Genomic DNA, 71,483 nt, shown 5'->3' with positions numbered 1-71,483 from the left:
GCCCAAACCAGAGACCAGTACGACCCTAACGAGGTGTGTCGCCTCCTGCTGGTGTAACCAGTGATGCTGCAGCCATGCTGACCATACGAGAGCACAATCGCGTTTTACCGCCATCAGCTCTGAGAGTCGACAGTGAAATCAGACGACTTCCTGCACGTTTGGGTGAAACTTCAACTTGCATCTTTTAGCTACAGGGATTTTACTTTTCAATCCAATCAGAGAGTTATTGAACACATCCTGTTACCATGGTGCCATAGTTGTTCTCTGGGCTGGTTTCCATGGTGATTAGTGTTGTGCCATCCTCTCTCTGATCCCCTCTCCGCCTCATCCTCCCAAAACCTCCTTCCTCCTCCTCCTCCTACACACACACACACACACACACACACACACACACACACACACACACACACACACACACACACACACACACACTGAAATGTTATTTTCATTATGCCATGATGTCCCCTGTAATGACCCCGTAGTTATGGTTCAGGTCTTCAGAGGACTGATGTTCTTTTATGAGCTCGTCTGTTGATCAGGTCGATCACACTGTGAGGGTCTTACACACGGAGCAGCTATGAAGCAACTTTGTTTTCTATTGTTTTCTATTGTTCTGACAGTCTGCTCCCAGCTCCTCTCATGAATAACTCAATAAATACATTTAACACTGTTATGATGGAAAGTTTGTGCAGGTGAAGGACTCGTGACTGTTACAGCACAGTCTCTGCACAGCGTGAATAACTTTGATCCCACTGGACGGTGTAAATGGAAACACCGGCCTCACCGGCGCTGACGGCGGATTATCTGCGCTGCAGCTCCGCGGTTCATTGATTAAAACTCGTCCGTCAGGGTGACGCTGTCAGAGCTCACAGCTGTTACAGCTCCCTCACCGAGTATCGATCACAGGTCACTGATCACAGTATCGATTATGTATTGACGCGTTCAGACTTCCCTCTCTCTCTGAGCTGATTTTACCTGGGATCAATCAGACCGATTGGATCTGGGTGGATGACGTGTGGTGTCTCGTGCAGTCCGACTCACCTGTGCGCGTAGACAGTGACGGCCTCAGGCGAGCTCGCGGCTCTCTGGAGCTTCAGCAGCTGATCAACTTGTTTGTTGGAGGCGAGCTGACTTCAGGAGAGGCCCCGCCCATTCTGTTAACCACGCCCCTCCCCCGCCTCTTCATTAAAAACAAACTTGCCAGCATAAAACAGCCATGAAACAACATTAACACGTGCACAGCTCCCGTTGTGATCTCTCACAGGTCTGACACTGTGCTTCTTCTCCTCTCATTCTCCCCCCTCCCTCTCCTGTTGCTACTTGTGTGTGTGTGTGTGTATGTATGTGTGTCAGGGGTGATTTGATTCATCCCCCTGTGTCAGAGATTTATTTGGGACAGATACTGAGGGGACTCTGCGCTCACTGCCCTCTGCTGGTGACACCGCTGCACTGCACTCAGTCTCCACCTGCTGTGTTTGTGCCTCCCACAAACAGACGGTGTCACTGGGAGTCAGGAAGCAGCCTGAGTGCTGCTGATTAAACAGGAGGAAGAATCTGCAGCTGTTTGACTCTGAGACCAGAAGCTCTGAACTTCCCGTCTCTGGTTGATCACAGCGAGCTCACACTGATTTATTTCTTTCTTTCTTTCTTTCTTTCTTTCTTTCTTTCTTTCTTTCTTTCTTTCTTTCTTTCTTTCTTTCTTTCTTTCTTTCTTTCTTTCTTTCTTTCTTTCTTTCTTTCTTTCTTTCTTTCTTTCTTTCTTTCTTTCTTTCTTTCTTTCTTTCTTTCTTTCTTTCTTTCTTTCTTTCTTTCTTTCTTTCTTTCTTTCTTTCTTTCTTTCTTTCTTTCTTTCTTTCTTTCTTGAGAAAGCCGGGGTGGGCTACAGCCGGGGTGGCTGTAGCTGAGGTGGCAGAGCAGGTCAGCCACTAATCCAAAGGTCGGTGGTTCAATCCCAGGCTGCCTCCTGGCTGCATACCAAATATCCTTGGGCAAGATACTAACCCCATGTTTGCCTACTGGTGGTGGTCAGAGGGCTACAATGTAGCTGCCATCACCAATGAATGTGTGGATGTAGTGTAAAGTGCTTTGGGGTCCTTAAGGACTAGCAAAGCGCTATACAAATGCAGGCCATTTATTTCTTTCTTTCTTTCTTTCTTTCTATTTACATGTTGTCACAAATAGATCTTTCACATCATCAAATAAAATACAACATGTGTTTTTTAAGTAATAATTTCACTGAATGACTCCAGTGTGAACTCATGTTTTGAAAGCTGAGCTCAGTTTTCACGTCCACACTCAGACGTGACTCCTGCAGCGAGGCTGGGTCCATCCTCAGCTCGGTTTTTATTAAATAAAACCTTAACTCATTAATTACATTTTACTTTTCATTCTTTATTTGCTTGAGAGAAAGTCAGCTTTAATGTCAACACGTGAACAGTGATATCCTCACTTTCCACACGCAGCAGCTGATGAGAAGCTGACAGCATGAACGTGATAGCGCTCATGCCGTCCTGCTCAGCATGGAAACACAGCCACAGTCCTCTCAGCTGTGATTTTTAAATCACACAAAGATGACCTCACACTAACAATCCCAGTTTGTTCTTGGGAGGAAGATGGCTTTGTGGTCAGGAAGGGCGCACGGTGTAAAAGCTGCCAAATCAAACCCGTGGAGTGACCTGCTGATATCAGGGAGCAGCTGACTGAAGCCTTTAAAGCCACAGAAACGTCAGGAAATGCAGCTCCAAGTCCCAGCTTTGACAAACAGCACAGTGATGTGGACCAGCAGGAACCAGAACCAGATTAAAACCAGTTTGTACGAGTTCCAGATGTGATCACACCTGTTAATAACACAGAAGCGTTGGAGGCGGGGCCTGAATCAACGTCTGCGTCATCATTTATGAACATTTAAACCGCTCATTCGACTTCCTGCACCTGTCTCTTATTTTTTTCCTTTAACAGCAACACTCCTTTTTTTTCCAGCGTATATCTCTTCATTCATGTTCACGTACTTAAAGCATCTGATCCTGGTGTCCATCATCCATCTGCCCCTCAGAGTTTTATCTGAATTCTGCCTGTTTCAGACCAGATACCATCTTTGTTTGTTCGACTTTAACAGTCATGTAGATCAGGAGCGGAGTCTTTCTCTGTTTCTGATCTGAGCGTGTGCAGGATCACAACATTTATTTATTTCCACCTTCCAGCAGGAAGGAAAACGCCTCCATCCGTACGGTGTGCCTGTTCGGCTGCATCATGGCAGCAGACGTGATGACGACCTGCTGAAGTTTAAACTGAGCAGGATGGAGAAGAACGGTGATTTAAATAACTTGAAGGATTCTTTCAGAAACTGCTGACCTGCTGGGATTTTCCCACCTACTGGTTATAAGCCTATTCTGCCCTGTGAGAGGCAGGCTGAACCTGGACAGGTCGCCAGTTTGTCGCAGGGCTGATCATGACTTCTCTGTACTACAGCGGCCTCCATAGTCACCAGATTTCAATCAGCAGAGCCCCTCTGGGATGTGTTGGATACAGCCGACATGTGTGCAGCAACTGTGACGGCATCATGACTAAAGTGTTTGCAGGAACTTCTTAAATTGATGCCATGAACATGAGGAGAGAAGGTCAAACTGGGAGCTGGCAAATTGTACCTAATAAAGTGGCCATTGAGTGTCTAATAATTCGATTACAGCGTGTCACCAACAGGTGGCGCTTTCTTCACTAAACTTCGACTTGTACAGCGTGTTGACAGCATTTCATGCAGAAATATTTTCTTCTGTATTGAATGTTGTTGAAAATGTAAAATAAATGGATAAACATTTTAATAATGGATTGAATTTAGACGCCGCTTTTCGAGACCCTCAAAGCGCTTTACAACACCACGATTCATTCACACCCTGGTGGAGGCAGCTGCAGTTGTAGCCACAGCTGCCCTGGGGCAGACTGACAGAGGCGAGGCGCGCCATCGGCGGTAGGTGAAGAGTCTTGCCCAAGGACACAACGACGAGACTGTCCAAACCGGGGCTCGAACCGGCAACCTTCCGATCACGAGACGAGCTGCCAACTCTTGAGCCACGATCGTTTTGACCTGTAGGTCACCAAAACTTTCCCAGCAACCAATAATTAGAATCTAGTTCAATAAAGAAGTTCATTAATAATAATGTTCCCCATGTTGCGGCTATCCCTCCACGTCCATCACCTTCTGGGCTCTATTGAAGCTGCTGTCTCTCTTCCCCTCTGTTCCTCCCACTCCTGAACAACATTTGTGGGAGTGCATGTGCGGCTCCTGCAGCCACTGCTCCATGCTGTGTGCGAGTCACCATTTAGGGCGACCTTAATTCATGGAGCTTTACACACGGATGTTTGGTTGATGAGGTTTTTGGGAGAAAAACAGTGGAAAACCAGAGAGCTGTTGGTCTGCTGTGACATTCTGTGTGGGCGGTACCTGCTCCCCTTTACTGTGCTGCCTTTTATGTTGATGTACATTACTCATTTCCTGCTAAAGGGTTCGGTCTCATTGTAGCAAATTACATTAAAAGGTATATCGAGTCTTATAGTTGTACATAGTCCTTCTTCACAGAGAGCCTCCTGAGCGTGCTCACTGGATCCCAGACCGGTAAAGTAGAGAAGGAGGAAACTTGGCTGACTCCATCTTCGTATTCTAACAGAGGATAAACTTCCCCGGTTAGCCGGTCAGATCCAAAGTAACGGATTGACGGGTTTAACCTGATCGCTGGGTGTATGTAAACCCATAAATGCGATGCAGCAGCAGCTCGTCAGTAATAGGTGGGGATTCGCAGCATTTCCTGCATATAAATGTGCAGCCTGAAGGAAAGGAGCACAGTTTTGATGCAAAGCAACTTTCCAGGTTAGTAGCATTGATCGAACACAAGTCATTGCACGCACAATGTGTGCAGAGAGCCAATGAGAACACAGAACTGAGACCATGGGATACATCGTAAGCAATGATAAAGCTTCTATGATTTATAATATATATATATTTATGTTTTATTTATATGAAAACACATTTATATACGTACACATATTGATATTTGTCTGTGACAAATGAACACAGCTCAGGAGCCCCTGTGTTTGAAACCGAAGCTCTGATGTGTCTGTAGTAGACACCATGTTGGAGCGTGAGGCTGTTCACACGTGCGAACCGCAGCAACAGTCATCGTGATCACAACTTTACATCTGTGTGAAGGCTGCAGGCAGCTGTGGTGCTGAGCCTGCTGCTTCTGTCCTGTTTCGGCTGTGTGCAGGCAGGAGGAGGACCCAAACGCAAAACTCACGACAACAAAATTAAACTTAAAAAGCTACTTTATTGCAGAATGGCATGGAAACAAAACTGAACTGGGACATGGATAAACTGACACACAGGGAAACACAGCCATGAGGGCGACTACAACACTGACACAGAGAAACACAGGGCTTAAATACACAGAGGGATAACGAGGGAATGAGACACAGAAGGAGAGCACAGCTGGGAGTCATCAGGCTGGACGAGACAAGGGAAGCAAAACTAGAAACACTCACATGAGACGTGGACCTTCAAAGTAAAACAGGAAACACACTGACTGAACTCAAGACATGCAAACTTAACAGCAACTGAGACAGAACATAGGGACAGAAACATGGTACAGAAAGGTCACAGTAGACACAACGTGGACATAACAACGCCACAGGGACAGAGTAAAACAAAACACAGAACCTCTTAGAAAATAAAACAGGAAACATAATGAAACGCAGACATGACTACATGAACTTGACAACATAACAGACATGAAACACATGAAGGGCAAAGGAGGCTTAACAGGGGTTGGAAGACATGAGGGGAATCTAACAACAAAGACCTAGAAAACCTAATGAGCTTAATCATATAAACATCCAAATAAACTAAACTCAAAACACAGTCAGAAGAGCCGGATGGAGACCGAGACCTTAAAAATGAGTTTTTACTAAGAAGAAAATCCAGCAGCGTGAAAGATGCAGGTCTGACCTCACCTGGAGTACCAACACACACACACGCACACACGCACACACACACACACGCACACACACACACACACGCACACACGCACACACACGCACACGCACACACGCATACACACGCACGCGCGCACACACATGCACGCATGCACACACACACATACACGCACACACACGCACACACACACGCACACACACACACACACACGCACACACACGCACACACACACACGCGTGCACACACACATGCATGCACACACATACGCACGAAAACACATGCGCACACATGCACGCGCACGAACACACGCATACACACGCGCGTGCACACACGCACGCACGCACGCACACGCGCGCACACACACTTTCTCTGACTGACTTATTTCCTGTTTGTTTTCACAGAGGCAACAAAAAGCAACCACAGAAAACTCAGAGGTGCTGTGTGAGTTTGTGGTAAATACACACACGTATCTACACTCCACTTGGTTTTAAAATCTCTTTTTGACGCAAAATCACTCACTGAAAACTGTCTCTGCAACATTTCATCCTCCCTGCTGAAGGGAAACAAACTGGACCTCTGATTGATGCACGTTGCTCCTCAGGGTTTTAAACGTGCTACATTACCTGTCGTCAGTCAGCTGGTTAACTCGAGCTGAACAGAACTGATTTGATCTGAGATTTGAATGTTCTGGTTTCATAGCTGTCCCTCCTGTCACTATCAGCCACTGCAGCGCTGCACTGCATGCTGGGAGTTTGTGGAATTCATCGATCACTGAAAATCTCTGACACGAGGGCCTTTAAATGCTTCAAACCTGGAACGAATCCAATCACTCCTCACACACACACACACACACACACACACACACACACACACACACACACACAGTGGCCACACTTCCACTTTGACCTACTTCCTGTTTGTTTTCAGCACAGACTCAGACGTGCCACAGACATACAAACATCTTTATATACAACTAAGACAAAAGACACAGCGCACACAGCTGTGTGCAAACAGAGGGTTTAATATGCACAGTGCTGCTGTGTGAACACAAAGTGAATGAAGAAGAAGCAGCTCAGGTTTACTGGAGGGAGGATTCAGTGCACACGTGACCTTATAAACTTTAAATGTTTTCTAAAAGCAAATCAAAATGAAATAAAATGTCGCAAAATCGATCAATGTAGAGCAGTGAGACAAACCACGGAGGCCCCAGAAAAGTGCAATCAAACGATGAGTTTATTAACACACAGGAGAAAACATCAGCATCTGTCCTCTGACCGAAATACATGTTGTGGACACTTATAAAGCAGTGGGGTACACGCCCCCCATGGCGTCAATTACAGATTAAAATAGGGTCCAGACATTAGTCACAGTTAATCGTACATCTTGTACATCTTTAATAGCTATAAGCAGACATAGAACTTCTCTTTTCTGTAACATCTTCCATACAAGGTAATAAGCTTCGAGCCCTCAGGGTCTCTGGGGCTAATTATTGACTCTGGTCATCTGTTGCCAAGTAGAGTAAAATATAGTGAGTTAAGGCCTCAGGCCTGACACATTCCTAGATTATATGTGTTATATGTATTGTAAGCATGCATTGCAGTTATCCTTCTATGTTGCAGTTTCCCTCAGCATGGATCACCTGGACAGTCACACCAGTGAAGCTTAAGACCCTTAATGAACCGAACATCAACTCGAAATAAGCACAAATATGCAATGTGTATGAAATACTTCTGACCGTACCTGTAATAAAAGTTAACATAATGGATCCTCAAATGGACATCTTCAACAAACAACTTTAATGCGAAATCAATACTGTGAGAAATATTATTAAATGAAATAATGCTGTAAATAATGTTATTAATGCAGTTATAATGATGCAGATTATATGGCAGCAATAAAATAATTTCTATATCTCCACAAAAACTATAAACTAGAAAACCTGCAGGTATTATATTATAAAAGCAATAAGGACATAATCTCCTTTCATTTATCCTTCAAAATAAAACGTTCAATTCAAACATCCTCTTGGTTCTTTTAAAAGTTTGAATCAGTCTTTCAGACACTGATCGCTGGCACCACGTCGAGTGTTTGAGAAACAAAGAGCAAATCTGAGTGTGTCATAAAAGGCTGAATGTTTCTTCACAGCTCAGCTTGTTGCTGCTGCTCAGCTGCCTCCTCGCTGCTCTCGCTTTCCTTGTTCATTTGTCCGGTGTCGGGCCGTTTCCTTCTGGACAGCGTCCTCTGCCTCACTTGGGCCCGAAAAGCCTTAGAAAGGAAAAAGTAGACAAGCGGATCCAGACAGATGTTGAGAACTGACACTGTTGTCGTCACGTGTAGCATCTGCTTCACAGAGCAGTTCCACTGAAAAAGATAGAGGAGCCGAACCAGGTGATACGGGACGAAGCAAACACAGAAGATGCTGACCAGCACTAAAATGTTCCTGCGGGACTTCACTAACTTCCTGGAGCCCGAGGAGGCCAGCTGCTGCTGCTGTGCCAGCAGCACCCTGCGGGAGATGCTGTGGTAGAAGAAGAGCAGGGATACGAGGACCAACACAAAGATGATGATTCCCCCGGCGTGGACTATTTTATCCGGCAGGCTGACCTGGAAATCGCAGTGGGTGGAGGTAGAGGTCAGATTCTGGGCGATGATAAAGAGGATGATGTAAACGATCGCGGGGATCAGGAGGAATACCCAGGTGACCCCGGAGATGATGTGGGCGGCTCGTACCGTCTGCAGGACGTGAGTTCCTGAAGGATGAACAATTTTCAGATACCTGAAGAAATGCAATAAAGAATTTCAATAAGGTCACAGCGATGTGGTTGTAAGATGCAGAAGACGTGCGTTGGTGTTTACGGCCATTAATCTGGCGACAGAACCGCCGAGACCGACAAAGGTTCACTACCTGTTGGCGGCGATGTACCCCATGAAGAGGATGCTGGCGTACATATTGAGGAAGAGTGCAGAAGCCCCGATGCTGCAGTAGAGCACATGGATGGTGACGGACGCGCTGGCGTAGTTGGTGATGCGGATGGGTAGGCTGAGACAGAGCAGGAAGTCAGCGGCCGTCAGGTTCTTCAGGTAGACCGTCAGGCTGCTGGATACCCGATGATGAGCTCGGCAGAAGTAAAACTTCATGGTGAAGCTGTTGAGAAGTAAACCCGCCTGAGGAGGAGAGAGACCAGGCTCAGGACGAGGGTTTGGTACCCTTACGCCATTCATCCACAGAAAAATGAAGCTCTGACTGAGTTTGATCTGCTGGTCAACGTGCCATCTCTGACTAGGCCGGAGGACATGAAGCCCACTCGTGTGGGCTCCGCCCCCCTCTGCTTGGCTCTGATGGGATCTTAAATGACCAAATTAGCATCTTGCTTATTAAATAAGAAATAAATGAAGTGGCTGAGACTACAAAATCACCATGAAAGATAAAGTGAACAGCATGTTACGGTAACATGGACACATCGTGAGCCGTGATGCTCCAATCACACAAAGACCATCAACGACAAACAGCTGAGGATGCTAAGCAGCGCTTTATTGGCTCAAACCGGCTGCATTGTTACCTAATGGAAAACAGCCAACATACACACACGCACATATATTGTGAAGGGCGGAGCCAAACATAAAAAGGACATGGATACGTCCCCTGAGCGTTCACCTTACCCTCCTATATCTGGCCTTTCTCCACCTCATCCCCTGACGACAGTAAGGCTACGTCCACACGTACACGGGTATTTTTGAAAACGGAGATTTTCCGTTTCCGTTTTAAAAAATAATCCCGTCCACACGTAAAGGCAGAAATGAAGGAAAGCGCTGCTAGGAACATGCCAAAGCAGCAGGTGGCGCTATATTCCTAACCGTGCAGAAATGTTGGCCAATCAGAAGCCTAGAAGCCTCGGTGGGAAAAAGTAAACAAAGCTGGGGCATAGAAGCAGCACCGAGTCGTATGTGTGGAGGGACAGTAACTGTGTATATGTAAGCATTTAAACACTGCAGAGAGAACAATTAACAGTAACAGTGTTGTAGAAATTCATTTCACCGAAACAATAACGTGGCGCACAGTGTGACGTCAAAAAAGGCGCACACCTTTGACGCTGCGATTTCTGCGTTTTCTCGTCCACACGTAAATGCAAAAGTTTTAGAAAATCTCCATTTTCAGCGACCAAAAACGCCGTTCACATGTGGACGAAAGGCGCAAACGCATAGAAAAATCTGCGTTTTCAAAAATACCCGGGTACGTGTGGACGTAGCCTAAGTCTGATTCCCCTTCCACAGTTTGGAGTAAAATCCTTTTTCAAGATGGCGCCGGTGTGTGTGGCTTGCTGTCTGTCACTGCCAGTGTTATGTTTGTTTGTTTTGATTTTATTGACTATTGTAATAAATGCCAACTCTCTCTTGGTGTATGATCGCCTAACCCTACTGGATCTCCGACCTTCTGCCAGAGGCTGGGCAAAGTGGAACCAAGCTGGACATAAAACTTTGCCCCCGCTGATATCGGAGATCCCGGCTCACCTGTGCCGTGTTCCAGATCCACCGCTCCGGCATAAGTGCCGTCGCCGGGGTCTGCTAGTGGGTGTGTGTTGTTAGCGGCAGCTTCCATGCTGCTCATGTTCTTTTCCCTCAAAAGAAACCTTACTGTTGTGACAAGCTGGCGCCGGCGATACCAATCTCCACGCATGCATGCACGGTACAGCCGTGGAGACCTGGCTTACAAGGTGTAATGTTGCTGACAGCGAATAAAGGTCTGTTATTGGATTTAACCGACTGGCTTCGGGTTATTCGGCTAACCCCCACACCACACGCTCGCTGGACCTCTAGCCGCTCCTTCCTCGCCAGACTGCTGTTACAAGCTGAAAGCTTCTTTAAGGTTTTCTCTTAAGCCTTGATCCAGAAAACAAGGAGCGGAGCCAAACTTCTGTTTGTCTCTGTGATCGTTGGAACCTGTCTGTGCCTGGCTGGGATATTTTATCTTGTTTTTGTTTTAATTTGATGTTTTATGTGTTTTATTTATTTATTTTTGCTGTTTTCTGTTGTTTTAACGTATTTTCTGTACAGCACTTTGTTCCTGTGCCGGGTGTTTTAAAGTGCTTTATAAATAAAATTGGATTATGCCTCATCCTGAAGGTTTTAATACTAAGGCCGCTGTCCACTACAAAGAACCCTGATCAAAAGTTCTGCGAGTGATACAATTACTGTGCACCTCTGAAACCTCAAGCTTTCTGTCCCAAACCCCCAAAACACAGTTGCTGGCATTAAGCAAACCAGTTTCTTGCACTGAGAAAAATCTAAATCTTTAAATTGACTTAAGAAGATCTGCAGGTAAAAACAAACATGTCTTGATGCATGTTCAGTCATCCAGGTGAGTAAATCCCAAAAAGTTGATTCTGCTCATGTGGACGTAGCGTTTTCATTTTCAGGTGGAGAAACGTTTCGTCATCATCAGGTGACGTCTTCAGTCTCAGCTGACTGCAGGTTTCAACCTTATAAACAGGACATTTGCATAATGACTGAAACCAGCCCACTGAAAGTGGTAAACCAGGATTGACAGGATTTATACATCAGGGAAACCAAACAACTGGCAAAGCAGACGGACCAACACAGAAGAGCCACCTCGTCAGGACTCTGCAGTCATGCACACCTACAGGCCAGTGGACTCTCTTTCAATGATGAGGATGTAACATCCTGGACAGGGAGGAACGCTGGTTTGAGGGCGGAGTCAAGGAGGACATTTATATGAAAAGGGAAAGACCATCTCTGAATGGAGGAGGGGCCTAAGGGCATTTAGTGTCTGTGCATGTTCCTGTTCGACGTTGCGTCATCCCTCATACTCGCCTGTGTGTTCAGTCAACACTGGATTTTAAAAGACCAGGATCTGATTTCATTTCCCTTTCTATCTGTGCATTCACGCTATTGCAGTTATTGTTGGTTGTAACACAGATGTGTCTGCACTGTGCCCGCCCATGCTCGCTGCTCGCCGCTCCTCAAGTCTTTTATGCTACACTTGGATCTAAGACTAAGGACTGTGACACCTTTTTGCTGAAACTTGAAGAAATTTCTAAAATGTAAATGACCTTCATTAGTTGTTGAGAGCAACACGCTGACCTGAGTCACTGAAACTCACCAGAAACACCAAACTGAGGATGGGTATGGAGAAGAGATGGGACACGGTGGTGACTGGATTACAGCTTCCTGTCTCGTTGGAAAATGAAGAGCTGCTGTTGAATGAGGTCACTCCACTCATCTTTCTCTGGGTTTGGACAGAGATCATCCACATTAATATTCTTTATTATAATCATATAATAATTAAAAAACATTTTGACAAAGAGGAGAGTGATCACTATTAATATTAGCTGCATGTTTAAAGGAGCTGCTGACTTTAAAGTATCGTATTGAAGAAAACGACGTTAAAACCTTGATCGTCAGCTCAGCGCGCTGACCCAGCTGAACATTCAAATATGGAAAAGCATGTTTTTCTGCAACAAACACACACAGAGCACACTCACCCTCAACTCTCCTCGGTGTCTAACGTGCACCACACTACTTCCTCTCTGCTCTTACACAGAAAGAAGAACTGCTGATAACCACGGATGTGGTTGGCGTGACGATAAAGAGTTATTAGTCAGATAAACCACAACACACTCAGAGGACGCTTTAGGCCACGAGCCGAACACGATAAACATTTACTGAACCGACCAAAACATAACTATAAATCGAAGCAGTCGGGAGTACGAGTCTGAAGGATTTCAAACGCCGTCGTTTTTGTCTGGACTCACGGTCGTCATGCAGCTCGTGGCTCCTCTGCCACGGCTGTGGTGACGTCAGATTCCTCTTCAACCCTCGAGTTTATGATCTGCATTCAAGTTTTTGAACTTGTCCTGATGTTTTGTGTCGTAGTGCCGTCTTAGATTATATTCCTAAATTAGCTCCATGTGTAAGACACACAGGTTTCAGTCAGCATGTAATAAAACCTCCCGCTGGGTCTGAAAGGCTCTGCTTTCAGAATCAACTTGTCTCGTGGCCATCGCTAACGGCTCGTTCTGACTTGAAATTAAGGTTGAACACATGACGCGTCACTAATCTGACGTCATCGACGTGGAAATGATGACGGGTGGCCTGTCGCTTGGTAAGGCAGTTAAGGATCTCAGGGGTCAGTTATAACACTGCGCGGGCCTCGAGTTTGACACCTACCTAACAATCTTCTACATTTTCTGCACCACTAATTGAATGCATGTAAACTGAGCTCATTCATGGGATCTTGCCCGACGCATGCTGGAGGAGGACCCAGGGATGACCTGCTCTGCAGTCACCCCGATGCGCACTTCTTTTCTTTCCGCTCTTTCATGTGTTGTTAATTCTGCCAGTTAAAGTAACTAGTCTGATCCAATAAGACCTCAGCTGCTCAGCTGAAACATTCAATGTTTTATTACTTATTTGGCAGCTGCTGCTGAGCTGATGTGGCACTTATGGACACAAACGTCACACACAGAGTTCATTAAACACAGACAGAAGCTCGAAACGAGAGACGGCGACTAAACAAGGTTTTAGTTCTATTAGTTTGAGACACATCACTTTCAATTGTCTAAAGGTAACTCTGAGAAAACCCTGATGAGGACGCATCACAGCGCTGGAGGTACGGTGGGTCCTCCTGGATTCTGCACACCTGGAAGTAACAAACTCACCTGCTGGCTGAAGCCTTTCAGTCTCATCAAGTTTATTGTAAATAAACTTTCTGAACTTTTTCTCCAAGTCTTCATATTAAACTTCATCTGTACCCAATGCAGTGTTGGGAAGGTTACTTTTAAAATGTATTCCATTACAGATTACAGATTACATGCCCCAAAATGTATTCTGTAACGTATTCCGTTATGTTACTCAATGAGAGTAACGTATTCTGAATACTTTGGATTACTTAATATATTATCATGCTGTTTACAACTACATGAATGTACTATTGCTGTGATTTATTACTGTTACTGAAGGTCCGCGGCTCCGAACCGTAGTAAAGGGACCTCTGGCTAATACGGTGGGTTCATGTCGGCTCGTAGCTGAAAACTAGCTTTACTTTGTTGTCTGGGTCAACTTTGCTAGCAGAGACAGAGAGAGGCGTTGAAAGGCTGCTCCAACAGAACTTATTGTTTCAGAGGAAAACACGAACACGGTGTACAGTCGAGTCTTAACAGCTTACTTACAACTGGGCTCGTCAGGCTCTCTTCTTGGCTGCAGTGGTTATTATTATATTTACATGCTTCCAGCTCCCGTTTCTGCTCGATGACAGCTCGTACTTTTCCTTTTTCTCCCTCCCTCGCTCACAGACACATAACGTGTATGGCAGTCCATTCTCCCTGCAGCACGGACTACACTGTCCATGATGCTACATTCTTTAGAGCTATACCTGTAGCATTCTGCCTGTTAGCTTAGCACAACAACAACAAAAAGGCCTCTCTCACCCAGGAAACACGCAGAGAGAGAGAGCGGCACCCTGTAACCATGGCAACCGTAACATAGCTGTCAAACAAAACCCAAACAGTCCTGACCCGCCACAATATGAAACAGGGAAGTACCGCCGTGTAATCCATTTATTTCAACAAAGTAACTGTATTCTAAATACCACCTTTTTAAACGGTAACTGTAACAGAATACAGTTACTCATATTTTGTATTTTAAATACGTAATGGTGGTACATGTATTCCGTTACTCCCCAACACTGACCCAATGTTATGACAGGAAGTGAGGACACACAGCAATGACTAAACGCTTATTAGTTTCTCTGATTTTTAAAAACAGCTGCACTGTTTTTGTTACTGTGGTTATTTTTGTATTAAGAGAAACAAAAAAAGTGTCAAAACCTTTTATGAACAAACAATAATAATATGAAGACACCTTGAATGAAAAAGAGGAAGCCGTGCTCTCTTTGAAGCTGTTTTTCTGCCCACAGCTTTAATCAGATTTCTTCTTCTTTTTTATTGCTCGCTGTTCTCATGTGTAAACACTGTAAGAGGAACTAAAGGAGATGAGCTGATGTGCCACATCTAAGGGTGTGACTCCATTTACAGATGTGCATATGTAACTGGATTTACTGATGTCATGGTTTTTGTGGCTACAGGGTCTATGTTAAGGCTTTGATATTGTTTTAACCAAATCCAAAGTTGTGTTTTCATTTGTGACTGTCTTTGTCACATTATGATGTATTAAGATAAAGATCTGAATACAAATCTTAGTTTTTAACCTTTTATATGGTGTCCAAATGTTGCAACATGTAGAGTAAAAGTCGGACACACACGCAGGTTATGTGTGACAGAGACAGGAAGGCTGATCGACGTCAGTTCAATCACACTATGTCCTCTCTGATCTAAGTGGGGACAGGATTCATCGTCACATTTATTTCTACTTGGAGAAATTTAAGAGGCTTATCCCTCAAAACTTTAAATACAAAAAAGTTGCAAAAAATAGTTTACAACAACAGGAAATTTATTTTGAGTGTCTTCATAGTTTTATTTTTGAGATACACCAATTTTTATACACTGCAGGAAAAACGAAAAACAATCCTATGATGCAAATTTGCAAAAAAGCAGCATCAGCATCAAAATAAACTATTTCCAGCAGTGCAATATGAGTCCTAAGCATCCCAGAAACCACACAGAAAGTCATAAAGTCAAAGATAACTTATAAAAACACCAGTACAGGCTTTTAAGGCCCACTAGGGGGCACAATTCGCCGAGACACAGTGATGTTTCTCTCATGATAGGCTGTGTGGCAGGCAGGCAGGAAAAAGGACTCAAAATGCAAGACTCTCAAAGACGGGACTGGAACTCAAAACTCAGCTTTAATGCTGGAAAAATCTCCTTATAAATCACTCTCACAAAAACAAAGCTCAGAACAGAGGAACTGAAACACTGGAACACAACAAACACACAGTATGTAGAAAGTAGGAAACATTAACGACACGACGAAGGGCAAAGGCAAACACAGGGCTTAAATCAGGGTTGGGCAACTCCACGCCCCGAGGGCCGGTGTCCTGCAGGTTTTAGATCTGTGGGTCAACACACCTGAATCACATGATTAGTTTGTTACCAGGCCTCTGGAGAACTTCAGGACATGTTGAGGAGGTAATTTAGCCATTTAAATCAGCTGTGATGGTTCAAGGATACATCTAAAACCTGCAGGACACCGGCCCTCAGGGCCTGGAGTTGCCCACCCCTGGCTTAAATACACAGAGACCTAATCAGCGAATGGGAAACAGGAGGGAGGCACAGCTGGGAGAAATTAGGGCTAACGAGACAGGAAGTAAAACTGAAAACAGTGACATAGGACCGAGACTATCAAAATAAAACAGGAAACAAATCACAAAGATGCAAACTTGACACTGAGAGACAGATTGAAAGAATATAACACATGGAAGACAGCGACTTAACCCTCCTGATTTCCACACAGCTGTGGTCCTCAGGGGTCAAAGATGTGCCCATCTGGTTTGATTGATACTTAATATTCAATTCAATTCAATCTTTATTGGCAGACTTCATGTCCATAAGAACAAGACAGAAACACAACCCCCACCCCCCCAACACAAGGTATAGACCATTAAATATATATAAGTATATAAATAAGTATATAAAGCATTTGTAAAAATATAAAACCATAATATACATAAAACACAATTACTTAAAATAAATCAATAAATACACAAACACTTTAACCAGTGCTTTCTCAGACTGGATGAGTAACGGGAACCACTCACTGTCGGATCTGTAAGTGCTAAAATTATACTGTTACTCGAACCATCCAGTCGTTCTCTAAAATTGAACATTAACTTTCTTAAAAGTGCTTTAAAAGTCCAAACACCCACAGCTACAAACATCTGGCTGGCACTACCACTTCTAGGTATCCTGCAAAGGATTCTCATCGCATCATTATATGCAACATGCAGCTTCAGCATGCTGCATTGTTTGTAGGATGACCACAAGGGGGCAGTATATAGCAGTGTGCAATACGCTTTAAACAAAGCCACTTTAACTGGAAGTGAACAAAAGCTGAATTTGCGTGCAATCGTATTTGCCTGCACATAGAGCTTGCATCGTTGTCTGTACATACTTAATATGAAGGGGATTCCCCCCCACTTTTAATTAAAACTTAATTCGAACATTTTGGCACTATTTCTTTATTCCATTTCAAATGTAAGTCTGATGAAACCTCATTTAAATGTAATGTTTCTTTGTTTTTGGGTAAAAAATAAATGAAATGATCAGTTATTGTGATTATCGTTTCACAACCATAGTCGGCTGCTTCAACAGATGATCACAGACGGCTTTATGTCAAAGTTAATTTAGGAAGCTGTTTTTAAGCAGTCAGACTGGAATGATTCAGTAGTTTTCTTACCTAAATTAAAATACTTGAATCATAAATATATCAATACATCTCTCAGGATTTTCTGAGCTTCATGCCCAATAAATTCAATTTGATTGAATTTCAGATGCTTTTACTGGATCCACTCTTCCAGTTAAAATCGAGAGGTGACGGGGTTTTCTCCAACGCCGCTCTGAGACCAGTCTTCCCTCTTTTAAAAATTCTTCCTCTTTGGAAATCTGAAGATCAACTGTCGTGTTCAAATTTTTACAGGAAAAAAGTACAGGAAAAATATCTGTTTAAAAAGATTAAATCATGTTCATATTATCCTACTACTTCAGGACATTTTGTTCGGACTCCCTTTGACCAGAGATTTTACCATTATAACCATTATAAAGTGTGATATCTGCGCTACTTGTATTTAAGGGTCTGTTTGTCTCTGTGCATAAAAAAAACAAAACACCCAGCACGCCCCTGCGGGCGGTTTATCCTTCAAACTCAGGTCCTCTACCAGAGGCCTGGGAGCTTGAGGGTCCTTCGCAGTATCTTAGCTGTTCCCAGGACTGCGCTCTTCTGGACAGAGATTTCCGATGTTAGTCCCGGGATCTGCTGGAGCCACTCGCCTAGCTTGGGAGTCACCGCACCTAGTGCTCCGATTACCACAGGGACCACCGTTACCTTCACTACCACCACTATGTCCGGTTGGTTAGCCACCACCATCTTGTCCGTCTATATCTGGAAGTCCCACAGGATCTTAGCTCGGTCATTCTCCATCACCCTTGGGGGCATTTCCCATTTTGACCTCGGGACTTCCAGGTTATACTCAGCACAGATGTTCCTGTACACTATGCCGGCCACTTGGTTATGGCGTTCCATGTATGCCTTGCCTGCTAGCATCTTGCACCCTGCTGTTATGTGCTGGATTGTCTCTGGGGCATCTTTACACAGCCTGCACCTGGGGTCTTGCCTGGTGTGATAGACCCCAGCCTCTATGGATCTTGTACTCAGAGCTTGTTCTTGTGCTGCCATGATTAGTGCCTCTGTGCTGTCTTTCAGTCCAGCTTTGTCCAGCCACTGGTAGGATTTCTGGATATCAGCCACCTCCTCTATCTGCCGGTGGTACATACCGTGCAGGGGTCTGTCCTTCCATGATGGTTCCTCGTCTCCCTCCTCATTCTTGGGTTTCTGCTGCCTGAGGTATTCACTGAGCACACTGTCAGTTGGGGCCGTCTTCGTGATGTATTCTTGGATGTTCGTTGTCTCATCCTGGACTGTGGTCCAGGATGAGACAACAGTCTGAGTGGTGTCCAAAAAAACCCATTGACATGTGAGGAAGAGCTTTTTGTGCAGTTAATATAATGATAGGCAGCAGCTGTAACTCAGGCTGTGATGTTTTTACGTACAGCAGAAACGATGAGAGGAAGCTGCCGGCATGAATCTGATAAGACCTGCTCGGTCCATCCTGTTTGTCATGGAAACACAACCACACATCTCTCACCTCTAACGCGCAGCTGATTTATATCAGATCAAAGTTTGCCGCTGCATTTTCCAGAAATGCAAACATCAAGAAGTCCCAACTTCAACTTTAATGGAGAAAAACTTTTTATAAAGTGAAGAATAAAGCCTCGACCGTCTGAACCTGCAGGACGCAGGTTATACCTCACTGACAGACGCCCACATCTGCTGCACATCTGGTAATGACATGTAGCAAAGACCATGAAGCTGAGCACCAGGGTGCTGTGTGATAAACATGCATGAAAGTCTGTGTCCAAAGCCCCCACGGAGAGCCGGTCAGCACGTCCCAGCCCCACAGACATAGTAAGGGCACCCAGAGAAGGGCCCGGCACACCGCAGAAGCCAAGGGACAACGAACCAACCCAAATCCCAAGCAGGGCACCGGCCAACACAACCCAGATGCCACGGGTGACCCCAAAGGTGCAAGATAACCAGCCTCAACGAGTCTCTCACTCCCAGACCCCCACCAATCCCGAAAGCAAGAGGCAACCACCCCAAGCACTGTCTGAGAAACTAACACAAATTAACAAGATGACTGTGAAGCTTCTCTGGAGTGGATGTCCCAGCAAATTTACCCCAGGATCAGGTGACCAGTGCTCAGAGATGCTGCAAAAAAAACCCAAGGGCACCATCAAAATCTCTGCAGGCTTCAGTGTCCACAAAACAGGCTGGATGAATATGGAATAAAACCGCCGTTGACAGTTTCTCTGGGTGTCTGTGGCACTTCAACAGAGCTGGATTGTCTCTCAGGCTAATGCTAACAGATGATGAGTCCCTCAGATGTTTGTGTTTGACACCGAGAAGCAGAAATAACCGAGCGTACAGATAGAAATATCGTTTTTAAACTGAAAGATGGTTCTCTGTGGAACCAAAACTGCCAAATAGAGATAGACGCTGCTGACCGTCCGACTGTGAACAAAGCAAAACACAAAGCCTGGTCAGGGTCTTCACCTGATCTCAGCCAACTCTGTACTCAAGCCTCCCCTCACAGCAGTTACACATACATCTCATTAGTCATATGACAGTTAATGCACTCACATGTAAGTGTGTGTGTGTGACATTTCCTGCTACACCATATATGGCGCAAACTTTCAACCAACCAGGTGTAAAAACAAACGTTTTCGTGCTAAATCTAAAAACCAAAAGCTTGCAGTGGAAAATGACTAAAAGCTGAAAACAAATCTGCTCATCTCGGCCTCCCTGCACAATGACAACCATATTAATCCACAATTCTCTAACACAGAGAGAGGAGTGAAGCCCCCCCTCTTCCTGTTGCAGATATACGGCGAGCACGGCACATGTGACGATCAGATCAGAGACACGTTGGCCTGGACATGGATCACCTGCTGCTGCTGCTGCTGTGGAGCTCAGGTAGGACTCGGCTTTAACTCACGAGTTGCAGTAAATATTTAGATTTACTGATTAAAGCTTCGTCTTTAACGCTTTGAGAAAAATGTGAATGCAGATGTTAACGTCCAGGTTTAGAGGCAGCTGTTATCCTGAGCTATTCTGGACAACCCGCATAAAGAAGATGCACAGTGCTGCGTGGGTTCCCTTCCTCCCACAGTCCACAGACATGCAGTTAGTTAAGTTAATGGGTGATTGCCCATCGGTGTGAATGTGCAAACAGTTGTGTGTCTCTTTGTGTTAGCCCTGCGCCAGGCTGGTGTCCAGGATGTACCCCGCCTCTTGCCCTATGGTAGCTGGGATAGGCTCCACCCCCGCATTGACCCTGAACTGGAAAAATGACAGAGTATGGATGGATGGAAGATGTTCAGTTAAATCTGTTAAAAGATGGGCTGTGAGCGTAAATGAAAATCACATCGAAGGAAAGAAAAAGAGAAAACGCTCAAGTTTTAAACCGTCAACACATCATCAACTTTTAATTCTTCAAGCTCGAAACCACAAAGTAGTTTGAAATCCTGCACACACTCTGACAGGATACTCCCACTCAAATAAAAGTGTGTTTACGACACTGAACTCAAGGCCTTCCAACCTACGTGCTGCCTCACTATTCAACAAAAACACGAAAACACAAATGCTAAGACGAACGGAGCACGAGGACACAGAAAAGATTCAAGTTTATTTACACGGCTCCAAATCACAACAAAAGTTGCCTCAAGGCTCTTCATAGATACAGAGAAAAGCCCAACAATCATATGACCCCCTATGAGCAGCACTTTGGCAACAGTGGGAAGGAAAACTCCCTTTAACAGGAAGAAACCTCCAGCAGAACCAGGCTCAGGGAGGGGCGGGCCATCTGCTGTGATTGGTTGGGGTGAGAGAAGGAAGACAGGATAAAGACATGCTGTGGAAGAGAGACAGAGGTTAATAACAGATATGATTCAATGCAGAGAGGTCTGTTAATACATAGTGAGTGAGAAAGGTGACTGGAAAGGAAAAACTCAATGCATCATGGGAATCCCCCGGCAGCCTACGTCTATTGCAGCATCACTAAGGGAGGATTCAGGGTCACCTGGTCCAGCCCTAACTATATGCTTTAGCAAAAAGGAAAGTTTGAAGCCTAATCTTAAAGTAGAGATAGTGTCTGTCTCCTGAATCCAAACTGGAAGCTGGTTCCACAGAAGAGGGGCCTGAAAACTGAAGGCTCTCCCTCCCATTCTACTTTTAAATACTCTAGGAACAACAAGTAGGCCTGCAGAGTGAGAGCGAAGTGCTCTGATAGGGTGATATGGTACTACAAGGTCATTAAGATAAGATGGGGCCTGATTATTTAAGACCTTGTATGTGAGGAGCACCAAACTAAATGTAAGAAAAAACTCGAGGTGTGAGAACGTCTCATACGTCAGGACACTTCCTTTCTGTGCTGTGGGCGTGTTTACCTCGTGTGGTTAGCTTGTGCATCACTGCCAAAGATGTGTTTCTGTGAGTGAGGATGTGCCGGAGGTTTCAGAGCCGCAGACTGTGTCTAAATCATGCTCTCGAGTCCTTTTTGTCTAATGGTTAAAATTTTATTTGTGAAGAAGTTTCCACATTTTTCTTATATAGTTCATAGACATGGGTGGCTGGAATGTATAACAAGTATAATAAAAACATAACTTTAAAGGCAAACATCTGTAAATGGCGCATCATTTGTTAGACCCTCCCTCTCCCCCATAGAAGCTGGATCCAGCCTTGCAGTTTCACTTTCCCTGGCAGCTACTCGGTGCTTGCTCGGATGTTTAGGGTCGCTGTAGAAAGAAGTTTTCTTCCCACACAGTGAACAGCGGACGCTGATGTTTGTGTCACTCTTACAGGGTCACACTCAAAGTAATGTGATTACTTCCACGCTTTAAACGCTGCACAGTCGTACTCTCTCCATCGCTCCATATTATCCATTGTTGATCGCGGTTTAGTAACGCAGCGTGCTTATGCGAAAGTAACAGTAATCTAATTACTTGTTTGCAATAGTAATCCCTTACATTGCTCGTTACTTCAAAAAAGTAATCAGATTACAGTAACGTGTTACTTTTATCAATGGCTCTTCTCTGTTTTTCTCCTCAGGAATCAGTGAGAGAAATCAGAGCTCAGCAGGTAAACACAGTCAAAGAGAAATAAATAATCACAAAAGTCGAATCAGCGTTTGACCTTTGACCTTTTTCTCTACTGATGCTTCCTGTTCAGAGCCTGATGAAGTCAGGTTGGTGGGAAAAGCCAGTCACTGTGGAGGTACACTGGAGATGAAGCATGTGAGAGAATGGAGACCAGTAGACTTCTATAACTGGACCCTGAAGAAAGCAGCTGTGGTCTGTGAACATCTGGACTGTGGCTCTGCTGTTTCTGTACAAGAGAGGAAGTCCCCACGGAGGCTCGTATGGTCGATCAGACCTGACTGTTTTCAGTCCGGGTCTAAGTTGGGGGATTGTTTACGACCGTTACCCTCTACCAGCATCCTCAATCTCACCTGTTTAGGTAAGCAGACCAGCAGGACTTCAGGAGTCCTCTGGACCAATCACCAACCAGCATGTCGGTGCTCCCTCTTGATGGGTTTCTGAGCTGCTGGTTTCCAGTTTTTACTGTTTGACTTGTTCTTGTTTAAATTTTGTTCCACCACACGTATCTCAGTTTCATGCAGTTCAAATCTTGTGAAACAATGACAGGATGTGCAACATTGACACCACTTTTCTTAATAAACTTCATGTTTTTCTGGTCGCAGACCTTTCAAAACCATGGACTGTAGAAAACATGGACGATGCGACAGCTCCCCAAAAATGAAGCCAAAACGTCTCTATCGCCCCCTTGTGTCTGGCTGCAGTATAGGTCATAAACCCCGCCTCCTCCATGTTAGCGGATGGGACTGGGGTCAGACTAAAATAAATTTTTCCAAAGATTCTTTCTTTTGTTTTCAATAGTTCTCATCACGCTGATTGATGTCCAAGGGGTCTCCTTTCCCATAAGTTTGATTCTAATTCCTACCGCGCGGTGATGTTAAATTGGGGTGAAACGTCATCATAAGAGCTTTGACTGGCAGCTGCAGTCACGGAGAAACTTGCGTATCTCTGTTCGCGAATAGCAGATAGAGCGTAGGCTCTGAGAGGACGCCCAGCGTTTACGCTACGAAAACACGACCGAGTTGTTTTAACCTGACAGCCTGAGGTGTTTCTTCAGTAAACTGGACTACCCGACAGAAGGACCCGAGGCCCCGCTGCACTTTTTCGGTAAGTTAAGAGTAGCAGGTGTGTAGCATCGCTAACTAGCTAGCAACAAGCCTTCAACACAGTGCGTATGCTAGCGGCTAATCTAACTAACGAATAACAACAGAGTGATTTTAGAACTATAAGATGATGAGCTGTGTGTCTTTTTATAACAGTGACATGGTTGTATTTACCTTAATTAAACGAGTCGTCAGTTGCGGTAAACCAGCAAAAAACTCGAGCAGCCGGGCTACGTAAAAAGTGTAGGGGGGCGTGTTTGCGGTCACGTCCAGCGGGTTGTGTGGGCGGGAGCGTTACACAGTCGCTCCACCTCAAGTCACTACTGCGCAGACTCTGGCTCCAAATTTGCAAGATGGCAGCCCTCCACAAGCGGGTATTTTGGCTTCATTTTGCACAATGGTAGGAGGCGGGGTCGCGTCGTCCATGTTTTCTACAGTCAATGTTCAAAACACAGAAAATACCCAATTAAAAACACAAAACCCGTTCATTCACACATCAGGCCGACTCGCCACATGTAACGCAAAGTTATTTAAGGGCTAGTTTTACTGCAGTGGGTGAATTTAAAGTTCTATGGAGCCCAGATGGTGTGAATGATGAGAGCAGACACAGCAAAGTTTTGTTAAAGAAAACCAAAAATATATTGAATAAATGGGGGAAAGGGGTTGTTCCCTCTCTCTCTCTGTCTGCTCTTCACTAAGTAAAAGGCTAAAAAGAATTTTTGTCCATGCAAGATCACTGTAGGAGTTTATTAAACCTAAATTAAACTTCTTCGTAGCTCCATGTTTATGCCATCAGCCTCAACCTGTAACATGCAGACTGCCACAATCCTGTTTCTGCATAGAAACCTGTTTATCATGAGCTCAAGAGGAGAAAGAGCTGTGCAGTGTGTGAGAGGAGGCCAGACAAACATGGTCACCCCGGGTACTTCTTTAAAAGTTCAGCCCTGATCCTTTTGACAGTTTTGGAACGTTTTCTAATCAAAGTTTTATTCAAAAATCTGCGTACAAAATCTAAACGTGATGCTGACGTGAGCCCAGTGTGCGCTTTTATAACACTCTGTTGTTAATGATGAACTCATGTTGGAGTTGTGAGTCTGAATGAGTGAATAGTTGTTTGCTGCCATCTTTGTCTTGTGTGTCTGCCGTCTCTGATCTCTGCAGACTCTGTCCGGCTGCTGAATGGTTCCAGTCTGTGTTCAGGTGGACTGCAGGTGAAGTCTAACCAGAGATGGTCCTCAGTGTGTGAAGCTGACTTTGACCTGCAGGATGCAGAGGTGGTCTGCAGGGAGCTTGGCTGTGGGCCTCCTTCGCTCCTCCAGGGGGCGCTCTATGGAGAAGCGGAGGCTCCAGTGTGGAGCAGAGAGTTCCAGTGTGGAGGCCACGAGTCTGCTCTCCTGGACTGTAGAAGCTCAGGCTCAGCTAGAAGCAGCTGCTCACCTGGCAAAGCTGCTGGACTCACCTGCTCAGGTAGAAGAGGAGCTGCAGCTTTGGTTCAAACTCACTTTGTTCTCTCACTGATGACTCTCTGCTTTCTGTCAGAGCCTGTCAGGTTGGTGGGAGGAGCCAGTCGCTGTGCAGGTACACTGGAGGTGAAACACCTGGGAGAATGGAGACCAGTGGATGACAATGGTTGGACCATGAAACCAGCAGCTGTCGTCTGTGAACATCTGAACTGTGGCTCTGCTGTTTCTGTAGGACTGATATTTAAGTCATATGGATCTGTTTGGAGGATCAACCCTGACTGTGTTCAGTCTGGATCTCCTCTGAGGGAGTGTGCAATATCCTGGTCCTCTTCCTCTATCCTTGATCTCACCTGCTCAGGTAAGGCCATCACTTTCATAAATGTCATTTTTAATTAGAAGGTAGATATGCAGCCATGTCAGGTGATATAGACTAATGAAAATAGGTGGTACCATTGCTGTGTCCGAAGGATACCCCTCGGTTTATCGAATTGCATAAGCGGGGTCTCTCACAGCGCGCCATCGCAGCTGAGGGGGGACGCAGTAAGAAGGTCATTTGGAATTCCTTAAATGATCCTGAAGGTTATGGAACAAAAAAGTCAAGTGGAAAACCCCAAACATGTCACCAGCACTGAGCCGGAGGATCCAGCCTGCTGTCCGTAAAGACACCGGACGATTCTCAACACAAATCAATGCCGTTACTGGAGCCGACTGCAGCCAGCAACCATCAGACGACATCTGAGACTGAAGGGCCTTAAAAAACACAAACACGCCTTCAAAGGCCTCGTCTCCTTGGACACCACAGAAATGACCGTTTGGACACTAAAAGGTGGACGAAAGTTTTATTCTCTAATGAGAGCAAATGTAACCTTGATGGTCCTGATGGTTTCCAGAGTTACTGGCATGATGAGCAGATCCCACCTGAGGTGTTTTCTACGCCCACAGTGTGTGTGTGTGTGTGTGTGTGTGTGGGGGGGGGGGGGGGCACCATCATGGTCGGGGGGGCTTTTTCCTTCAGTGGAACAACAGAGCTGCAGGAGCTGCAGGGGCATCAAACGCCGCTGGCCATGTGGCTATGCAGAGAGCATTCCCTCATGACTGAGGGCTCACGTCTGCAGAGATGGGCAGTAACGCGTTGCAAGTAATGCGTTACTGTAATCCAATTACTTTTTTCAAGTAATGAGTAAAGTAAGGAATTACTATTGCAAAAAAGGTAATTAGATTACTGTTACTTTCCTGTAAGCACGCTGCGTTACTGCGTTACTAAACCATGATTTTTTTGCGAGAATGTCTCATGACAGTGACGTAAGCGAGTGCGACGTTCGTGACAACAGCTGTGTGCAGATCAACAATGGATCATATATCGAGTGCAGAGAGAGTATGAGCGTGCAGCGTTTAAAGCGTGGAAGTACTGACCTTACTTTGAGTTTGATTCCATAAAAAGTGACAAAAACATTAGTGTCCGTTGTGCGTGGGAAGAAAACTTCTTTTTACAGCGAAAAAACCCTAAACTTCCAAACAAGCACCGAGTAGCTACGACGTAATGGGAAACTCACAGAGAAACTCGCGGATTCTTCCACTGACCGCTGCACACCTGCACCAGGGTAACCCTCCGCCTACTGCACTCCTGCTTTACAGGTGAAAATAGAGCAACAGGACCGCTAGTCTTTGACTTTATTATTTTCTGCTGTGTTTTACTTGCATTTATTGAAAGACTGAGTGTAAACACACAAAATATTTTATTTTATGTGCTGGAATGTGCAGAAAATAGGTTTAAATATTAAACTAATTTCTTCCAGTCAGAGAATGTTGCAGATAATTAAATTTTTGCTTGATGCATAAGTTAAAAGATTAAAACTAATAAAACAAGTTTTAAAAAGAGACTTTTCCATTTGATTACATTTTGTATGATGATTATGTAGAAAAAGTAGAATTGGGCTGAAAGATCTATCACTTTATCACCTATTCAGTTGTAAATCGTGTTGTTAAAAAGTAACTAATTACTTAGAAAATAAGTAATCAGTAAAGTAACAGGATTACATTTTGGGGGAAGTAATCAGTAATTATTTACTGATTACTTTTTTCAAGTAATGTGACCAACACTGCTGGTCTGTGTGATACGCCCGGGTTTATCACCAGGACAATGCTGCAGGACTTCTTCCAGGAGACTAACATCACACTTTTGGACCGTCCTCGTGTTCCCCTGATACAAATCCCAATGATTTTTTTGCCATTTTCCAAGTGGTTTTAAACGGGACTGTACATTCACACACCACAAACTGGTGCAACGTGGAGGTGCAGTGGCACATCGTCACCTCACAGCAAGGTTTTTTTCTGTACCTCCTGATCTGCTGTTGGTTGTGATATCCATAAACCATGCGGTACTCGGTGAGCTCACAGCACGCGGGTACGGACCCCATTCTTCCAGTAACTGAATTATTAGCCAAGAAATGCAGATCTAATTAAGACAGAATGGATATTATTGTAGTTTTTGTTGTTAATCTAATTCATTGTTATCTTCCTGTTCCAAAGTCTTGATGCTCAGTCATCCAGCTAAGTAATCCCAAAAGGTTGAACATCCAGATGAACAGAATCGACCTTTTGGGTACCAAAACAAAACCACAAAGAACAAAAACACTTTGCTCTTACTCTGAGTTATTACAATCTGCAGATGTGCAGATTATCTAGTTGACAGTCTAAGAAACATGAACATCTGTGATCTCTGATCTCTGCAGACTCTGTCAGGCTGCTGAATGGTTCCAGTCTGTGTTCAGGCAGACTGCAGGTGAAGTCTAACCAGAGATGGTCCTCAGTGTGTGAAGATGACTTTGACCTGCAGGATGCAGAGGTGGTCTGCAGGGAGCTTGGCTGTGGGCCTCCTTCGGTCCTCCAGGGGGCGCTCTATGGAGAAGCGGAGGCTCCAGTGTGGAGCAGAGAGTTCCAGTGTGGAGGCCACGAGTCTGCTCTCCTGGACTGTAGAAGCTCAGGCTCAGCTAGAAGCAGCTGCTCACCTGGCAAAGCTGCTGGACTCACCTGCTCAGGTAGAAGAGGAGCTGCAGCTTTGGTTCAACTCACTTTGTTCTCTCACTGATGACTCTGCTTTCTGTCAGAGCCTGTCAGGTTGGTGGGAGGAGCCAGTCGCTGTGCAGGTACACTGGAGGTGAAACACCTGGGAGAATGGAGACCAGTGATTGGCTCTGACGGGGCTCGGAAGGCAGCAGGTGTCGTCTGTGAACATCTGGACTGTGGCTCTGCTGTTTCTATTGGACCAAAAAAGTCGTCATACAGATTTGTGTGACGATCAAACCTGATTGTTTCAAGCTGAGATCTTCCGTAAGGGGAATGTGTAGAACCATCTTACTCTTCCTCTGTGCTCAGTGTCACCTGTTCAGGTAAGCCCATCAATTACCACGGGGGAAAATAGTTATTGAAGTGATTGTTAGTGGAAGACAGATTTAGTTCATTTTAAAGAGTTATGAAGGGAACATTTAAGCACAGAGACCAAGAAAGTTTTTGTAACCAGCTGCAAACTCTATGAAGTTGTACATTTGAACACTAGAGTCTATGACGCAAAAGAACAATACTCAGGTTGAAATTTGCTGGCATATGACCTACTTAACCTAGCTAACAGTACCTGACGTTAGTACTTACAAATAAACAAACCTTTAATGATCCCATTAACTCGTTTTACTGCTGCTGCTCTTTCTGTCACACTCAGCAGTCGTCTGCATGCAGTTAACCAAGCAAAAGCTTACAGCAGCGTAGACCAGACAGATTTAGCTACAAAAAATCGCTTCAGCAATGAGAAATGTTCTCATGAGAACATGAAAATGTTTTAAAAGATCTAAAAGCTCCTAATCATTACTTATGAGTTACCCCTCAGAATATTTAAGGGGCTGTTTCATTTCTCTTCACAGTCACGATCTGTGACAAAGAAAGGACTTAACTTTTTGCAAACTTCAGTCTTTCCATAAACTGCTGATGTTCAAACATCTGGAGGAAGCTGGGTTTGTGTCCTGAAGGTGGATCCAGTATCTGCTGCTCCTGTTCAGAGGCTGTTTTGTTTGCCATAAGGCCTCTGATGATCACCTCACCTGTCATGGTCTCTGTTCATTTACAGACCTTGCTGGCTCAGCCGAGCATTATTGTCCCCCGCCTCCAAGGACGGGGTCTCCGAGGCACAGCAGCAGGGGCTTCGGGTGTCCAGGGGCTCTAGCTTGACCATCAGCTGCTCCATCCAGCCGCAGTTCCCAGGAGGCTCCTTCCAGCTCACCTTCACTTCCTCCAACACAGCATACAACTACACCCAGCCAGCTGTCAATCACTCTGCCCACTTCCTGTTTCCTGTCACAGAGCCCGCCCCACCAAGGAAACTACAGCTGCTTTTATCGTGTTATGTTTTTTCTCACAACTTCTCCTCTGAGAGCCGCCGGCTGTCTGTGACGGTCTCAGGTGAGCTGAAGCAGAGATGCACACGTTTTCTGTAAAATCTAACTTTGAAAAGTTTGCAGCAAGAAACAGTGACGAGCAGAGTATCAATGGTTACCACAGTAATGCCGGTTCTCTGAAAACTATTTCAAATCAAAACATCAGTCCTCCCAGATCCTGTTAATATCTGGACTGCTGTTTAAGCCAGCATGTAGTTTCTGGGTGGTTTCCTGCGTGTGCCACCTGCTTCGTCACACAACACTCCAGCAGGATTCAGCTGAACTGGGCGTTGGATCATTATCCCATCGACTCATCTAGTCCTTATTCAGTTTTAAGACAGATGTGTCATCATTACGTTGCAGTTCAGAGTGGAATCAGTGGCTGAAGTCTCTCCATCTCTGATGCTGTGACGCAACAACACACCAGCATAGTTCTGCCTGTTTGATGGTTTGTTTTTTAACATCTGCCATTGGTTTGTTCTAAATGTCTCTACAGTTACTGTAGCCAAACATTTAATCTTTGATTTGTCTAAAGCAAATTATTTCCCTTTGATTGGATGTTGACCGACCAACTGTAGTTTGTAGTAAAGGAGCTTGCAAAGAAAAGCGTCTGGACTTCTTTAAGTTACTTGAAGACGTTTCACCTCTCATCCGAGAACTTCTTCAGTTCTAAGGTCAAATGGTGGAGACGTCCACAGGACAAGACTCAGCTGTCCATCTGCATCTTAAGGTCAAAGGTCACTCTTTCAAGGATGCCAATGTTCACATTTTGGACAGAGAGGACAGATGGTTTGAAAGAGGATTGAAAGAAGCATCTATGTCCACTGTGAGCGACCATCTTTGAACAGAGGCGGTGGTTTACGACACCAACTCTCTGCCATCTATAATCCAGTTTTGAGATCCCTCCCAGACGCCTTAACGCCCACTCACATCCTGGGCCATCTGACCTCAGGAATTTGCATGATAAGGTGGGACCAGGTTTCACAATGAGCTCACCTGAAACTCCCACTAGGTTTAAATCTGGGACTCTCCACCATTTGACCTTAGAACTGAAGAAGCTTCTCGGATGAAGGTGAAACGTCTTCAAGCAACTTAAAGAAGTCCAGACGCTTTTCTTTGCAAGCTCCTTTGACTACGATGACCTGGATGACTGAGAACCTTCACAGACAACTGTAGTTTGTAGTTTTTCTTGGGCCATAAAGGATTTTCCTGGTGCGTCTGCTGTGCCGGTTAAATGTGTACAAGCTCAATATGATTGCATCACTTTGACACTAACAGCTGTAGAGTTACTGGCAGATCCAGGAATGAGGGGTGGGGGGTTTTGGAGACAGCTTTTTGCCTCAAACAGGATTAACCTGCAAACGTTCCATCCTGGAGAAACAAGCAGCTGCTTGATTTCCACAAAATACACCGATTGATCCTGGTACCTTTATAATGTAATACCAGACGAACCCCAGAGAATGTTGTGTAGATCAGCGGTCCCCAACCCCCGTGAGTCGTTTGGTACCGGGCCGCGTGAGTTGAGGTTCAGGTGTGAAATGTATAGTTTTCAGGGTTTTTATCGGTTTTCAGCGTTATTTTGTTATCGTTTTTATCGTTAACTCGGTTTTCCTGGGTCTTTTCACGTGTGTTATGAATAAACCTTCTTTTTTTTGGTACCGGTACTAGTTTTATTTTGTTGTATAGTGGAAATATTGTCGGGCATAAACCAGTCCGTGGCGCAAAAAAGGTTGGGGACCGCTGGTGTAGATAATAGTATGATGAGACAACTTCAACACCAATGATAACAGCAGGTCCTCAGTGTCACAGGCATCACTCCCTAAATACCAATGACCTGATTGGAAACACCTGATGTTACATGGATGGTTGGAAGAGACGATAAATGAAGGGATATATGTATTTTATCCACATGACTAATGAGCTTTTTATGTCTTTAATTGATGAAAAAGTATCACGAAACTCAAACTTGTGCAGGCTCCAGTCACAGGTTATTCCCAGAGGGGTTTAAAGGGGTTTGTCCTCAGAGGTTCAGGTCCAGATAAACTCCACAATAAAAGCCTCAGCAGGACCAACACAGCAGATCAGACAGGCAGGAAAAAGACGTCTTTACAGAGAACACAGATGAACCTGTGAAACACAGTCAGCATTCAGTCAGTGAAGGTGAAGAGAGATTCAAGCAGCTCCATGTGGAGGGGTGTTCACAGATTTCTCTGCAGTTTGTGTTTAATGGCAGCTGTTTGACTCGTGATGACTGTGAATGTGTTCGATCCCGCAGATCATCCAGATCCCACAGGCTTCATCATCAGAGCGCTCGTCCTAACACTGATCCTGCTGTTGGAGAACGTTGTCCTGTATTTCTACTGTAAGGTACTGAACACATGTTTGCATCAGAGAACGAAGCCTGAGAGAGGAGCGATGCAGTCAGTCTGATGTGTGCTGCTGTGTCCCTCCAGGCCAGCAGGGGGCAGAAGCTGGGCAGATGGAGAACAACAAGCTGGTTAACTTTGGTGTTGGTGCAGCTGAAGAAGGGCCGGCTGAAGAGGAAGGAGCTCATGTCATATCCAGATGAACTTCTCAGCTCATCCATCACCTCAGATTTTACTTTCTTTCTACCAAAGATTCTGTTAATCAGTCAGGCTGGAACGATTCTTACTGCCAGCATGAAAAGACCAAAACCATCAAAGTGTTTCAGGTTTTTAATCACATTTTTACACAGAAACTGGCCCCTAATGTACCTGCTGTTCAACACTGACTGCAGGGAAGTGTAACCAGAGATGGTCCTTAGTGCGTGAAGCTTGACCTGCAGGATGCAGAGGTGGTCTGTGGGCCTCCTTCGGTCCTCCAGGGGGCGCTCTATGGAGAAGTGGAGGCTCCAGTGTGGAGCAGAGTCTGCTCTCCTGGCAGAACTTTATATAAATAAAGGATATTTGTTCTGCCTTTTATATGTTACGCTGGATAATACAGTTTTGTAATCTACCCTAGAGCCCCCTCTAGTGGCTGATTTGTAATATTACTTTGATTACTTTGGAAAAGAAAAATAGAGGAAGAGGAAAATCCAAGATGGCTGAACGTAATGCTGAAGTATTATCGTTCCAAGCTGATCTTAAAATGTTGCTTCGGATGAGATTTGTCCGTATGTGTGAGTGATGATTAAATAATAATTGTCTCTTGTTGTGTTTAAAAATGGTTTAAAACTTTGTTTAATTGAGTATGAAAGTTTTATCTTGTTAGCTTGCAGTAAGCTTGTAACAAGCTAGTTTGCAATGTTAGTTAGCTAATACAATACTTTGTGTTTTCAGTTTTACAATGGTCAAAGAGAAGGTCAGAGGTCATTATTCAATAAATCAGCACAAAAAAGGAAAATAAGTCTGATTACTGGAGCGTTGTTAGCTTGAAACCTGAGGGTGAGGACACCATTAACTTTCAATAGTGCCCTTTCTCATTGATTTTCTAATTGATTGATTTGATCCTCGTCAGCAGCCGTGTTACAGAAACAAGCTTACATTCAAACACTCACATGCTGGGTGGAGCCAAAGCGATCATGCACCCCCACCCGTGCTCCACCTTTCCTTGTAATAACAGAGCAGGACTGTGTTCAGTGTTTATTATATTTCTGCAGCCTGATAGAAAACATTTCTCATTTTTTTCTCTACATTCTCGGGCAATAAAATAAAAGCAGATAAAACTTCAGGTGTTTTTTTCCCCCACAGCAGCCACCTGACACGCAGCCTTGTGATTGGACGAGCACTGACGCCCCCTTCAGGACAGACACAGAGTTTAAAATGAGCAGAGTTTCTTCTACTTCAGCTCTATTGTTGTTTACTGTACACACAGATTATTACACAGCTCTGACTCCTGACACACACACACTTGTCTGTCTATTGTTTCATTGCATCTACCTACACAAGGACCCTTGTAGATGCGATGCACCCCCCCAACTCATAACCTAACCCTGCTAAAGGGTCTCAGAAAATCTGTCCCAAAGTGGAGAACCAACGTTTTTAATCGTCCTTACAACAATAGACATACAAGAACACGCAAACGCACCCAGACATATCTTTTGCCGGAGGCAGCTTCTTCTTCTTCTGCAGAACAAAAGACGTCACACACGGGAGCTGCGTAGGATTGGACGGTCATGTCATGGGGGAGGCGAAGCCGGCACACACTCCAAAACACGCGCACCCACACGTGCACAAACACTGACAATACACAGTGTATGGTTATTATCACAACACTGACTTTAACATGAATATTAAGCTTGTGGTTCAGGTGAGCGGGCCGAGAGCGCCACCTGTCGTCAGAGTCATGTACCTGCACTGGGCGGGAGCTAAAGTTCAGCCATGTTTTAAGGAATCGTTGGTAATGAAGTCTGAGGTACCAAGTCGTCAGTTCTTTAACGAATGAAGGTTTAACGTGTGTTGGATCTTTAACTTCGACAGTCTCATATTTATGTTTACTCTGAGTATTTCTAAAGGTAATCCCACTCCTGGTCCAGCTGTTTACTGCCGAGGTCTGATGATGAACCCATTCATACACCAAAAGTCACACTTTGAACTTCACGCCACCTTCACGCCACATCAGACCTCGAGCTCAGTGAGCAGCCGATTATTTCAAAAAATGAAAGAGTGGGAAAGACCGATGCAGAGCTCCAAGGACAGACTCCTGCTCACTGACTCAAAGATCAGGCAAATGGTTTGTGACAAGAGAAGCCGTTACATCAGCAAGCTTACAGCCAATCACATTCCCCGCGCACCGATAAAGAAACCCAAAGGCTACAAACACGACTGCATGATATCTATACGAGTATATTAGGACTATGTGGAGCTTCGTAGCTCATTGTGGAGATCATGTTTTCATTTTATAGTTTCATTGTGACTGCAAGTGTTAGCTTCATTATAAAGTGTCCAGTTTTGTGTTTTCACCAGTTGCACAAACTGTATCTGAAATGCAGTCCTGTGAGCTTCATTATACTTTTATATTTATGATTCTTTCTATAACTAGTGTTTGAAACAGCAAACTTGAGTTATTATCAAACATTAGAAACAAATACAACTGGGAAATTTGATTGACTTCCACTACTTCCTGTGTCACTAAGCTCTTAATATCCACCGTTTCACCAGCGGCCCACACACTCCACACCTCCAGTTTCACCCACCAGTGTATATTTCCCACGTCTTCTGTTTTAAGTTGTTTTGTTGGCAAATGGGTGAAAACTGGTGACGTGGAGCTGCGTGTGAACCAGACCGCTGTGACGTGGTGGATGTTCAGAGGTTCACCGTTTACCTGATAAAGATGAGCAAATAAATCATCTATGTTTGTGAGATAGACCATAGACAGGATTGTGTTTGGAGGGCATTTTATTTTGAAATTTTAATTCCAAACTCAGTTTTAGGATCAGGTTTTGGTTTTAAGCTGTTTCCTCTCTACTCACTGTTTGATTCACTGACACTGGTCTTGACCTGTAGGTGAGGCTGTGTCTCCTGATAACAGTGAGTTACTTAGTGGTTGCAGAACGCTAACGTAGTGAGTCGGTTAAACTGTGCAAACTGGAAGGTGAGCTATGCTCTGTGTTACCTAAAGATAACGCTGGCTTTAAGGCAATCCTCGACAGACTCATTAAAGGGTTGTAATAGATTACAAAATGATGGAAAACCTTTTAAAATATGTCACGTCTGTCTTAATTTAGCGTAAAACAGTGGTTACAGCGTGGATTCAATTTCGACATTTCTGACAGATTATAAACACGAGAAACGGACCGAGGAGATAAATCCGAGAAAAAGTGTTTTAAATGCTTAAAACCTCATAAATAACCCACGAAACCCTCGTTCCTCTCCTCAATCCTAATCTACACCCCTAAAACCTCCCAGCCAATCAGACAACAGCTTCCTGAATAACTGAGTGGCCAATCACACACACACACACAGCCATGACTGATTATGTAGCAGTTCAACTTTGTATGAGGTCATCACAGTGATGTCATAGGGGGTGGAATTATAGAGCTCTTTCACACATCGGACAAAACGCGCGCACACGCGCACACACACACACACGCGCACACACATACACACACACGCGCACACACATGCACGCACGCACACACACACACACACGCGCACACACACACACACACACACACACGCGCACACACATGCACACGCGCACACACACACACACACGCGCACACACACACACGCGCACACACATACACACACACGCGCACACACATGCACGCACGCACACACTCGCACACACACGCACACACAAACACACACGCACGCACACACGCATGCGCGCACGCACACGCATGCGCGCACACACACACAAACACACACACACAAACACACACACAAACACAAACACACACACACAAACACACACAAACACACACACGCACGCGGACACACATGCACGCGGACACACATGCACGCACGCGCGCACACACACACAACACAAACACACACACACACACACACGCACACACACACACAACGCACGCACACACACAAACCAAAGCCCATTAACAACACTATGAATCAATAACGTGATAAAAGCAGGAATCATCGCCCACGTGGCTTCTTCCTCCTCGTCAGTCCGTCGTGTCCGTGTGACGTCTGATCGTCAAGGAAGTAAGTCTGATCGTCACCAAGTTACAGATTAACTGAAGCTGAAGACTACACCTGCTCCCCCCACCCCATGAAAGAACTGAACTCTAATTAAGAACTACTAGCCCCGTCAACCGCTCAACCCTCTGACAGACTCCTCCCCCCCCCGTTCCTGCTCCACCCCGAGCTGGTCCTCTCAGGTCTGACTACCAGACTTCGCAGCGCTTCCCCGTATTCATGGGTGTCCCTTCGGGGCAGTTAAAGTGCGGCTGAAGTCCGGAGAGTTGGCGAGCGTGCCGATGACTCTGTATCGGGGAGGACTGTGGGGTCGGTCACGAGGCCCTCGTGAGCGCTCTCTGGTGTCCGAACTGAGCACCACACCTAAAAGAACAGAACAGAAACCTGAAAGAGACAAATCTCTTTTCTTTCATTTTTTAAATCAATGTCTCACAATCATCTACTTCCTTTGAGCAACAGGATAGATGACTATCATAGAGGTTCGAGGACAGATCCCTGGGGGACACCAGCGGTAACGGAACGGATGGCGTTTGAATGAACTAATCCCATTTAGGTTTGGCGGTCTAGATCTCTGACAAAACAAATAGCTGAGCTTCGTTCGTCTGCAGCGTCTCACCTGGGCAAATCCAACGAAGAAAAGCTGGTCATTGTCAGGTTGACAGCAGGATCTCTTCTCATCTCCGTTTCCCTGGATCCATGACCGATAGGCCTTAGGAGGAAAGCATCAACACGCGGGTTAGTGGAGGTGTTGACCTGTTGCTGCAGCGGTTTGTGGTCCTACTCACGTGATACGCGGCCTTTAGCCCCCCATTGTCGGCGATGTTTTCTCCGAGTGTCTGTTTTCCGTTGATGTGTTCTCCGTTGACGGTGTAGCGGCCGTACTGATCCACCATACACTCGGTCCGCTGGCGAAACGCCTCCACGGACGAGTTCTGCCACCACGGCCTCAAGTTTCCTTCTTTATCATACTCACGACCTGATGGACACAAGGACCACAGCTGTGTTGGTACTTTCCTGAGGTAATCAGGATTACCGTCTGGGTTCTCCAATTCTTTAATGTTTCACGCTCCTTTTGGAGCCTGTTTTAAGCTAAACATGATTTAGTTCCAGCTCATTAGGTTTGTTTAGTTCATTTTGAGGTAAATTATGGAATTACTGGCACACAAACAGGTTCCTCAGTCACCTCAAATGTCTAATCTAATCTAACCCAGATCTATGAGCCCAGCGGTGAGCGTGAGGGTCCGTCCCGACGCCTGCCTGTTTTTAAGACCACGTGGACAAATCTGAATTTACATCACAACATGTCAGCTGCATGTGCGCCCCGGGCAGCCGACTTCAATCAGACTTCAAAGCTGCACACACAGGAACGACAGTCGGCCGCCAGGTCTGTAGCCGTCCGTTAATAATCATCCCAATTCAGAATAACACACCGTCACGCCCACACTGAGTGCAGTGAATCAAATTCATGAAACTCACCCTGATCATCAAAGGCATGCGTGAGCTCGTGGCCCATCACCACCCCAATTCCACCAAAGTTCAGTGCCCTGAAAACACAAACACACAGCAGTGAAAACGTTTACCCACACACCGAGTCCAGAAGCAGCTGCGATTCGTCTGGAAGTTCTTAAAAACACGTTTTATAAAGTTTATAATTAGTATTTTTATATATTTACGGTACACACACATACATGGTGCGGATGACCGGATCAGCACTTAATCAGAACTTTATGCCCAAATTCAGTAATGATTTAAGCCACACCCACAAACTAAAAGTCTAAAGTCCTGCCAGCGCCCCCTACAGTCAGCAGAGCTCATTACAACAACAACAAGAGCAAACAGCATCCTGAAGAGTGTGAAAGTGTAAAGACAGACAGGCAGACGCATGGACAGGTAGATACTGAGGTAAACAGACTTGGGGTGGTCGTGGGCGTAGAAGGGAGCTTGCAGGATCCCAGCAGGGAAGACGATGCCGTTCTTAGTGGGCATGTAGTAGGCATTAACTGTAGGAGGAGTCATACTCCATCTGGAGGAGGACAGGAAACAAGGGAAGGATTGGGAGGAGGAGGAGAGGAAGAGAGAAAGGAAGGGGAGGAGAGGAGTTAATCTGCGGTCCAGCCATACCGTATAAATGTTCAGGGATCGTATTCGCAAAGTGTCAGCAAAGACGAGTTACTGACCAGCTGTGATGTGAACCAGAGCTGCTCTTCTAGCACAAACACCAGCTAATCTGCTGGTAGATCTATAAAAACCACTACGACAGTGTGGGCCTTATGATCAGTCCATCTGATGACAGGATTAGCTCTGTGCTAAACTACAAAGATAACTTCTCCCCTTTGCAAAATCAGCGCCAACAGGAGCCATGTCATGTACATCGATCCTGTTTGGTCCTGGGATATCTCGTCATCAACGACGAATTGTACCAAACGCAGATGATACAAATATACTGAATAAGCTGGTATTTTACACAGCCCGCCTACAGCCGCGGTTTAACTACCAGTCAGCTCGGTGTCACCTGGAGAACTGTCCCTGACCGGGAAACCTCATCCCTGTTTATCTTCAGCGCTTCTGTAACACCATTCATACGAGAGTCCGACGGGAGAAATGAAACCTCACATTACAAATAAGTCAGGTTTAAACCACAGGTGTGCTCTCTCTGAGACCTGACCTCTGACCTTTACCGGGGCCGGCCAATTCATTTTCCCAAACGTGCACATGAGAAACTAAACTGTGACTTAAGTCTCATAATCAGCTCCACAGACTGAGCGCACAGTTACCTCTGACCTCATAAATAAAATAGTGAAAATCCTCCATCAGCCTGTTTTTAATGCGAGCTCTTGTCCTGTCATTTTGTTAACTAAAAGTCTTTGATGTGTAGGTTTAAATTGGTAAAATAATATAAAAAATAAATAATATAAATAATGTAAACTGATGGTTACACTGTGAGTACGACCCCCGAGGACGTGTGCGCCTGTATATTTGTGTAGCTGCGCCTCCTGATGTCGGCGTGTATTAGTGACCTCTGTGTGCACTGATGCACGTGTGCATTACTGGTCTTTGTTGGGAGTCTTCCTCAGCTGGTCGGCCATCACTCGAGCGGAGAAGTTGTAGAAGTTCAACATGTTCTGGAAGAAGCTGTCGTCTGACACTTCATACTGAAACACACAGACCCAAGCTGTTAGAATACATTAAGTTGAACAGCAGGGGGCAGCACAGCACCACCCAAACGTGAATCTAGAGTCTGACATTCAGAGTCTGCAGGAAACATTTATTTGCAAATGTCCTAAATCGGATTTAGGACGGCTTTCACGGTGTTTCAACCCTCAGTGTGTGCTGTGCAGACGACTGATTACCACCAGTCGTCTTTCTTGGAGCACTTCTTGGTGCTGCCACTTCAAAGCCCTGTGACGTCTCGTGTTTCCTGGTCTGGCTGTTGATTGGCTCTCTGGGAGCCAGGGCGGGATAGCCACCATCACTTACTTGGGTTGGTTTGCAGAGGGCCGAGCGATGTTTAGCAGTGTTCACTCACCCCGTCATAAACATCGTCCAACTCCTTGGAGTCCAGGATGAATTCTGGGAAGCCGATCATGTCATAGATTGCATCTGCCTAACGAGGAGCACACAGACAAATCGGTCTTTAACCCTTTTCCTAGTTTTCAGCCTTTTTCTGCTCTTTTCCTGGTGCTGTTGATATTATTTACAGTGAAGCTGTTATATTATGGGATATCGGGCACTTTAAGCTCAACTAAGGTAGCCTAACCTGTCTGTAAACCTAACCACCACCAACATTTTCTTTCTCCTATATTTCAAAACCCCAAGGGTACAAACTTTAAGTTGCATATGCGCTGTGTTTGTGTGTCTGTGTGGACCTTGTCCTTTGCAGCCTGTCTCGTCTGGTCGTCCATCCAGCTGAGTTGGTCTAGCGCTTCTTTGAACGCTGACCGGATGGCGTTGATCATCTTTTCAGCCTGTAAGAGATGAGCGAGTGAGCTCAAACTAACCAGACCTCAATCAGACCTCATGACGAATTTTCCGAAGGCAGGGTCGGCTCAGTGACTCACAATCTCTTTGCTTTGTTTGTCAAAAGTTGCCTTGACGAACAGCGCTCCCAGGGCAAAGCCCAGGGTGTCGTCAGTGTTCCCAATGCAGGTCTGCCAGCGCGGTGTACAGGACTACGACAAAACACATGCAGTTACAAACTCCTAGGCCCAGTTAGACCAGAGCAGGTGAGTCCACAACCAGTTAGAAACAGTTAACCTGCTACAGATTGGTATTAGCATAAAGAAGCAGCTGCTTGTTGAAACCAGTCCTGAATGATTGAACCAGTTGGCTCCAACTAAGGTATCACTTCCTTCCTTGGCATAACACATGAAACTAAGCGTGAGCTAACCAATTCAATCCAACTTTATTTATTGAGTACTTTAAAAACAACATGGCTGACCAAGTACTTTCCAGTAAAAAACAGTGAATAAAAAAACTGTAAAAAAAACAAACAAAACTGTAACCCACAGGACGAGTGAATGGTTTCAGACATGACCTTATTAATGATCAGACCAGCTCTGAGTTTATTGTGTTCGTGTGTGTCTAAGTTGTAACATTAAAACAACATAAATTTTAAACACGATGCACAGTATTTTATCGTCAGAATGTTTAAACAACACACTGATCGCTGTTTCCAGGTTGTTTTAAGCATTCCTTGAAATAAACAATATTCTAGCTAACTGAGGTCACTCTACTTGAAGGGCACCGACTGGTTGGAACCCAAACACCATATTATAACTTACAACTCCAGTTATTCTGACACCAGCTGAATGCACCATCAGTTTAAGGAGTTGAAAAAGAAAGCGTTAGTCTCAGTCAGAAACACAATAATCCAAACACACATTGGTCCATTAGCAGGATTACCAGTTGCAGCAGTAGTAACACTAATGTGTGTATCAGCAGCAGTGGCAGTAGTATTTGAAGCTTCTGTACCTTCTTGGTCCCATAAAGACTCTCCAGCAGTTTGTCCTGAGCATTCTCAAAGCGTTGGTCCAGACTGGCGACACTCTTCTGAACCAATGTCCACATCATGTAGTTGTTCAGCAGACTGGAGACACACACACTTCTCATTACACACCAACCAGGCAGATTTAATAAGCAGGGCAATCAGGGAAAGGGCAATCAGGGCTGGGCAAGCAGGGCAGAGCAGAGCAAGCAGGGCAGGGCAGGGCAAGCAGGGCAGAGCAGAGCAAGCAGGGCATGAGAAGCAGGGGTAGGGCAATCAGGGAAAGGGCAAGCAGGGCTGGGCAAGCAGGGCAGGGCAGAGCAAGCAGGGCAGGGCAAGCAGGGCTGGGCAGGGCAGGCAAGCAGGGCAGAGCAGAGCAAGCAGGACATGAGAAGCAGGGTAGGGCAATCAGGGAAAGGGCAAGCAGGGCTGGGCAAGCAGGGCTGGGCAGGGCAGGGCAAGCAGGGCAGAGCAGAGCAAGCAGGACATGAGAAGCAGGGGTAGGGCAATCAGGGAAAGGGCAAGCAGGGCTGGGCAAGCAGGGCAGGGCAGAGCAAGCAGGGCTGGGCAGAGCAAGCAGGGCTGGGCAAGCAGGGCTGGGCAGGGCAGGGCAAGCAGGGCAAGCAGAGCAAGCAGGACATGAGAAGTAGGGGTAGGGCAATCAGGGAAAGGGCAAGCAGGGCTGGGCAAGCAGGGCAGGGCAGAGCAAGCAGGGCTGGCAGCAGGGCTGGGCAGGGCAGGAAAGGGCAAGCAGGGCAGAGCAGAGCAAGCAGGACATGAGAAGCAGGGGTAGGGCAAACAGGGGAAGGGCAAGCAGGGGTAGGGCAGGGAAGCAGGGGAAGGGCAAGCAGAGGTAGGATAAGCAGGGCAGGGCAAGCAGGGCAGGATGGATGCCAGGGACTACGTCACTGTGGGACATGTTGGTGAATAAGAAGTTTGTACAGGTTTAATTTAGAACTTTCAGAAGTCAGTGTTGTTCTGCTTATAGTGTTTGGGCTGACAGGAGTGTTACCAGATGCATGTAAACACAGACATAAGTGTTTGATTATTTTTTGACATTCATTCTTAAAAAATGAACTCGAGAAGTTATTCCTTTAGAAATCGTACTCATCCTAGTTTCTGTTTCACAGTTATTAAGCTCCGTATCTTTAGCTGGTGTGTGATATGGCTTTTTTATCTGTGCATATTTCTAAAGTTAACCCTCTCACTTCTCAGGCTGCAGCAGTGAGTCAGTCCCCACAGACACCTGTGCTCAAATGTCCGGCTTCACAGCGTGGAAATACTTCACACAACTTAACTACTGTTTTGTTGTTCACCTATTTAAGCTTTAGACGGAGAAGGTTTTTAATGCATTTACCTGACAAAAAAATTTGGCTGGTTAATGATTAATTGTGTCTGTGATGTGAGTCTCACTCTGAGTGAGAGTCACGGAGCTGCTCAAACCTGCACTTCATTCATGAGAGCAGCACAGTCTGACAATTCATGTCAATAAGACCTGCGTGTTACCTCTGTGGGGGTGGGGCAGTGGATAGCGGCTGACCTGCGGTCTGTCTTGTTGATGAGCTCCGACACCTGCTGCAGGTACTCTTTGGCATACAGGACGACAGGTTCGGTGTCGTTTAGCTCCAGAGGAGACAGAGAGGACGACAGGTAGTCCAACCAGTCGATGGCTGGAGCCAGCAGCTGGAAAGGCAGAGACATCGGGACACATCACAATAAAACTGACCCCAGCAATGAACCAATCAGCGGGGAAAATGAGACAGAGGAGCATCTGAAGAAGGAGACGCAGGTGAAGCCAGTCAGGAGGATAACAGTGTTGGGAAAAGAACAAAGGAGGGAAGTAAAACAGAGAATCCCAAAGGAGACGCTAACGTCCAGAAAGAATAAAAAAAACATAACCACGAAGAGCGAGCAGAGACATCAGAGTGTTTAAAGAGTCTGACACTGCAGACCAGCTGGCACATCTGCATTCACATGTATGTACACGTGTGCATTTGCTTGCACACGGTGTAGATACACTGTCAGTTTGCTCTGCATATAAAGGCCTTACACTCGAGCCCTCTGTGTTTGCCGGGGTTAGAGACCAGGTATAACCCAAGCTACCACCCCAAACACCCCAAACAATACCATTTCGATTTACAACTTACTACTCCGTCGCAAAAATAAAATCAAAATAATTAGCGAATATTTTAAATTTGCACTATGAAAAACAGGCAAATAATTTGGAGTTACGTTCCACAAAAGTGGCTCTGACTTCATGCGCATCTCAAACTTAGCAGCTCCTGTTTGTCTGTGAGAAAGAGCAGTGGGGCTTTTAACAGGGCTGCCTGCCTGTCAGCAGTAATCCTCAGTGTGGGAGCAGACTGCACCACCCGGGGGGGAGATGCAGAGATGGAAAGCTAATCCCTGCTGTCTGCTTTGCTTCAGCTTCAAACAGTCAGAAAGTCAAAAGCTGAAGTGTGGAGACTCTGCGGGGAGGAAACACACCACAGCGAATGAGCGGAGGCTTTTTTAAGACAATGGCACAGAAAGCAGCAGCTCACAGCTTTGACACGTTTTGCTCTCCGATCAGCAAAGCCCACGTAAAGTTTCCACAGCAGAGGGCCCTAAACAACAGGACTTCACCACAGGGTTGTGTACAGCGCAGCAGCGGTCCTCACAGCAACAGGTCCAGGGTCTGAATCCACCAGCCGGCTGAGGTCATTGGGTTTGTCCGTCCTGTGTGAGGCTACGTGACATTCCCGCACTGGCCGTAGGCGTGGACACCAACGGGTTTCTGCGTCTGCGTTACTGTGCGACGGGCTGAGGACGGGGCCAGGTTGCCCCGCCTTTCACCCTGCTACAGCAGAGCAGTGGGCCTCTAGACCCCCACAATACTGCAATGCATAGGTGGAACACGGCTGCATCTCTGACATAACAGATCACAAATCAGCAGTTTCACCTTCCTTCCTGTGTTACCTACACGCAGCAGCCAGGCCTGTGCACACTCACTGAGTGCACAGAGTCTGTGAAACACGGAGGAGGCTCAGTCGTGGTTTGGGCTGCGTGTCAGTCGGTGTTGGAGATCTTTGCTAAAAACAATGACTTATGAACTCAGAAAAGTGCCATCACGAATACAGGAGAGCTTCTGATTGGCTGCAGCTTCATTTCTATGGGTCAGGGATGGGCCGGCCCAGAGCCGGACCTCAGCATCACTGAAGCAGTGTGGGCTCATCCTGACAGGGAACAGACGGCAGAAACATCCAAAGAAGAAACCTGGAGAACTGAAGATCGTCACAGAGAGCTGCTCACACCAAACGTTCAATTTCAGCTCATTAGAAATGCACAAACTTTGTCTCATGTGCTATATTTCATGTTTCACTCTGCCTATTTACATTGACTCAAGACTTTTGCACAGTACTGTACAGCCTGCAGAGTTTGTTCTTTCGTTCTGCAGGAAATATATCAGCTTCTCATTTTCACTTCATTTCACACTGTGAAACAGAACTATTAAAAAATGTGCAAAAATATAAATTTAGATGCTTCAACAAGCAAAATCAAAGCATCTGAAACAATAAATGAAAGAATTAAAATGAATGTGGTAAAAAACAGAAAAGAGACGAAGAGGAGGAAGAGTCCAGACTGCTGAGGTCTATCTTCACATCAACCATGTTTATATAATAACCTGTTATCTAACCTCCCTCCCTCTCTCAGAGGTGCAGTCACATAGCAACGACTCATGGCAACGGTCGCCATGGGGACCCCCGAAGCATCTGCAGCCCTGGAGGACAGAGAGCTGCAGCAGAGAGGCTGCGCCGCCACGACATCAGAGCCACAGCGCCGACAATGAAACACATCTGCTGTATTACTGTGGCCACCGCGAAGATGGCAGGAGGGCGCGTCAGAGGAACGCGAGGAGAAAACACAAACGCACGGTCTGAGCGCTGCAGAACAAACGCTGTAATCTGACCTGAGATCAGATCTGACCTCAGGAAATGAACCCAAACCCAGTTAGCAGCAGGAAAGAGGACGCACACAAGCGTCACGCTGATAAAGACCGATGAACATCGGCCGTCCGTTTGTCTCCATCACCCCTGACAGCCGTGACCTCTGACCTTTTGTCCAACTGCTTTCATGTTGATTCTGTTAGTCAGGTTGCGTCTGCTCGACGCGTCTCTGAAGCAACCTGTCGGTGACTTTTTGAATATTTCCAGCAAACATTTTGCTGACAGTGAATTCTGCACATGTGACGCCGTTTCACAACATGACAGCCAATCAAACACAAAGTGAAGAACCGAAGCCTCCGTTCACATCTGCGACTCTACGTAGACCTCGCGACTCAAACGACGACACAGAAACGTGACGAGCCAGATGGACACAGGTAAAGATTCACTTCCTGTCCAACCTCAGAGGAAACAACCTATGTGGGAGGAGAGGCTCTGAACCCTCACGTCTTTCAGATGTTTGCCAAACATCACCAGGTTCCTTCAGTAACAGGGCCGTGATGTAACCAGACACAGAAACCAATCAGGACGCCAGCCTCACCTGCAGCTCCGCGATGGTGACCTTGTGGTAGATCTTCTCTTCGTCTCGCCGCTGGTCCTGTGGGACAGTGATGTTGGCAAGCCCTGTCTCAAAGTCCATGATCTGCTGCATCTGAGCCTGAGTGGAGCCCCTCTCGCCCCCCAGCAGCATCCCCAGCTCCACCATGTAGTCCAGGTACGCCACCAACACCTGGAAGAAGTTATTCTATTTAAGCTTCAATAAAGTCAACATGTCACTGGAAGAGGTACACCGCTCCAGGTATTCTTACCTTCTCATTGGCTGTCTTGTTAAGGTAATAGTCCCTGGATGGCAGAAAGAGCCCCGATTGGTCCACCTGCAGAAGAGATCGACACGGTGACTCGCAGCACAGAAGTCATTTGAAAGCTTCTCTTTCTGCTGTCGCAGACAAATACAAGAAGCAAACATCTGCAGAAGCATAAATATTCTAGCATTAAATAGTTTAAGTTAAAGAGGAAACATTTTACTGAGACAGACGTTCATTCAGTGGGTCGTCGCTGAACGTGTCACCAGGTGTTTCTGCTTCACCTGAATGACGTTGCTGTTGGAGTTTTTGGGATCGGCGCTGACTCCGACGCTGAAGAACGGCTGACCTCGGTACGGACCGGAGACCACCTTCAGAACATCCATGAAGTTGTCTTTGTCCCAGGGGCCCGTCATGTTCCAGCCTCCAATCTGCACACAGTTCACATGTTTACTGGAACAACAAACCAGAAACGTGGAAATCCACGGATGCTAACAGAACACCGTCATCCAAAATCCCATTTCCTGTAAATATATTGATGGCAAAGTTCAACGTGCTGTAGATGATAAAGTGAGGACCCTGCAGCAAAGGAAACCCACCTATCAGCTGCTCCCTCTCTGAGCTGGACTCGGTGGGAAAAACAAATGAAAGCGTGTAAATCAAACTGACGTTATCACTTCTGTGTGTTACAGACTGAATCCTCACCCTGTACGCTGATGATACTTTATTATTGATTTTGCTACATATAAATGGTTTCATTTTACTCCAATTAGGAAACATCCCACAGGAAGGAAGCACAGGATTACTTCAAAATAAAAGCTTAAAAGAAATGATTTTTTTAAAACTGGAATAAAACCAACTAAAGATTTTAAACAAATATTACAAAGTTTAACACAAAGATGCTGCTACAGTCCTGTGATAAAGGTGAAACTACTGTAATACTTGCAGTTCTATTATTTTATAATAATACATTTTATTGTAACTGATCAAACAGGAAGTTTGAAGTCGTAGCAGAGCGAGAACACGCTGATTGGTCCAACAATCATGTTTATAGTGTTCATTAAGTTTCCAAAAACACACGATGGAATAACATGTTTGCTTTTCACACACTTTGTGTTGAATCGTGCAGATTTCTGTGTTTTGTTTTGATTTGGGAAGCTTCTGAGCTACAACGATCGCATCTGTGGAACGACCTTCCTATCGCTATCCGTGCGTCAGACTCCGTGTTATCTTTTAAATCCCGTTTAAAAACTCATTTATTCAACATAGCTTTTCCATCTAGTTAGAGTCCCTGTTTTATATTTGGTTCAATTTCTTATTTATGTACTTTATCTTTCAGCTATATCTGTTCTTAGTAACTTTGTTCTTATATTCCCTTTTATTGCTGTATAATTAGCGCCCTTAACCTGATGACACATGTGGTACTTTGTTAATAGTCTTTTATTTATTGTCTTAATTTTCCTGTTTTTATTGTAAAGCACTTTGGTGTACCACTGCTCTTTTAAATGTGCTATACAAATAAAGTTGTATTGTAACGATAAATGTGCAATAAATGGAACAACAACAACGTTCCCATTCCCGACTTTGTCCTCTGCCGATCGCTCTATGTCCTTTACTTTGGGATCATTTGATTAAGCAGCTTGACTCACAACACAAAATTAAACCGTTGTGGTCATTTGTTATGATAACATACCAAATATCCTCAGTATTGTATAAATGAAAAAGGATTTTCTCCACCAACCACAAAGATGCTGAAGGTCCAAAAGAAAAAGTCATTTTACAGTAAGAGATGAAAACAATAATGTCTCGTTTCATTCTGCAGGACAAAAGCCAAACTCACTCACTTCTGTCTCCAACCTAAAACACTTGGAGCAAATTTGCCTGAGTGATGCGGTTGCCATGGTGACCGGCTGTACCTTGGTGATGAGGTCTATGAGAGGCTGAGCTCCGAGCTCTTCGATCCTCTGGGTGTTGAGGCAGGACAGGTAGTAGGACTGAGTCTTCCTCTCTGCTTCGCTGCTGCCGTTAAACGTCCCGTTCTCTAAAGAATGAAAACAAACTTTGTAAACTAAAAAGTCCGAGTTTAGAAAGCCGTCCGCGCGCTCGCCTTACGCAGCAACAGTAACGTTTCACAGTATTAACAGGGTGAAGCCAGCAGCGAGACCATTATCTCGCCGCCCGCCGCCGTACCCAGCAGGTGTTTGAGCAGCGCCTGGTTCTGCTCCCAGATGCTGTTGAAGGTGGACCAGCGCGAGCGCCCGTCAGGCAGCGGGTTCTTCCTCATCCAGCCTCCGCAGGCAAACTGGTAGAAGTCCTGGCAGGGGTCGGCGCTGCGGTCCATCGCCTCCACGATCTGACTGGCCACAGTGACACAGGCCTCCGACAGGCACAGGCCACGCCCACTGTCTGCAGAGCATCATGGGTGAGAAAAAAACTCAAGGTCAAAGAAAAGAGTTGTAATTATGAGAGATGGTGAGGAGGCAGCGCGGGGGGGGACGTCGTAGGGACAGTCAGGAGGACGTCATGAAGGTTATCATGGAGGCAGAAAAGATAAATATACAGAAAGGAAGGAGAATGGAAAAAGAGATGGAGACAAAGAAACAAAAGAAAGGAGGAGGCGTGGGAACGATCCATAACGTGGGGGAGGAGGGAACGAGAGGAAAGGCGGAGACAGGAATAAAGGAAAGGCTGAGGTGGACAGAAGGGCATCAGGAAGGAAAGGAGGACACAGAGATGGAAAGGCAAAGGTGTGAAGGTTAAGGAGGAGCAGCAACAGAAGCCAACGCCAAGGAAGCAAGACGGTCACCGAAAGGGGGAAGGAAAGGAGGCAAGGAAAAAGGAGGTAGAGGAGTGAAGGAGGGATACATCACCTGAGCTGAAGCCGAGTCCCAGGACCACCAGGCAGGCCAGTAGAGCCAGGAGGGCGGCCAGCAGCAGGACTGAGAGCAGGACCTCCAGCTGAGTCCTCCTCCCCAGGATGTCCACACCACCCTTCCTGAAGCCCACCTGAGACACAAAGACGGTGTCATCCATCCATCCACGATCCAGGTAATGGTCATATTTAAGCTCAAATCCACATTTAGGAAAACTGTCTTCAAATCTCAGTCTGGAAAATTCTGTTTTGAGATGAGCTGTGGTGAAGTTAGAGCGCCGACCACAAGGTCTGCATGTCCCAGTGTCAGGATTAGGGTTAGGGGTAAGTCTGTTTACCATTTACTGGGATTATACATGGATGTATGTGGACACAGGGATGAGCGACGCCACCTGTAGGCTCGTACTGGAGCTGCTATGAAGTTTACTGCAGCACAGTAATCAGAGAGCTGCAGCGCGTCCTAGCGGCTGCTCGAGCACACGGAGCAGGTCGGCCTGACTTCAGGCTTCACGTCGTGTGATTACTCACCTGCATGATTGAGGATGCATCAAGACATTTGTGCAACACGTTCACAAACCAAGGCTGCAGGTCAAACGTCCACAAACGAGAGAGTCTGTTTCCCGTTTCATGCCCCAAATAGTTATTGTGTAACCTCTTGGTTACATACAATACAACTTTATTTCTATAGCACATTTAAAACCAAAGGTACAGACAAAATAAGAAGTAAAACATTCGTTTAGAAGATAAAATTACAGGGTATTCATAAATATAAGGTATTTATACAGTGGGACATTAGTAGAAGATAAGTAACATGAGGGTAAAACATGGGGGAGTGCACTAACTAACTGAAAACACTCAGTCAAACAGGCGAGTTTTTAACTGAGATTTAAATGAATAGATGGAGTCAGAGGCGCGAGGCTGCCGGGCAAAAGCACCTCTGGTCTTTACCAGGATCCAGGCTGAACCAAGAGTAATTGTCCTGATGATCTTAGGGCTCTCCCAGGGGTAGGGATGCAACGATACCAACTTTTTCAAACCAATACGATACCGATACTTTGATCTGAGTACTTGCCGATACAGAGTACAAAAACCGATACTTCTACCACACACACACACACACACACACACAAATGCAATGAATTGGAAGACAGGTTTTATTTTATTCTCTGCCGATAAAAAATAAAATCTTAATAAAAATGACCACAAAAAAATTTCAAGTGAAAAATAAGCACTTCTGTTAAATTATTGCAGAGTCTCCACATTGTAATTTAACAAAATATCACTGAACTATTGGCACTGTCTCGAGCTTTCAGAATAATAATTAAACACTTCTGTTCGGAATAAAAATAAATACAAATTAGGTTTGAGAATAAATAAACTTTTAAATTGTTGCAGAGTGTCCATATTGTAAACAAACAAACAAAATAACAAAAGTATTTGGCATTGACAAACTCCTCATCACCCCGTGGATCATCAGTCCACTGTGCCATTAAACCGAGGACTGACATCGCGCACACACTGCTTGTCTTTACCTCTTCAGAAAGTTTTGGCACCATTATCTCCCTGATGTGTGGGCGGCTGGGAATTTCATATCGCAGCTCGAGTATGCTGAGAAGACGGTTCAATCCTATGTTTTCCACGACCGGCATTGGCTGGTCATCCAGAGCGATAAAATGAGTCGAGCCTCTGTTATTTTAACTGCCCGTGGATTTTCTCTTGACATTCATCGTTTTTCCAAAACCTGAGTTAAAGTTGGCTGTTCCACACTGCTGACATTTGTTTAGCCTAGCTACGGCAGCCTCCAGTTTCTCTTTTTTTATCTGGAGCCGCCAGTCTCACTCGCCTAACCCTGTGACTGTTTAGCGCGGGATGTCCCCCTAGTGGCCAATCTAAAAAACTACAACAAAAATGACCAACCACCCTCTGATTAATGAAATAAGTTAGTATCAGTTCATGGTATCGGTCAACTTTTACGAGTATGAGTACACACACATTTTACAGTATCGGCCCCGATACCCGATACCAGTATCGGTATCGGTGCATCCCTACCCAGGGGTATATGGACTAAGGAGTTCAGTGAGGTAGCACGGCGCAGTATTGTTTATGATTTTAAAGGTAAGCAACAGAATTTCAAACTCAATTCGGTATTTGACAGGGAGCCAGTGCAGGTGAGCAAGGACTGGGCTGACAGAGGCAAACCTTGTGGTTCCAGTCAGAAGGCGTCTGGCAGTGTTGTGGACAAGCTGCGATCTATGAAGAAGGGCGGAGACCAAAGTAAAGGGATTACAGTCGTCTAATCTAGAGGTCACAGAAGCATGGATACGTTTCTCAAGGTCCTTGTGTGGTAGGTAGTGCTTGGCCTTGGAGATTTGATGCAGTTGGTAGAAAACTAGATTTAACTACAGAGGATACTTGCTGGTCAAACTTAAAGGAGCTGTCACAGAGACACAAAGAGACACAAAGAGATTCTGTTTTCTTCTCGTTCAATATCAGAGCCAATCGTTGACGAGCGCTGTAACGGTGTAATGACGACGAAATGTCAGCCGAAAATAAATCCTGATAATGACGAACGATGAGGCCGCACCGTCTCCACCTTCGAATGTTCTAATGAGGATTTATAAATGCTCAGCGTGTGCAAAAGTCTTGAATCAGTTTTCTATACTTTGCTTGCCAGTAGTCAGACGCTCCTGCAGGTTCTTCAGCAGCAGTTCTCTGGCTCGCTGAAAAAGTACTCGTCAGATGTTTTTCACTCCTTTGCACTCCCGTCCTCCTCCCTGACCATTTTCACAGCAACATGAACTCTGACCTGTGTGACCTCAGCAGATGAGCCTGTCTCTGGTTAGAGGACCAGCTTCATGGTGATGCTATCCAGCACATGATGGTGGACCTCAGCACCACTGAAGCCGTGTGGGATCATCCTGAAGAGCCTGGAGAAGCGTTCCTGAAGATCGTCACAGAGCTGCCTTCACACTGATTCTCAGCTTTTGTCTGAGACGCTGGGTTTTCATGTTTTGCAGCAGTTCTCCTGCACAGTTCTGTTGTTTCAGACATCCTTGTTCAGTGGTGGTTACGCTGTGACGTAACTGAAGCCTGCGCGGTTCACCACAGGCCTGATGGATTAAGAGGTTGCAGACATGGGGCCAGAAGCTTGTGTCTGAACGCTCTGTCCTCCCCTCGCTGCCAAAATGTTCCCCCAGCAGCCTTGGTGGCGGCGCTCCAGACCTCCTGCTGCTCACTCTCTTTGTTGGTGGTGGACTTCACACTGCGGGGCCCCTGTTGGGTTTTCAGTCTGACCCCGCAAAGGCCTGCATGCAGGGGATTGATGCCACTGGGTCTGGGACTTCACCTGGGACCAGTTAAAAGGCTGAAAGTGGTTTCCACTGTCGCTCAGAGCTGCTCTCTGTAACGCTGAGAGGTCGCGACCTCGCTGTGACGCGACGGACGCTGCGATCTGAGCTTTACAAATAAAATGAATTTCCTGTAGATGTGTTTGCCGCGTTCACTGACCTCCACTCTGTCAGGAGACGAGGCCGCCTCAGCCGGCACGTCGGACGCCTCCTCCTCCTCCAGTGTTGCTCGCTTGTAGCTGGACATCTGCAGAGAGAGAGGCAGGCAGTCAGAGATGTGCGCGCTGACGCATAAATAAGAAAAACAGCCGAGAAAATTGAATCTGCGGGGCGGAAACACAGAGCAGAGCTTCTGGAAACGCTGCCAAATGATCATCAACCTTTATTAACACAGAGCCTCTCGGCCTGGCTCGGCTGACCTGCAGTCACGCTGCACACAGACGTGAACCGAGCATAACTGTGACAAACATGTTTGTCTTTGGCTTTCATTACAAATGTAAGAGGAACCTGTCGAACCAACAGGTGCACACACAGAAAACAGATTCAGCGAATCACACGCGTGTCCACGCTACACCCACAGGTCAAACCTGTAAACTCAGTTTCTACACTAAGATCACTAAAAGGCTGATTTATTTGACTTAATCTGAACAAAAACAGCTGATGTCCTGATGCACGCTCAATCATCCAGGTAAGGAAACCCCAAAAGTCAAAGGAGCTTGCAAAGAAAAGCGTCTGGACTTCTTTAAGTTGCTTGAAGACGTTTCGCCTCTCATCCGAGAAGCTTCTTCAGTTCTGACTACGATGACTACTGATGAACAGAATCAACCTGATGGACGTTCACTTGTACCAGAGGTGGGGTTCCTCTCCATCACTCTGGTTCCCGGCGTTGTCCTCGCGCCGCTGCTCGCTCTGAAAGCTTCTGACGAGTAATGAAAGGCTGCTGGTGACAGTGTTAACCTGTGCTCCGTATTCACCGTTGTTTCCGCCGCACTTCATTTATTATTCATTCGTTGCTGTCTGGACGCCGCGCTGGGCCCCGGGGACGTACGAGCTTGGATCTGCTTCAAACGTGCGATATCAGCTTTCAGCACACTCGGCTCCATTGACTTTCTATGGAGAGTTTTGAGACTTTTGTGTTGGTTCTGAGGAGATTTGCCAAAATTCTGTCAATACCACAACAATGATAGTGACATTTTCTGAAGCCAGCAAAAATACCTACGTTTTGATGTATAATTTGTGTGGGTTGAGTGAGAATTGAGCAAGTAGCAAGAAGTTGTTCGGACATGAAGAGAAGATTGCAAAAGCTAGAGTGGCTCACTGAAAGCCAACTGCATAGCAACCATAACAACGTATGTATTTTCTGAAAATTCAAAAAGATGAAACTCAAAACTTAAAGAGGGATAAGATTAAACGATAACAGATATGAAAAAGCTGAATCATACATGAATAGCCCAATAATTTGTGAACATTTTAAAGTTTAAATGGTTGTTCTATGTGAAAGTATGAGGAAGTAGTTAAGTTTCAAAAACAAGCAAGTTTTAGCAGAATTTTGGAAGTTTTTCATTCATTTCAATGGGACAAATTAAAGGAAAAAAACGTAATATTTTAAAAAGTATAATAGCAGAAAATACCAAAAATTTAAACTTTGTTTAACTTTGTTATCCAGCAAACTCTGCTTTTATTTTCTTCATCGTGATTTCACGTAGTTGATTATTGATCTGAAAACATGGTTTTATTTCCTGCTTATATACCGAAGTGTTAACAGAGGAGGTTTAAAGGCCCTGCAGGATGCAAACAGCCTGCTGATCTGTTTCAGCAACAGCTGCATCTTTGCTCACATGCATGTGCAACAGATGGTTTCCTTTAAAGTCGCTGCAACTCTGCATGTTCTGTATTTCAGTGTGAATCATCTGTCTGCACCACATGTGTGTAACTGCACAACTGTCCGAACACACAGGCTGAAGCATCTGTGATGAGCCTGGTTAGCGTAGAAAGCTCTGACAACGTTGGGAATCTGATCCACGTCCTTCCTTCATCTTGTTTTTCCATCAAAGTCAAGAATTAAAGAAACAACTTCTCTGATAAATCTGTTTAAGCCACAGTCGAACACTGAAACTGAGTCCATTTAAAAACCAAAGCGCTGTACAAAGCACAGCAAACACACAGAGAACAAAACAAACCTGCGTCACAGGTAACAGCGACGGCGCAATCATGTTTTCAGATTTAAAGATGCCGAGTGCTGGAGAGACAGACTGTTCAAAGTTTATGCACAGCGATCACACAACTTATCACCTTAGAGTTCGGAGTGTTTTGAGTTAAAAGAGGGACGAGGGAATCCGTTAAGAGACTTAAATGGGGCGATCGTGGCTCAAGAGTTGGGAGTTCGCCTTGTAATCGGAAGGTTGCCGGTTCGAGCCCCGGCTTGGACAGTCTTGGTTGTTGTGTCCTTGGGCAAGACACTTCACCCGTTGCCTACTGGTGGTGGTCAGAGGGCCCGGTGGCGCCAGCGTCCGGCAGCCTCGCCTCTGTCAGTGCGCCCCAGGGTGGCTGTGGCTACAATGTAGCTGCCATCACCAGTGTATGAATGGGTGGTGTAAAGCGCTTTGGGGTCCTTAGGGACTAGTAAAGCGCTATACAAATACAGGACATTTACCATTTACCATTTAAAAACAAGCAATAAAATCTTAAAATCAATTCTGGAGCGTACGGGGAGCCGGCGTAGACGAGCCAAGCCCGGCGAAATCTGGTGGCGTTTACATGAGGCTGTCAGGAGTCGGGCTGCACAAATAAATATCAGCCCATGTTGAAGGTGTTGGTGTGGAGGCCAAAACAGGCCGCGGGCGTAGCAGGCACCAAGGGGGGCCGACTGAAAACAGCTGATGATTTTGAAATGGAGATGGAACAATTTCAGAATAATGGTCCTCAATGAAAACAAAGACTCCTCAGAGGATTCAGAGGAATCTCTGTGCGCAGGAACATGGCCGATAACTGCGACCTTCATTAAAACACGCTCAGCAGAACCCAGAAACAGGACGAAGCAGAGCCAGCACCGCCAGGCAGCTGCTGTCCTCGGCTCTCAGACCATCAGAGACTGGCGTTGGCGAGGGAGCGTGGACCGTCCCTGCGGAGGGAGCGTGGACCGTCCCTGCGGGGGGAGCGTGGACCGTCCCCGCGGGGGGAGCGTGGACCGTCCCCGCGGGGGGAGCGTGGACCGTCCCCGCGGGGGGAGCGTGGACCGTCCCCGCGGGGGGAGCGTGGACCGTCCCCGCGGAGGGAGCGTGGACCGTCCCCGCAGGGGGAGCGTGGACCGTCCCCGCAGGGGGAGCGTGGACCGTCCCCGCAGGGGGAGCGTGGACCGTCCCTGCAGAGACTCTGTGTGTTTGTGTTGCGATAAATGAACAAATATGAGAAACGTGCAGTAAACTGAGAGCAGAGCGGGGCTCAGCATGAGGAGACGGTTAACTGTGATCAAATAAATCTGCACTTCCTCTGTTTACCCTCGGCCCCCTTCCCCCCCTTCCCCCACCCGACTGCACCTCCACCCCCTCGCTCATTGTGTGGCAGCATAAACAGCACAGCTCCACCCTGCAGGGAGAAGCGAGCGCTGATCCCGGAGCAGCAGAGACATAAACTCAAACAGCTGCGTTTTCACCACAACACCAGCTCACATACTGCTTATGGGCGCCATGGAAACCACCGTGTGCAGTGCTAACTGTTAGCGTGTTAGCAGTGAAGCTGTGCTGAAGGCGTGAGGATGATGATGATGATGGTCTGAACCACAGTTTACAGCTGATCTGAACTCTGACCAAAACTATGCAGACGCCCCCCTCGCCCCTCCTCCACCCTCACCCCCCTCGCCCCTCCTCCACCCTCACCCCCCTCCGCTTTGTAAGAAATCCCACAAAGTGGAGCTTCGTGTTGTTTGTGCTGAGTAAATGTTTCCCTTCAGGCCTGCGGGGGCGCGACCGCCCCTGGGGGGGCTGAAGTTTGAAGCTTTCACTGCACTCTCTCCTTTTTGAGTAGTTTGACTTCATCGAGCGCTTCGGTTTTCGTCACACTCCAGTGAAATATGATATTTTTACAGGGTGTCTTTATTGTTGTGGCCGCTGAATCACATGTTTCAGGGCCAACGAAGCATATGTTGAGCAGGTTGGCGGGGGCCCTGAGGGCCGACACACCTCAGAGCTGCCGTCCTGTTTCAGTACTGACGTCTACGCCAAACGAGGCTCTGGACCAGCTGATCTCCGAGCTCAGTGAACTCTTTGCTGAGGACTTTATAGACTCAGCCGCTGGTTTCATGTCTTAATAAATAAAACATGAAGTTCATTTGGAAACGACGTCCCGTTCGAGTCGGGGAAGATTAACGAGCGGTGCTTCGCTGTGGCTGCAGTGCGAGCTTGCAGCGTTCCTCAGCGTCTCGGACGGATCCACCGCCTGCTCGCCAAAAGCTCCGACAGCAGAGCCGCTCAGCGCGAGGCCTAAAGAGCAGACCTGACAAGGGGGCGTGTCTGCAGCTGTGACCACCCCGAGCAGACCTGCTGTCACACACGTCTCGCGGTTTCACACAGACGCTTTTACGTGGCCTACGCTTACATCAAAGGCAACTTTTGTAAGTATCCTGAAGGAACAGCCCCCCCAGCCCCCCCGATACGACCTTTGACCTTTGATGGTTCAATCAGAAACAACACAAAGAGGGACTTTCCTAAAAGCTAGATGTCAGTGAGTGTGATGGCTTCAGACAAGCGTGGGCCCGCACATGAGCCCGAGTGAGTGTAACCATGGAAACGTGCGTCACACCGACACTTATCCGAGTCGACCTCAAACAGCCGACCCCACGCGAGCGTGCGAGAGCCGGCTCAGAGCGGGCGTTTGCCGTGAGGATACACTCCAGCAGAACGAGCGGCGAGCTCAGCTTCTGAGGATGGATTTCTCCCACCGCGGGTCACAAAGGGGGCGCGGCAGCGGGTCTGTCTCAGTGTCAGCGGAGGGTGGGAGCGTCTTCCGGTCTGTCCTCGGAGGCTCCGCGGTCTCACGGTCCTGCTGTCCTACAGGAAACCAAAGGTTTCCAACTGTTTCCTTCCTCGGGACCCACACTCGGGGGCTGTCTCTCTCTCTCTCCCTGTCTCACTCTCTGTCAGTGTCTCTCATCCGGCTCTGTTCTCTTTAATTGATGACGCACACAGAGGGGGAGAGAGGGGGGAGTGGGTTGCTAGGAGACAGGAGACAGGAGTGTGTGTTATATCTCTCTGTAGAGGTTGATGTCATTGTGTGTGTGTGTGTAATTAAATAATGCCAGTGAATCATCTCCATTCAGCTCTGATGGAGTTCACTGCAGCTTATATAATGCCTGTCTGTCTGTTCTGGATGTGAAGTCTTTTGTCCCCTCACAGCCTCCGTACTCAAACATGACCTGAGGTACAAACACCTGAACGCGAGCTTCATCTCGGTGCTGCTGACGGGAAAAACTCCACATCCACGAGCGACAGTAGCCAGTACATCGCTGCTCATTACTCCAAGCAGACGCCCGAGGACTCCAGCGACACTCTTGAAAGGATCTGGATTCACGTGAATCGTCTGAACTGCTGTGAAAAGCATCTGATCTCTGGTGCAGACACGTTGCCCTGTCTGCTGACACTCTGCACCATCCTCCATCACAGACTCCGGGCTCCTCAAGAGCAGCTGGATTTCACCTGATGCAGGAGACGTCTTCACTTTGAAACGTCAGACTTAAAGGAGTCCAGGTGTTTCTTTTTTTAAGTACGTCAGACTTCAGACCACGACTGGGACGACTGGGAACCTACAGAGATGATCCAGCACTCGCTTTGATTTCACTGAAGTCAAAGTTTGCAAAGAAAAGCGTCTGGACTTCTTTAAGTCTTTAAGAAGTCCAGACCTGGATGACTGAGAACCTTCACAGACAGAAGTCAAAGTTCTTCTCATTAGTGTAGAAGACAGAGCATCCGGACTCGCAGGCTCAGAGGTTGTGTTTCATTATCTGAGCATTTCTCAAAATCCCACAGCTTTGCCTGGAATAATTCAGGGAAGCTAGCATCACTCCGGCGCACAAAGAACCAGCTGGGCTGGTTTTCCACCCGATGATACGCATCATGCTCGATGCAAACAGAATAACCATCATGCATCAGTCCTCCCCGAGGGGGGGGAACAGAGGAGCCAGATTATCCCTCCTCCTCTACCAGCTGGCAATCTTAAAACACTAGTAGAAAGTCCTTTTACTTTTGGAAAATTGAATTTGTATATCCTCTACAAGGTGTTGGTACACGTGGAAAATGTAGTTATGCTATAAAGACGAGACAGAGTCTTGGAAAAAGGAAACCCGCCCTGTAAAAAGCATCCATGGTCTCGGGAGTCCGCTGATCATGCAGACTCGTGTGTTTAGTATTTGCTGTCATGTAAAAGGACGTCTGTGTTCCACAGAAAAAACACGGTGATGTTGGAAAAGCACACGGACAATAACCAGGTTAGACGCTGTCACCGTTGCCAAGTAATGCTCAGCGAGTATGAAAAGAAGCTAAACAGTGAAAAGGTCAGCTGAACACTGAGCGCGTGCAGAAACACATCAAACTGTATCAGCTGCAGGTCTTCAAACGCTCCTCTTCAGCAGCACAGACAGCAGAAAGAAGAAGAACCTCCGGAACAAGTCCAACCCGAGCCGGGCAGAACCGCAAAACACCCTACATGAGTGGGGCCTCGGTGTACGTGAGCCTTCACTCAGCGCCTCGATGCTACCTAGATTTACTGCACCGTGAAACAATCGAGCTTTAGTTCCACAATGAAGGAACTCAGCGCAGTAAATACTGCGTAAATCATACAGCGGTGAAACACCATCACAGCAGTTCTAAGACCGAGCCGCTCTCCTCGTGCTGCTGGAGGTCAGCAATGACTGAACCCAACACCGAACCATCCAAAAGCTCTGACTGAGGAAACATCCTGCTGAAAATGATTCTCTCTCAGAGCTGCTGATGACTGCATGATCTTTGGACAGAGAAGACAGATGGGTTGAAAGAGGAGTGAACGAAGCAGCTATGACTGTCTCCCAATTCAGGGTCTGCAGCCTTAAAGTACGCAGCCTCAACGATCCTCAAGGGCCGCGTACTTAAAGACCGCTAAGGCCGGAAGTGCGAGGCTTGTGAAATGGAACGGTCTAGCCTCCGTTGCGCTGCCCAGGTTGCCTAGCAACCATGATACTAACAGCTGGAAACGTTTCATACAGCTTTGTTTGACAGAAATTAAGGATAAAATCTTATGTTCATTTGTTTGTTTCTACCTGAGCTTTGATCATTCTCTGATTAAGCTCAGCTATTTCACAGCGTATATTTTAAAGTAAAGGCTTTAAAACCAAGTTAGTACAAACGTCACTAATGTCACATAACTTTACCGACATGTGGCCAACAGTAATGTTTTAATGATCTTCATTATTAAACATTTGCACATAAATAAGTGACATAATATTCAGTACTTACTTAAGTTTACTCTTCGGGTGCCCCTCATCCGCCGTTTTTTTCGGCAAAATTATCCACACCCACCGCCGCGCTATGCATTCTGGGATATGTTGGGCCACGAAGTCTACACCGCCACGTCCTTAAAATTCACGGAAATTAAGGACGCATTTGAGGGCCGCATTTCGGGCAGCCTTCGAATTGGGACAGCCTTCGTCGCATCGCGGTGACGTAATCGGCCTTAAAATGCGGCCTTTAAGGCTGCAGAGCCTGAATTGGGATACAGCCTAAGTCCAGACTCCCAGATGCCTCGATGCCCACTCACATCCTGGGCCATTTGACCTCAGTAAGTCACATGGTAGGGTGGGGCTAGGCTTCATAATGGGTTCACCTGAAACCTTGGCTGATTGTGACCCACACCCGTTTTCACACCTTGGCTCGTGTGATTAAGTAGAGGATCAAAGGGGGGACAATCCCATAGGGCTGAAATCCGGGACCAGTTGCTCTTACAACTGAAGAAGCTTCTGGGATGAAACGTCTTCAAGAAACTCAAAGAAGTCCAGACGCTTTTCTCTCCAAGCTCTTTCGACTACGATGACCTGGATGACTGAGAACCTTTACAGTCATTTCCTAACCTTAGTCAACCCACCAGTGACACAGTGCTGCTGCTCACAACAAGCTGCTGCTCACAACAAGCTGCTGCTTTAACCAACCACAGGCTTCCTGTGTCCACGTCATCAGCTACACTTTACCTCCATGTCAGACTAAGGCTTATTATCAGCTGCAAACATTTGATTGGTTACAAGCTGCAGTTTGTAATTCATAAAAGTATCTTTGGTGATGCCTTTGGCCAACATGTATGGCGTTATTTTTGTGCCACTATTCTGAGCGCACGTAAAAGAAAAATTGCAGGTGCAAGCGTTGCAGGAGAAATTTATTTTGAGCTTGGAAAGGCTGAATTTGAGTGAACAAACTTCATTGCTGCGTGCAAAAACTGTGTTTCAGTGTTTGCTATTATCCACACACACAGCAGCCCCTCTCGCTCAGTTTTTGCATGTGTCGCTCACGCTCTCAACATTTCTGCCCGTGCGCGCTCTTTCTCTACACCGTTATATTTGTGCCACAAAAACAGCCAATCACAGACTTGGATGCAAAAATATCTGATTGGCTGTTTTGGTCTCCAATCAGCTCGAAATGACGAAATGCAATATCCCAGAATGCATTTCGTCCAAAACTCAAACGAGGCAGTGGCGGAGGAATGCAGAGGGGCAGAGTTTGAAATATTACTCTTTCTGGGTCACAAAATAAACTTTTAAGATATTTTCAGGTGAGAATGTTTCTGCGTAAACTTCAAATATCTGCTCGATTTATTAAGACATCACATATTTGCGTAAGTGCTCTGACGTTTCCTGTTTTATTTTGAAGAGGTCCTGTGTTCCTGTGTTTAGTTTTACTCTCCCCTTGTGACGTTGTTATGTTCATGTGTGTCAGCTGTTTGCATTTCCCTCGATATCCTCCTGTGTGGATTTGGTCCGTGTGTTTTCAGTCATTCCTTGTCAGGTCGTGTTTTCACGTCTCCAGGTATCCACGCCAGTTCTCCACGTTTAAGGTTTTTTCATGTTTTAGTTTTAGTTCCCCCAGTTTAGGTTATTGTTTAGTTTCACCCATGCCCTTTGTTTGTATTTATTTTGCCAGCCTTTTGGTGATTGTGGCTCAAGAGTTGGGAGTTTGTCTTGTAATCGGAAGGTTGCGGGTTCGAGGCCCGGCTCGGACAGTCTCGGTCGTTGTGTGATCCAACAATCAGCACACAGCTCTTTGACAGCTAAAAAATACCGTAAACGTGTTGGATATTGTTTTGATAAGTATGGGTATTGATAAGATTTTCAGGATTACGATTCCATTTTCGATTCTGTTTAACGATTTGATTCTTTTTTAAAAAGGAGAACACTAAGGTAGATTAGCTTAGAACTTTGTTTTATATCTTTTCTTTGAACAAGATAGAAATTTAGGAGTAACATGGTCTTACAAACCCAACAGTGAGATCTTGGCTCACTGATCGTGGCTCAAGAGTTGGGAGTTCGTCTTGTAATCGGAAGGTTGCGGGTTCGAGGCCCGGCTTGGACAGTCTCGGTCGTTGTGTCCTTGGGCAAGACACTTCACCTGTTACCTACTGGTGGTGGTCAGAGGGCCTGGTGGCGCCAGTATCCGGCAGCCTCGCCTCTGTCAGTGCGCCCAGGGTGGCTGTGGCTACAATGTAGCTGCCATCACCAGTGTGTGAATGTGTGTGTGAATGTAGTGTAAAGCGCTTTGGGGTCCTTAGGGACTAGTAAAGCGCTATATAAATACAGGCCATTTACCATTTAATAAACTGCTCGTTTTCTGTTCATCCACGTCGCGTTTCACATTCTGTTTCGGTTTGCATTTGAGTCCTGTTTTCACAACACATACAGTCTCGGCCAGACTGTGACACACGTGTATTTAATCTTTATTCTGAACCTGACCAACGAATTCTTAGTGTGAAGATAAACTTAATTACGGTCCTTTTGCTAAAGCCCTCCCCGACAGCTTGACACTTTTTACCCATCTAAGTGTTGCAGCACATTCATCCGTCGTCTTGATGACGCAGTGCAACGGTCAACTTGGCAAAATTAAGCAGCTGTTGCTTTCCAAACCTTACAGGAGAGCACGACTGATGCTGCACTGCCTACATTCTGTTGTTACAGCGCCGATGCTTCTCATCAATCCTGGGAAAAGCGTGTTTGTTGGTTCTAAGACAACATTCATCGGTGTTCGTCAATGTCGACCAGCACATCAATGCAACATCTCAGTGTCAGCAGATCGAAGCTCATCACACAAAGCTGTTAGAGGCCATCAAAGAGCCTGTGAAGGCCACACTTGGGAACTTTAAGCCAATCTGTTCAGACAAGTTTCAAAAAAAAGAAAAAAACCTGGCTGGTGTCAGAAGCGGCGTTTGAATTCCCGGCCTGGTGGGGACGCCCATTCGCTCATTCGCCGCCACTTTCACTCCTCGTCTTGGGAGTAAAAGCAGAGCTATCAGCTTATCGCTGACTCAGGCCCGCAGCCTTTGTTTGTGCCGTGAATCGTGTTCGGAGTGTAACCACAGAAACCGGCAACAGTCGCTGAATTACTGATGGGTGAAGAAAACATGATTACGGTGAGTCTGTGCAGAGCCTTTCACAGGCTCTCTAATTGGATTTTGCGTTCCTTTAAGCGGCGCTCAGGAAGAGCTCGGCGAAAACAAACTGCTCCTGAAGGGGAGCGGGCGCTAACACCCCCTCCCGTGGAAATAACACCGGCTGCTTTAAAGCGGGACTTCAGCAGGTCTGCCGAGTCAGAAGAAAACAGCATTTTAAAAACTGCAGCTTCGCTCAGACGGGATTAAAACCGCAGGGGGCGTCAGTACTCCCTGCAGTCCCGGATCAGCTCGCTGCTCGGGACGCTGAGCAGGAAAATCACGGAAACCTTCACGCTGCAATCTTCTTCTTAGTTTGGGTCACGGCGTCTACGATGAAGGGCAAGAAAACAAATCGAGAACAGAACAAATCAGGCCTGAAGACCGCTGCACCAACATCCCAGGAAAAGGAGCGAAAACATTCCCGTTACATCAGGCAGCCGCTCATCGTGACCTCCAGTTCCTCTGCTGTAAGCTTTCCTTCAGGGAACAACTACAGAGACCTGAGAAAGTGTCGTTTTGCCTGATTTCCCAACAGATGGATGAACTTGTCTGTATTTATGCTTCCCTTTGGCTTTAAAGGTGACGCCCTCCGAGGAACAAGTCTCGCCATCGTCGGCCATCCCGGTAAAGTTTCCAGACAGTAATCTGAATTCCCAAGCGAAATAAACGAGAAATACCCCAACTTTGATTTAAGGGTCACCGAGCAGTCGCTGACTGAGATTTTGTTCTGAATTAGGCTTATAATCCCACTTACACACACATCACAAAGCACAGGGACGTGCATGTCACCTCACCTGGGCTGCAGGTGTGTCTGTGAGTGGCTGCCTCACTGACAGCCCAGGTGAGCCCGAGTTCATTACTCCGGGTCATGTCGGTGCTCTCAAACCTAAAATAGCAGCACCACGGGGGACATGCTGTCCTCGGTCTCTCTGTAGGACATTAACTTCCTGCCCTGATGACGGCTCACAGACACGTGTGTGAATAATGTGTGTTACACACATACAGCACTAATACTCAGCTGTAATACCCTGAGCCTAACTCACCCTGAGCCTCACTCACCCTGAGCCTAACTCACCCTGAGCCTCACTCACCCTGAGACTAACTCACCCCGAGACTAACTCACCCCGAGACTAACTCACCTTGAGCCCAACTCACCCTGAGACTAACTAACCCTGAGACTAACTCACCCCGAGACTAACTCACCCTGAGACTAACTCACCCTGAGCCCAACTCACCCTGAGCCCAACTAACCCTGAGCCTAACTCATCCTGAGACTAACTCACCCTGAGCCTAACTCACCCCGAGACTAACTCTCCCTGAGCCTAACTCTCCCTGAGCCTCACTGACCCCGAGACTAACTCACCCTGAGCCTAACTCACCCCGAGACTAACTCTCCCTGAGCCTCACTCACCCTGAGCCTAACTCACCCTGAGACTAACTCACCCTGAGACTAACTCACCCTGAGCCTCACTCACCCTGAGACTAACTCACCCTGTGCCTCACTCACCCTGAGACTAACTCACCTTGAGACTAACTCACCCTGAGACTAACTCACCCTGAGCCTAACTCACCCTGAGCCTCACTCACCCTGAGACTAACTCATCCTGTGCCTAACTCACCCTGAGACTAACTCACCCTGAGCCTCACTCACCCTGAGACTAACTCACCCTGTGCCTAACTCATCCTGTGCCTAACTCACCCTGAGCCTAACTCACCCTGAGGCTAACTCATCCTGTGCCTAACTCACCCTGAGACTAACTCACCCTGAGCCTCACTCACCCTGAGACTAACTCACCCTGTGCCTAACTCATCCTGTGCCTCACTCACCCTGAGACTAACTCACCCTGTGCCTAACTCATCCTGTGCCTAACTCACCCTGAGACTAACTCACCCTGTGCCTAACTCATCCTGTGCCTAACTCACCCTGAGACTAACTCATCCTGTGCCTAACTCACCCTGAGCCTCACTCACCCTGAGACTAACTCACCCTGAGACTAACTCACCCTGTGCCTAACTCATCCTGTGCCTAACTCACCCTGAGACTAACTCATCCTGTGCCTAACTCATCCTGTGCCTAACTCATCCTGTGCCTCACTCACCCTGAGACTAACTCACCCTGAGACTAACTCACCCTGTGCCTAACTCATCCTGTGCCTCACTCACCCTGAGACTAACTCACCCTGTGCCTAACTCATCCTGTGCCTAACTCACCCTGAGACTAACTCACCCTGTGCCTAACTCATCCTGTGCCTAACTCACCCTGAGACTAACTCATCCTGTGCCTAACTCACCCTGAGCCTCACTCACCCTGAGACTAACTCACCCTGAGACTAACTCACCCTGTGCCTAACTCACCCTGAGACTAACTCACCCTGAACCTAACTTACCCTGAGCCCAACTCACCCTGAGACTAACTCACCCTGAGCCTAACTCACCTTGAGACCAACTCACCCTGAGACTAACTCACCCTGAGACTAACTCACCTTGAGACTAACTCACCTTGAGACTAACTCACCCTGAGACTAACTCACCTTGAGACTAACTCACCCTGAGACTAACTCACCCTGAGACTAACTCACCCTGAGCTAAACCAAGTCTCACTTTAACTCTAAAACCAAGTTTTCATCTTCAAAAGTTCAACTGACAGAGGTCAGAAACACCAATCTGCTCTCTGCACACACACACACACAGACACACACACACACACACACACACACACGTACACACACACACAAACACACGCACATGCATGCACACACACACACACACACACACACGCACTCGTTCGCATCAAACTGGCGTGACTTTATAAACTGAACACTAAAGCTGCCTCGTGATCTTTACCACCTGCAGGTCATCACTACGGCAACCACCTCCCATCCCAGAGGGCACATCATCACTCACAGTGACTCCTCATTGACCCCTGACCCTCCTCCACCCTCCGTCAAACCTCCACCCAGTTCCAAGCCTGTATCTCTGCCCAGTAAACTCCACCTGCTCTGCAAAACTCAGATTTAAGAAACTGTGACGGAGCATTCAGGATCCATCAGTTAATGGAGAAGAAGTCTCAGCTCCAGTCATTAGGCTGATGAAGACGAGGGTGGGGAGGACGATAAACACCGGTTATTAGAAGAAATGGACGGGAAATATTCTGCTGCCAGCTGGAAATAATGATGATGATGATGGAAATCTGATTTTCAGGGTTTCACAGCTGAGCAACAGGAGCAGGCGGCGGCTCTACCAACACACAAGAGGCCAAGGAAAAAAAAGATGATGATGACGTAAGTGATGAAGGTCAGAGGTCACACTCGCACACGTCTTCGTTTGTTTTGTTGCTCAGATGGAAACTGTGGGTGTCTTAAGACAGGAAGTCACAGAGCTGCAGACAGGAAACAGTAAACCCTGCCCAGCCCACACACACACACACACACACACACACACACACACACACACACACACACACACACACACACACACACCAAACAACCAAAGAAAGTGGATAAAAACTCTCTCCGTGTCAGTTAGAGTGGAATGAAGGTTTAAAGGTGCTGGTGTGTGTTTGTGCAGCTGCACTGTGACAACGACACACGTGGATCTTAGACGGCGCTTCAGCCTTTGCTTGTCCAGACTCCGATTTTTGGGGCAACAGAGTAAACGGGGACAAAAGACCCACAGACCAAATAGTAACCTGACATCACATGTCTGAGATCCAGTACAGCGTTCCCGGACGTCCAATCACCTGCTCTGTAGGTATAATTGTGGGCTCTGCACAGACTCTATTTAGTTGCTATCATCTCTTCATGAACTTTTCCACTCCAAGTGAATCTAGAGTGGAAAAGTGACCTCAATAAAAACCACCGAGGGCTTTCTTCCCCTGAGCTCGCCCCCTCAGGCAGTCTGTGCATCAGCCTGTTTCAGTCTGAGATCCTTGCAGTCGCCAAACCGGACGGCCAACAAGCGATGCTTTGTTTTCCAGACTTTCCACGACTTCCTCTAAACTTTGTTAAACACTTCCGGGAGAGATTTTCCTTCCAGGAATTCGCCCATTTAAACTCAATTAAGCTGAATAATAATCTTTTAATTCCAGGAAACTATTGATACGTTGCATTCATGACTGCAGACACAGCTCATGTGTTCATTCTCTGTGAGACAAACTGCAGAGTGCAAACAAAGTGTTCCTGTTTGCGTCACTTTCAGGGGGCTCGGCTCGGGTCTGTTCTCAGTGCAGATAAATCAAATCAAGCTCCAAACAGGTGAAGTCTGTTCAACACTGCAGCTGATCTAAGACATGTGATGATGTTGCTCCAGCACACTTCACCAAGAAGACGTGGACAGCTGATACCACCCACTCGAAGCGTGAGCGCTGATGTTTCACCAGTAAAGTGACGGCGCGGCGTTAAACGGGCCCGACGGGCTGATCCTGTGGACGTGTCAGTCTGAGGCCTGCAGGTGTGGATCTGCAGGTCTGACAGCACACACAGAAACCTCAGCGTGTCACTCCTCGACCAGTGTGCTCGGTTACTGTCTGAAGCAGTCAGAGTGGCTGCTGCTCGTACCTGTGCAGGGCTCAGCTATCATCACATCCTGGGTATTTAAGGTCCAGCCCAAAACTTCCTGTTCTGCGAGTCCGGCGAGCCCGTCGTGGGTCACACTCCCACTATGCAGACACATTGTTAAATAGCTAATAAGAAGCTAAATCACAGTCAGACAGCAGCTGCTGGTTTTACACACAGTTAAAGCACAACACCTCAGATATCCTCACATTCGCACACGTGTGTCTGCGTTCCTGACAAATCACTGCAAAGGTGAGTATCAGATCTGGAGTACCACAGGGCACCCGATGAGGACCTCTGACTCTTAGTTGTTTTATTTATGTGCAGCTGCTCCCACTTCCACCCACACCCTGATGACACTGACTTATCTTTGCATCCTGCCAGCAGACCCAGTCCTCCACGCAAACCCAGCAGCACCGATCAGAGCAGTGTCCTCTGGGAGCAGGCGGCCTGCTGCACACTCGCTTCACTTTATTCAGAGAAAACTGATTTTGGTCTGTACAATCAATGTCCTGCTTCGTAACACCTGTGCAGGCTGAAGTTAATGTTTAAACTTTACATTAAGAGGGGCGTGGCCTGTTTGACAGCCGCTTGGTGATACAGGTAGCTGCTGGGCTTCACCTGGGTAACAGGAGTCCCTGAAATACTGTGTGCTACTGAGTTACAGGTGTGTGTGTGTGTGTGTGTGTGTGAGATGCTCCAATACGGTCCTATCCAAATATGGTCACTTCTGGCACCATAAAAACCAACACAGCCGTGGCCAGAACAGCAGACACCAGTGGGTGGTGTCACGTAGCAGGAGCAGATTTACCTGCAGCACAAGCTCACTGTCCACCTGAGCTCAACAAGGTGAGGAGAAGAAGAGTGTTTGTGTCTGTTCTTCTTCTGTGGTTATAAACAAACCTAAACCAGTGTGTGTGTGTGTGTGTGTGTGTTTACAAACCTGTGTGTCACACTCATTTCTGATCAGGCTGTTTGATCCGTGACGTCACTGTCAGGTCAGCCCTGATTTCAGGCCAGCCAGTGTTCCTGCTCACGCGCACATGCACACGCCAGCGTGCACACACACCGACGACAGTGACTGACAGGTGATCAGCATCACAGAGAACACGCGTGGGCTGCGAGTGTCACGCGTCCGGGCGCGGTGTGCGTGTGTGCGTACTCACGGTGTTCCGGAGGTCCTGCAGCGCTACGCTCATCCTGGAGCTCCGTCCCCGAAATCAGAGCTACCGACGACCGCTCCGCCGGCCCATCCTCCCGGTGTCCGTCCGTCTGTGCCGCGCTCTGCGTGTGTGGGTGCGAGTCTGTGTCTGTGCGCGTGTGTCGTCCCGCTCTCCTTTTGTCTGTGTGCAGCAGGAGCAGCAGGAGGAGGATCGGGAGGTTTTTCGGTTTTCTCCGCTTCCCTCTCTCTCTCTCCCTCTCTCTCCTCAGACCCCGCCCAACATCCAACCAGCCTCTTCCTCTCACAAACAAACACACCCCGAGACACACAGGGACTGACGTCACTCACACGGCCCTACGTCACCTCCTCCAGCTCCTTGTCGCTCTGTGGCTGCGGTAAGTTTCCCTCAGTTCCGCACTGAGTTTTTTGTGAATTCACCACGCGTGGCCTCATTCACCCCCCCGTGGGGCGAAAACCCACCGCTGTTAGCCCTCCTCCTCCCTTAATATTACACTTTCATTTCTTCCTCCAACTCCCAGAATCCACGGCGGCAGTGACTCCTGTGACCGCAGAGCTTCAGCCTCCACGACCCTGAAGGTTTAACGTGACCGCGCGCACATCACGGCACGGTCACCCGTGATGACGTTACTCAGATCAAACCGAACAAAGTAGAAACTCTAAAAAAAATACATGTTCAGTTGTATTTGTTACAAACACAGAAGCAGCTGACCTGCACATCTGTGCACATCTGCTCACAGAGCTCACGTGCTCTCTGCTCACGTTGTCTTCATGCTGAATCATTTTTAAGAACTTATTTTAACAACAAACTCAACAAACAAGCCTCCCAAACTTCAAGACTGCAGTGATTTCTTCACATCAATATACGGCCGCAAGTGGCCCGCGGGCCGCGAGTTTGAGACCCGCTCTAAGGGTGTATAATGTAAACAGAACTGGTCCCAACACTGAACCCTGTGGAACTCCACAATTAACCTCAGCGTGTGACGAGGACTCTCCATTTATATAGACAAACACACACACACACACACTGAGACACACACACACACACACACTGAGACGTATACTAAGTGTATTTTTAGGAGTATTCTGTATAATATTTTAAGTCTTTATTCTGATCATTTACAAAACGATGCTCATAAAACCGAAACATTTTTAAACTGAACTGAAAAAACACTTGTTTAAAATGTAAACACGCTGAAAATGACCACATCACAACTTCACGGCGTTCGCTGGTTCTGATCTTCTCTGCTGCTCTCAGCTCAGTTTAACCTTCACACCGGGAACTGCGAATGTGATCCATCGTTTTCCAGGAAGGGAGGTGTTGTTTATCACCTCAGGGCCACCGTACTACACCACCCTTAAACCACTTTCTGTATCTCTATGGTTAGATGTGTAGTTAATGGTCAGTGTGAGCTGAGCGCCGGTCGCTGGCGTGAGAGGCCGAGGACTCCATCAGCCTCACAGGACAGGCGTAGAAACCGCCTCTGTCAGTGCGCCCCAGGGCGGCTGTGGCTACTGTAGCTGCCATCACCAGTGTGTGAATGTGTGGATGATTGTGTGGATGATTGTGTATAGTGTAAAGCGCTTTGGGGCCCTTGGGACCAAGTAAAAGCGCTTTACAAACACAGACCATTTACAGAGAGACCAAATCAATAAACTGTTTATTGCTCTTCCTGCTCTTAACGGCTCTTTGGGGGACGCTCACATGTACGAAGCACGAGTCAGTGAGAGCTTTCATAACGCTCTGAATTTATCTGTGCAGCAAACTTCAATCCAGGAGATTTTCCTCTGAGGACGCTCCAGCACGCTTCACTGCTTTGTGTCCAGGAACACAAACCTCAGACATATCCAGAGCTCAGACAGTACAGCTCATGGGCACTGAGTGCTGCCCCTCTGCAGGCTTCCAGAAGCCGGCCAACCAGAAAAGACGGTGGCCTTTTTGGAGCGAGGGCTTCAAAACAACGTGTTTGAGACAGAGGATGGAGGGAGGGGCCGCACGAGGGCCAGCATAAGACAAAGAAGGATTATTCTGAGCAGTGAATCATGCAAAGCTCCAAGAATAAAAGCAGGAAATGAGCAGAACTCATCCTCTTTAACTTTATCCAATCAAAATGTCGGCCGAGGGAATGAAAGGAGCGTTTATAAAGACGACTGCGCTGCACGTGAGCTGATGCTGTCACCTGGAGCAGGTGGGCGGGGTCAGGCGGGTTGAGCAGGTTTTCCCACATCACGGCTCACAGGAGGCACAAACAGGAACCGGCTGGACTGGATCAGCAGGAGGAGGAAGTGCTCAGATTTCAGCATCAAAATAAAGTTTCACCTGGGAGCAGGCCACATTATTAGGTACACCTGGAGCTCGGACAGGTTGTTCTCTTGGCGGCGACTCACGCCTGTGTCTGTGTCACACCTGCTTCCTGATTAAACTGTGCAGATGAAGTCAAAGTTATCCAGCAGCTCCCCCTGCTGGCCACAGACACACAGTACAAGCAGCAGTTCTTCAGCCTCTGTGAGCTACTCGCCGTGGCGTCACGTGGAGGAGCGTCGCACAGCTCCCTTCTTCTCCTTGTTTGCCAGACGCCTCTGATGGAGGCTGTTGCCGTGTTTCTGTCAGATGATAGTGAACGGTCAGTCTGTCCACCAGGTGGCAGCACATCATCAATCCTCACAGAGCTGAGTGAGCACCTCTGCTGTCACACACACCCTCTGCATGTCCTCCTTCACTGCATTCATCAACATGAGCTCGTCCTCTTCTCCTCCAGCCTGGCAGCTCCATCATATCCACTCTCCCTCCCTTAAATCCTCATTTGTTCCTGTTCGTTTTTTCATTCTGTGTTGTTTGTGTTGCTGGCTCCAAAGCAAACGGCCCCTTTGTGGATGATAAAGTTTCGGTCTCCTCTGCACACGTGCAAACCTCCTCTAACACCTTCAGCTGGGCCTCCTCCTCCTCCATCGCATCGCAGCAGGTCTCACCGCCGTCTTTAAACCTTCCCTTTACCTCTTGCTGCTCTCCTTCAGCCACCACCATGACACCCGTCTCCACCCACTCCACCCTGCCTGCTCTCTCATCTTCACCTGTCTCGGGCTTTGAGGTTGACCCCAGCTATTTAAGCTC

At 46.7% G+C, this 71,483-nt stretch overlaps 4 protein-coding genes and 1 pseudogene across 5 annotated transcripts in view; 2 read left to right on the top strand and 3 right to left on the bottom strand.

The window, feature by feature from the left end:
• ano7 (anoctamin 7) overlaps positions 1-1,305 on the bottom strand; it is a 22,559-nt gene extending 21,254 nt beyond the window's left edge. Inside the window, exons 1-2 of the mRNA XM_085184092.1 lie at positions 1,042-1,305; positions 245-349 (exon numbers count right to left, since the gene is read on the bottom strand). Coding sequence (XP_085040218.1) covers positions 245-328 — 84 coding nt within the window. The 5' untranslated portion in view covers positions 329-349; positions 1,042-1,305. The remainder of the gene's footprint in view (positions 1-244; positions 350-1,041) is intronic.
• Positions 1,306-7,198: 5,893 nt separating this feature from the next.
• LOC146502921 (P2Y purinoceptor 14-like) lies at positions 7,199-13,540 on the bottom strand. The gene is made up of 3 exons (XM_085131366.1): positions 12,102-13,540; positions 8,889-9,148; positions 7,199-8,759 (listed from the first exon to the last, which is right to left on the bottom strand). The coding sequence occupies exons 1-3, from the start codon at positions 12,252-12,254 to the stop codon at positions 8,123-8,125; spliced, it is 1,050 nt and encodes a 349-aa protein (XP_084987492.1). The 5' UTR covers positions 12,255-13,540; the 3' UTR covers positions 7,199-8,122.
• A 5,080-nt stretch (positions 13,541-18,620) lies between these two features.
• Positions 18,621-28,354, top strand: LOC146502920 (scavenger receptor cysteine-rich type 1 protein M130-like). The gene is made up of 6 exons (XM_085131365.1): positions 18,621-20,206; positions 22,340-22,369; positions 22,460-22,747; positions 24,651-25,310; positions 27,685-27,990; positions 28,060-28,354. The coding sequence occupies exons 1-6, from the start codon at positions 20,170-20,172 to the stop codon at positions 28,245-28,247; spliced, it is 1,509 nt and encodes a 502-aa protein (XP_084987491.1). The 5' UTR covers positions 18,621-20,169; the 3' UTR covers positions 28,248-28,354.
• A 680-nt stretch (positions 28,355-29,034) lies between these two features.
• Positions 29,035-35,415, top strand: LOC146502919 (uncharacterized; annotated as a pseudogene). Its single transcript, XR_014868771.1, has 3 exons — positions 29,035-29,401; positions 31,652-31,743; positions 31,830-35,415. The product of XR_014868771.1 is annotated as an uncharacterized LOC146502919 (transcript).
• Positions 35,416-36,122: 707 nt separating this feature from the next.
• Positions 36,123-68,657, bottom strand: ece2b (endothelin converting enzyme 2b). Its single transcript, XM_085131358.1, is given in 21 exon segments — positions 36,123-36,249; positions 36,252-36,308; positions 36,311-36,359; positions 36,613-36,705; positions 36,782-36,972; positions 37,473-37,540; positions 37,909-38,019; positions 39,045-39,148; positions 39,523-39,600; positions 39,863-39,961; positions 40,055-40,165; positions 40,968-41,082; positions 42,521-42,663; positions 45,505-45,693; positions 45,773-45,838; positions 46,051-46,197; positions 47,683-47,807; positions 47,957-48,172; positions 48,637-48,772; positions 52,146-52,232; positions 68,358-68,657. Coding segments are annotated over 21 exon segments (2,283 nt in total). The 5' UTR covers positions 68,391-68,657; the 3' UTR covers positions 36,123-36,184.
• Positions 68,658-71,483: the final 2,826 nt, after the last annotated feature.

This window comes from Neolamprologus multifasciatus, chromosome 14, assembly GCF_963576455.1.
Source record: "Neolamprologus multifasciatus chromosome 14, fNeoMul1.2, whole genome shotgun sequence".
Lineage (NCBI taxonomy): Eukaryota > Metazoa > Chordata > Actinopteri > Cichliformes > Cichlidae > Neolamprologus > Neolamprologus multifasciatus.
The sequence above is the reverse complement of the archived record's forward strand: the minus strand, read 5'-3'. Positions and strand labels throughout refer to the sequence as shown.

Bases quoted from the DNA above. Each gene is read 5' to 3' on its own strand.
- LOC146502920 (XM_085131365.1), top strand. From the start codon at position 20,170: ATGGATCACCTGCTGCTGCTGCTGCTGTGGAGCTCAG. The intron at 22,370-22,459 runs GTAAACACAGTC...CTTCCTGTTCAG, and splicing joins GAGAAATCAGAGCTCAGCAG to AGCCTGATGAAGTCAGGTTG. The intron at 25,311-27,684 runs GTAAGGCCATCA...TGATCTCTGCAG, and splicing joins CCTTGATCTCACCTGCTCAG to ACTCTGTCAGGCTGCTGAAT.
- LOC146502921 (XM_085131366.1), bottom strand. From the start codon at position 12,254: ATGTGGATGATCTCTGTCCAAACCCAGAGAAAGATGAGTGGAGTGACC. The intron at 9,149-12,101 runs GTGAGTTTCAGT...TCTCCTCCTCAG, and splicing joins TCCTCAGTTTGGTGTTTCTG to GCGGGTTTACTTCTCAACAG. The intron at 8,760-8,888 runs GTAGTGAACCTT...GCATTTCTTCAG, and splicing joins GGGTACATCGCCGCCAACAG to GTATCTGAAAATTGTTCATC.